General features: G+C 46.1%; 1 protein-coding gene and 1 non-coding gene across 2 annotated transcripts; one reads left to right on the top strand and one right to left on the bottom strand.

Moving 5' to 3' along the window:
- Nucleotides 1-39,256: 39,256 nt before the first annotated feature.
- On the bottom strand, nucleotides 39,257-39,330 carry trnat-cgu (transfer RNA threonine (anticodon CGU)). The gene has a single exon. It is a non-coding gene; the product is annotated as a tRNA-Thr (tRNA).
- A 16,886-nt stretch (nucleotides 39,331-56,216) lies between these two features.
- LOC137366428 (histone H2A-like) lies at nucleotides 56,217-56,606 on the top strand. Its single transcript, XM_068028280.1, has one exon. It carries the CDS (start codon nucleotides 56,217-56,219, stop codon nucleotides 56,604-56,606), a length of 390 nt encoding a protein of 129 aa, XP_067884381.1.
- The last annotated feature ends 15,483 nt before the right edge of the window (nucleotides 56,607-72,089 follow it).

Genomic DNA, 72,089 nt, shown 5'->3' with positions numbered 1-72,089 from the left:
TCTGCTGGAAACATTTTCAAGGGTGCAGCCATTCCTTCATTACGCTTCCTTCTTTGACATGTGATTGACAAATATGTGTGTAATGGAGAGAGAGAGAGTGAAAAAAAAGAGAGAGAGAGTGCGATAGAAAGTTAGAGGACCAGCTAAAGGCAGATAGAGAGAGAGAGGCAGAGAGAGGTAAAGCGATAGACAGAGAGAGAGAGAAAGAGAGAGAGTCATTGAGTCATGGAGTCACTACAGTACAGGAAGTAATTTTGCCCATCAAGCCCATGTAAATCAATCCATTCAGTCCCATTCCCCCGCTCTATCCCCATCGCCCTGTAAGTTATCTAAACCTGTCATATTTATTATAATCTTGTACATGTCTATCAAATCTCCCCTCAATCTCCTTTGCTGCAAGGAGAACAACCCCAGCTTCTCCAACCTAACCTTCCAACTAAAATCCCTCATGTCTGGAACCATTCTGTTAAAGCTCCTCCACCCTCTCAAGGACCCTCACATCCCTCCAAATGTGTGTTGACTAGAACTGGATGCAATTCTCTGGTTGTGGCTCAACTAGAAATTTATACAGGTTCAGCATAACTTCCCTACTTTTGGACTCAGTACCTCTATTTATGAAGCCCAAGATCCCATATGCTTTGCTAACTACTTTCTCAATGTGTCCTGCCACCTTCAAAGAACTATGCATATGAATCCCCAGGTTTTTATTCCTAAAAATATGCTTTATTCATATAAATCTGTAAAAAATGCATTACACAACAGTTCAAAACAGCACCAAGTTGACATTCCAAAAAGTGCAAAGGAAATCAGTTTTCTTCAATGCAGGAGTGAGTTTCCTCACAACCCTTCCACTCCATTTTACCTGACATGGACATTTTACAGCAAACCCATATCTGGTGTGGACAGCACGAGGGGTTTCCAATGGGTCCAGCTGCTCAGTTCACTAGGGCGGGGGGACCTTACACAGTGGTCTTTCCCCATTGAGCCTTTGCAGTGGCGACCCCAAGCTTTAGTGCGTCCCTCAGCAAGTAGTCCTGGACCTTGGAATGTGCCAGTCTGCAAAGCTCGGTCATGGACAACTCTTTGCGCTGCAAGACCAGCAGGTTTCGGGGAGACCAAAGAGTGTCTATCACCAAATTGATGATCCTCCAGCAGCAGTTAATGTTTATCTCGGTGTGCATCCATGGGAACATCCCGTAGAGCACAGACTCGTGTGTTACAGAGCTGCTTGGGATGAACCTCGACAAAAACCACTGCATCTCTTTCCACACCTGCTTTGCAAAGACACATTCCAGAAGGAGGTGGGCAACTGCCTCTTCCCCACAGCAGCCACCTCGAGGGCCGCGTGTGGACGGGGTGAGGCTTCGGGCATGCAGGAAGGATCTGACAGGAAGGGCTCTTCTTACCACCAGCGAAGCTACATCTTGGTGCTTGTTTGAAAATTCTGGTGATGAGGCATTCTGCCAAATGACTTTGGCAGTCTGCTCGGGGAACCATCCGACCGGATCCACCATCTCCTTTTCCCGTAGGGAATTGAGGACATTCCGTGCAGACCACTGCCTGATGGATTGGTGGTCAAAGGTGTTTTCCCACAGAAACATTCCAACGAAGGATAGCTGGTACGGCACAGTCCAACTGGATGAAGCGATCCGCGGCAATGTGACCAGACCCATCCTTCGCAACACCTGGGACAGATAAAACCTCAGCACATAGTGACACTTGGTGTTTGTGTACTGGGGCTCTACCCACAGCTTGATGCAGCTGCACACGAAGGTTGTCATCAGGATGAGGGCGACGTTGGGTACATTTTTCCCGCCCTTGTCCAGAGGTTTGAACATCGTGTCCCTCCCACCCTGGTCCATTTTAGATCTCCAGATAAAGCGGAAAATGGCTCGGGTGACAGCCACAGTGCAGGAGTGGGGTATGGGCCAGACCTGCGCCACGTACAGCAACAACGAGAGTGCCTGGCACCTGATGACCATTTTCTTACCCACAATGGAGAGAGAACGCTGCTCGCACACACTCAGTTTATTGTGCACCCTGGTCACTCGCTCCTTCCAGGTTTTGGAGCAGGCCCCGGCCCTTCCGAACCGTATCCCCAGCACCTTCAGGTAGTCTGACCTGATGGTGAAGGGGACAAAGGATCGTTCGGCCCGGTTCCCAAAGAACATGGCCTCAAACTTGCCATAGTTGACTTTGGTTCGAACTGGTCGCAGATGCTCATCTGTCTTCGAGTGGATGGTGGATCCGAGCAGAAGGCAGCCAGATTGTCCATGTACAGGGAGGCTTTTACCTGAGTGCGCCCACTGACTGGGATTGTCACCCCTCTTATGCCTGAATCCTTCCTAATGGACTCTGAAAAAGTTCGATACAGCAATCAGACAAGACAGGGGAGAGAGGACAGCCCTGTCTGACTCCAGATTGGATCAGGAAACTTTATGATTCCCAACCATTGATTGAGACTGCACTACTGATGTTTGTGTAAAGCAGTTTGAACCAATTGCAGATTCCCTCCCCAAACCCCATTTTGGAGAGCACGTCCATCATGAATGTGTGCAATATCCCGTCAAAAATCTTCTCCTGGTCCAAGCAGATGAGGCAGATGTCCATATCCCTGAGTAGTGTGAGACGATCAGAGATCTTCCTGCTGAGTACAGTGCAGGTCTGATCAGGGTGAATCACCAACTGCAGACCAGACTTGACTCGACTGGCGATGACTTTGTACAGAATCTTGTAACCTGCATTCAGCTGTGAGATGGGCCGCCAATTTCTGATTTCCGCCCTCACCCCCTTCCGCTTGCAGATGAGGGTGATGATGCGTTTCCTCATGGATTCTGACATGCTGCCGACCAGGAGCATACTCTCGTATACTTCCAGCAGCTCTGGGCCGACCCAGTTCCACAGGGCCGAATACAACTCAACCGGTAAGCCGTCGCTTCCGGGAGATGTACTCGTCTCGATGGAACTGATGGCCTTTGTCAGCTCGTCCAGAGTTAGCGGCTTGTCCAGTCTCTCCCTCATGCTGTCTTCCAAGACCTCTGTGATAGATGACAGGAAGAACTGGGAAGCCGTGCTGCCTGTGGGCTTCGCGTCTTACAGCCCAGCATAAAAGGATTTGCTGATCCTTAATTTTTTTTTAGAGATACAGCACTGAAACAGGCCCTTCGGCCCACCGAGTCTGTGCCGACCATCAACCACCCATTTATACTAATCCCATATTCCTACCATATCCTCACCTGTTCCTATATTTTCCTACCACCTACCTATACTAGGGGCAATTTACAATGGCCAAAAATATCTACCAACCTGCAAGTCTTTTGGCTTGTGGGAGGAAACCGGAGCACGCAGAGAAAACCCACGCAGACACAGGGAGAACTTGCAAACTCCACACAGGCAGTCTCCAGAATTGAACCCGGGTCACTGGAGTTGTGAGGCTGAGGTGCTAACCACTGTGCCGCTGTGTTGGATTGCGAACATGTTACTGAGCCATCCTGTGCCTTCAAGCTGCTGATAACAGAGCTCTCTCTGTGTACATTTTGGAAGAAGAAACGTGAGCACGTCTCATTCTGCTCAATGGAGAGGACTCTGGACTGGAAGATAATCTTGGAGGCCTCCGTGGCAAAGAGCGAGGCCTGCTGGTTCTTCACCTCTTGGAAGTCCTCCTTGACCACGACTCCCATCGACTGCAGCCAGAGCAGATTTTGCATTCTTTTCTGGAGTCGGGACATTTCCCTCTGTCTCTCTCTCGCCCTCTGAACACCTTTGAAGAGAAAGAACCTTTATCTTAATAACCTTAATAACAATGTGCAGCCTGCATGGGAGCTTTCATGGTCTGATAGATTGGAGGGAATATTGACCGTGATCTCTTTAGTCCCCTTGTGGTCCATTGTGAAGTCAGGTTCAGTTCACAAACTGCTTCATTCTGCTTAGACCAGGGGTTTGCAACCCTCAGCTCTGGAACAGAATGTGGTTCTTCACCATCTCATTGTGGTCGCATACCTAAAAATCGTTAAGTCTAGAAAATAAGAGCCATGTTTTTATTGTGGGGATAAAGGGCTAGACTTCACGGTTTCAAATATTTATTCGAATGAAAAACATCATTCTGCTCCAAATAAACCTTTCACGTGGTTATAGGTACACCCTGGTTACACATAAAATAAAAGCAAAATATTGCAGATGCTGGAAATCTGAAATAAAAACAAGAAATGCTGGAAATACTCAGCAGGTCTGGCAGCATCTGTGGAGAGAGAAGCAGAGTTAGCATTTCAGGTCAGTGTCCCTTCTTCAGAACTGGCAATTATTAGAAATGTAAAAGATTATAAGCAAGTAAAGCGTGGTGTGGGGCAAGAGATAAGAAAGGAGGTGTAAATAGGACAAGGTCACAGAATAGCTGACCAGAAGGTCATGGAGCAAAGGCAAACAATATGTTAACGGTGTGTTGAAAGACAAAGCATTAGTGCAGATAGGGTGTTAACGGACTGAAAATTGAACAGCAGCAAGTATAAACATGAAAAAAAACAGTGGGTCAGCAAACTGAACAAACTGAGATGCTCTACGTGGCGCAGGTCTGGCCCATACCCCACTCCTGCGCCGTGGCAGTCACCCGAGCCATTTTCCGCTTCGTCTGGGGATCTAAAATTGACCGGGTCTGGAGGGACACGATGTTCAAATCTCTGGACAAGGGCGGGAAAAATGTTCCCAACGCGGCCCTCATCCTGATGACCACCTTCGTGTGCGGCTGCATCAAGCTGTGTGTAGATCACCAGTACGCAAACTCCAAGTGTCACTACGTGCTGAGGTTCTATCTGTCCCCGGTGTTGCGAAGGATGGGCCTGGTCACATTGCCGCGGAACGCTCCATGCAGTTGGGCGGTGCCGTACCACCTATCCTTCGTGGAGCAGTTTCTGCGGGAAAACACTTTTGACCACCGATCCATCAGGCAGTGGTCTGCACGGAATGTCCTCAAGGCCCTACGGGAAAAGGAAACGGTGGATCATGTCGGATGGTTCCCCGAGCAGACCGTCAAAGTCATTTGGCGGAATGCCTCATCACCAGAACTTTCAAACAAGCACCAAGACGTAGCTTGGCTGGTGGTGAGAAGGGCCCTCCCCGTCAGATCCTTCATGCACACCCAATGTCTCGCCCCCTCCGCACAATTCCCCCGCGTTGGCTGTGGTGGGGAAGAGACGGTCGCCCACCTCATCCTGGAATGTGCCTTCGCAAAGCAGGTGTGGAAAGAGATGCAGTGGTTTTTGTCAAGGTTCATCCCAAGCAGTTCTGCAACATATGAGTCTGTGCTCCTGTGTTCCCAGGGACGCACACCGAGACAAACATCAACTGCTGCTGGAGGACTATCAATTCGGTGAAAGACGCTCTTTGGTCTGCCCGAAACTTGCTGGTCTTCCAGCGCAAAGCGTTGTCCACCACCGAATGTTGCAGACTGGCACATTCCAAGGTCCAGGACTGCGTGCTGAGGGACGCACTAAATCTTGGGGCAGACGCAGCAAAGGCTCAATGGGGAAAGACCACAGTGTAAGGACCCCCCCACCAAGCTGGACTGAGGGGCTGGATCCATGGGAAACCCCTCGAACTGTATCGTTAATATTCTCAATTGCTGTAAATGTAAAACTGTAATTGACATGACAATTGTGAAACAGAAGGGTTGGGAAGAAACTCATGACAGTATTGAAGGAAACTGATCTCCCTTGCAATGTTTGTCATTTTTGGTGCTGTTTGGAAACTGTTTGGCAATGTAATTTTTACAGATTTTTATGAATAAAGTATATTTTGGAAATAAAAAAAAAGTATATGGCAGCTCTGAAACACAGGAGTCTGTGCTCTCCGGGCTGTTCCCAGGGACGCACACCGAGACAAACATCAACTGCTGCTGGAGGACTATCAATTCGGTGAAAGACGCCCTTTGGTCTGCCCGAAACTTGCTGGTCTTCCAGCGCAAAGAGTTGTCCACCACTGTATGTTGCAGACTGGCGCATTCCAAGGTCCAGGACTACGTGCTGAGGGACGCACTAAAGCTTGGGGCAGCCGCAGCAAAGGCACAATGAGGAAAGACCACAGTGTAAGTTCCCCCCACCAAGCTGAACTGAGGGGCTGGATCCATGGGAAACCCCTCGAACAGTATCGGGAAAATTTCTGTAAAAATGTTTCTAGCAGGACAAATGTGAAATGGAAGGGTTGTGAGGCAACTCATAATTGTATAGAAGGAAACTGATCACCTTTGCACTGTTTGTATTTTTTGACTTGATGCTGTTTTAAACTGTTTGGGAATGTAATTGTTACAGATTTTTATGAATAAAGTATATTTTGGGGAAAGAAAAGTAAGGTTGGATGGTTCCCTGAGCAGACTGTCAAAGTCATTTGGTGGAATGCCTCTTCACCAGAACTTTCAAACAAGCACCAAGCTGTAGCTTGGCTGGTGGTGAGAAGGGCCCTCCCTGTCAGATCCTTCATTCACACCCAAAGTCTCGCCCCCTTGGCACAGGGCCCCTGTGTTGGCTGTGGTGGGGAAGAGACGGTTGCCCACCTCCTCCTGGAATGTGCCTTTGCAAAGCAGGTGTGGAAAGAGAAGCAGTGGTTTTTGTCAAGGTTCATCCCAAGCAGCTCTGTAACACAGGAGTCTGTGCTCTCCGGGCTGTTCACAGGGACGCGCACCGAGACAAACATCAACTGCTGCTGGAGGACTATCAATTCGGTGAAAGACGCCCTTTGGTCTGCCCGAAACTTGCTGGTCTTCCAGCGCAAAGTGTTGTCCACCACCGAATGTTGCAGACTGGCACATTCCAAGGTCCATGACTACGTGCTGAGGAACGCACTAAAGCTTGGGGCAGCCGCAGCAAAGGCTCAATGGGGAAAGACCACAGTGTAAGGTTCCCCCACCAAGCTGGACTGAGGGGCTGGATCAATGGGAAACCCCTCGAACTGTATCGTTAATATTCTCAATTGCTGTAAATGTAAAACTGTAATTGACATGACAATTGTGAAACAGAAGGGTTGGGAAGAAACTCATGACAGTATTGAAGGAAACTGATTTCCCTTGCAATGTTTGTATTTTTTGGTGCTGTTTGGAAACTGTTTGGCAATGTAATTGTTACAGATTTTTATGAATAAAGTATATGTTGGAAATAAAAAAAAATGTAAGGTCTGATGTGAAGCTCTGGAATGTGGCAGGATGCATCAAGTTCCTGAAGGCGTTCAAGGAGAAAAGGGACCGGGTGCCACTGTCGATCCTCACAGCGGAGCTGCTCTTCATGCTTCCGTCACAACTGGACTGGGTGGTGATGATTGACCTCTACAACCCCCATGTGCTGGTGGTGGATGTACTCACCTTTCTTGCCAGGTACGTCGAGGTGGCCGGCAGCAGCACTGATGTCAAGGACCCCTTTGGGATCTGGACTAGCAAGCGGCAGGTCAAGGTGACCTTGAAGCTAGATTCCAGTGGAGCCATCATCCACCCTCCCTCCAGCTTCACTATCGGGGGAAGTCGAGGCTTCTTGGTCTACGCTGGGCAGCCCAGAGTTTGCCGCACCTGTGGCAAATCTGGTCACATGGCAGCCAACTGCAGCACGGTTGTTTGCAAGAACTGCAAGGAGGAAGCCCATCAGACCAAGGACTGTAAGCAGACTAAGTGTTGCAACTTGTGCGGTGCGGCAGGCCATCTCTACAAGACCTGCCCCAAACGTTGCCTCAGCTATGCTCAGGCGGCAAGGTCCAAGGGAAGGCCGGCAGAGGGTTCGACGAAGGCGTCCGTTGTTTGAAAGGAGACCAGCAACCTTCTCCGCAGTGAGGAACGTCAACCTGAGAAGGAACGGGAGGCAGCTGAAACCAACGACCCAGCACCTACCCAGCGCCCGGAAACCCCTCCTCCACAGACAGAATCAATAGAGGAGGAGGCAGCAGATGGACAAACAGGTCAGTGGCAAGTGGTCCAGAGGAAAACCACGAAGAAAAAACATCCCAAAGCCACCACCCAAACCAGTGGCAAGAGGAGGCTCTCTTCTGAATCAGACTGCAACAATTCCTCTTCACTGGACGGGGAAATGCTGGAACGACAGCCCCTTCAAAAGAGGCGGCAGAACTCCGAGATGGATGATAAAGCATCCCAGCCCCCGGGCACTGGAAGCTGTGATTGGCCCGGCGTGCCCCAACCCCAATGCAGCACACGTAACGACGTGGCCAACGCATCTCAGCTCCGGGACACCGGGAGCAAAGACACGTCTGGCACACCTGAGCTCCGGGAGACCGGGAGCTGTGATGTTTTCGAGGAGGAACAGATGGAAGCAGCTGAGGACAACCCAATCCTCTCTGCCTACAAGACCCCCCCGATGTCACCCGAGCGGAACAAACCCTGCATGAAAAATCAGGAGGGGTTTCTGAGCCCAACCAACGTAAAACTGCTTGCGCACACGATGGGTATGCAGGAACATCCCGAAGGACTGGGACTAGCAAGGACAAATGGTATGGGAAGCAACAACTACTTTTTAGTAAAAAATGGGTGTAAGAATTGGTTCCATTAATGTGCGTAGCATTAAATCTACTACGCGATGTATTTCAACCTTGGATTTCCTTGCCAAGGTCAAAGCTGACCTACTGTTTCTGCAGGAGTGTGGAATACCACACCTCAGCACCTACAGGCAGTGGTCGCGATGGTGGTCCCACGGGCCATCGATCTGGTAGGGGGGTAATGACTGCCATTCCTCCGGCCTGGGTATTCTGCTGCGGGGAGGTAACTTCACCATCTCCGAAGTTAAGGAGATGGTGGGCGGCCGCCTCCTCGTAGCAGACGTGATGTACAACAATGCTCCGCTCCGGTTGATCAACGTGTACGCCCCGGTACAACGCAGCGAGCGGCTGACCGTGTTCCAGCAGCTCCCACTGCTGCTGGCGACGTCCAGGCCGGTCATCCTAGGCGGTGACTTCAAATGCATCATCGATGCAGCTGGACGATCTGGCAGAGACGACAGCAAACTGGACGCTGCGTCCAGATTCCTAATAGAAGCTGTTAAAGATGCCAAACTGCACGACGTCTTCAGCAAACCTGCAGACGGAGCGCAGCGCAGATACACATGGTCAAGATCGGACGGGTCTGCCCGTTCCAGGATTGACTTCCTGTTTGTGTCCCGTGCTGTCACGGTCGGATCCACCGAGGTCAAGCCGGTGTTCTTCCCCGACCACTGCCTCTGACTGGCCGACTGTCACTTACAGGACGACCAGCGGGTTGGCAGAGGGAAGTGGAAGCTGAATGCGACACTGCTGATCCCAGAGAACGTTGAGGAACTCAAAAGGGATTACAAAGGTTGGAGGACCGTGAAACCCCTCTTTGAGTCTCCAGTTCACTGGTGGGAAGCGATTAAGGAGAACATCAAGAGGTTCTTCATCCACAAAGGTGTTCAGAAGGCGAGAGAGAGACAGAGGGAACTGTCCCGACTCCAGAAAATTATGCAAAATCTACTCCGGTTGCAGTCAATGGGGGTCGAGGTCAAGGAGGATATCCAGGAGGTGAAGAACCAGCAGGCCTCGCTCTTTGCCAAGGAGGCCTCCAAGATCATCTTCCGGTCCAGAGTCCGCTCCATCGAGCAGGATGAGACGTGCTCGCGTTACTTCTTCCAAAAGGTACACAGAGAGAGCTCTGTTATCAGCAGCCTGAAGGAAGAAGATGGCTCGGTAACGTCATCGCAGTCCGACATACTAAGGATCAGCAAATCCTTTTATGCTGGGCTGTATGACGTGAAGCCCACAGACAGCAGTGCCTCCCAGTCCTTCATGTCATCTATCACAGAGGTCTTCGATGACAGCAGGAGGGAGAGATTGGACAAGCCGCTAACTCTGGACGAGCTGACAAAGGCCGTCGAGTCTTTCGAGACGAGAAAAACTCCCGGGAGCGACGGCTTACCGGTCGAGTTGGAGTCGGCCCTGTGGGACTGGGTCGGTCCGGACCTGCTGGAAGTATACGAGAGTATGCTCCTGGCCGGCAGCATGTCAGAATCCATGAGAAAAGACATCATCACCCTCATTTACAAGTAGAAGGGGGAGAGGGCAGAAATCAGAATTTGGCGGCCCATCTCACTGCTTAATGTTGATTACAAGATTCTGCCCAAAGTCATAGTAAGTCGAGTCAAGTTTGCTGTGCAGTTGGTGATTCACCCCGATCAGACCTGTACTGTACCTGGCAGGAAGATCTCTGATAGTCTCGCGCTACTCAGGGATATGATCGCCTACGTACGGGACAGGAGGGTGGACACCTGCCTCATCAGCCTGGACCAGGAGAAGGCTTTTGACAGGATATCGCACACCTACATGATGGACGTGCTTTCCAAAATGGGGTTTGGGGAGGGAATCTGCAATTGGATCCAACTGCTCTACACAAACATCAGTAGCGCAGTCTCAATCAACGGGTGGGAATCTGAAAGTTTCCTGATCAAATCTGGAGTCAGACAGGGCTGTCCTCTGTCCCCGGTCTTGTTTGTTTGCTGTATTGAACCCTTTGCTGAGTCTATTGGGAAGGATGCGAGCATAAGAGGGGTGACAATCCCAGGCAGCGGAGGCACTCAGGTCAAAACATCCCTGTACATGGATGACGTCGCCGTTTTCTGCTCGGATCCGCTGTCCGTGCGCAGACTTGTGAGCATCTGCGATCAGTTCCAAATGGCCTTGGGAGCCAAAGTTAACCATGGCAAGAGCGAGATAATGTTCTTTGGGAACTGGGCTGACCGATCCTTTGTCCCCTTCACCGTCAGGTCAGATTACCTGAAGGTGCTGGGGATATGGTTCGGAAGGGCCGGGGCGTGCACCAAAACATGGGAGGAGCAAGTAGCCAAGGTACGACAAAAGTTGGGCATGTGGGGGCAGCGATCTCTCTCCATTGTGGGTAAGAACCTGGTCATCAGGTGCGAGGCGCTCACGTTGTTGCTCTACGTGGCGCAAGTCTGGCCCATACCCCACTCCTGCGCCGTGGCAGTCACCCGAGCCATTTTCCGCTTCGTCTGGGGATCGAAAATGGACCGGGTCCGGAGGGACACGATGTTCAAATCTCTGGACAAGGGCGGAAAAATGTACCCAACGTGGCCCTCATCCTGATGACCACCTTCATGTGCGGCTGCATCAAGCTGTGTGTGGATCTCCAGTACGCAACCTCCAAGTGTCACTACGTGCTGAGGTTCCATCTGTCCCCGGTGTTGCGAAGGATGGGCCTGGTCACATTGCCGCGGAACGCTCTGTGCAGTTGGGACGTGCCGTACCACCTATCCTTCGTGGAGCAGTTTCTGCGGGAAAACACCTTTGACCACCGGTCCATCAGGCAGTGGTCTGCACGGAATGTCCTCAAGGCCCTACGGGAAAAGGAAACGGTGGATCCTGTCGGATGGTTCCCCGAGCAGACCGTCAAAGTCATTTGGCGGAATGCCTCATCACCAGAACTTTCAAACAAGCACCAAGACGTAGCTTGGCTGGTGGTGAGAAGGGCCCTCCCCGTCAGATCCTTCATGCGCACCCGAAGTCTCGCCCCCTCCGCGCAATGCCCCCGCGGTGGCTGTGGTGGGGAAGAGACGGTCGCCCACCTCCTCCTGGAATGTGTCTTCGCAAAGCAGGTGTGGCAAGAGATGCAGTGGTTTTTGTCGAGGTTTATCCCAAGCAGCTCTGTAACACAGGAGTCTGTGCTCTGCGGGCTGTTCCCAGGGATGCACACCGAGACAAACATCAACTGCTGCTGGAGGACTATCAATTCGGTGAAAGACGCCCTTTGGTCTGCCCGAAACTTGCTGGTCTTCCAGCGCAAAGAGTTGTCCATCACCGAATGTTGCAGACTGGCACATTCGAAGGTCCAGGACGACGTGCTGAGGGAGGCATGAAAGCTTGGGGCAGCCGCAGCAAAGGCTCAATGGGGAAAGACCACAGTGTAAGGTTCCCCCACCAAGCTGGACTGAGGGGCTGGATCCATGGGAAACCCTTCGAACTGTATCGTTAATATTCTCAATTGCTGGAAATGTAAAATGACAATGAAATGGAAGAGTTGTGAGGCAACTCATGATTGTCTAGAAGGAAACTGATCACCTTTGCACTGTTTGTATTTTTTGACTTGATGCTGTTTTAAACTGTTTGGGAACGTAATTTTTACAGATTTTTATGAATAAAGTATATTTTGGAAATAAAGAAAAATGTTCTCCCACGATGAGGCTAACCTATTCTGCTGTGGGTTTGCTGATGCCTGCGATGTCTTCAAATGTGGGATACTCAACTGCTCAACAAGAATTTGTGATAGTTGGGGGTCTGCTTTTGCGCTCACCCCTGATTATATGAATCAAAAATAGAATTTACTAGCTGTTGCTGGACAGTGTTTCTGCTCCCAAATATTTTTTACTATAAACACTGGTGCTCGTTTCTTCGCAGCTCCAAGTACGCACTTCTCCACCTGAATGCGTGGACTTCGCTGGCAGGGGAGAGACCGTGATCAGTGGCGTTTGATCATGCAGGTGCTGTTTTTGTGTTTTTTTGGGGGGGTGGGAGGTGGTTTCAGCACCGTATTTAGGGCATTCCGCCCTTTGGGATTGGAGATCTACCGTGGTGGTGGTTTCCCTGTCAGTTGAGGATTTAGTACTTGTCCCAGGAAAACGTCAAGTAAAAATGGCTGCAACCAACACCAGAGCTCCAGGCCAGGGGGTGCGTTGCACCGTTAGGGTGGCGGTGAAAGATAGTGAAGGAGGTGCACCCATGAACTGCGCCTACTTAATTAAAAATTTTGTTTTTCCAAAATATACTTTATTCATAAAAATCTGGAAAAAAACACTGCAGCCTCACAGCTCCAGCGACCCGGGTTCGGTTCTGGGTACTGCCTGTGTGGAGTTTGCAAGTTCTCCCTGTGACCACGTGGGTTTCCGCCTGGTGCTCGGGTTTCCTCCCACAGCCAAAGACTTGCCGGTTGATAGGTAAATTGGCCATTGTAAATTGCCCCGAGTGCAGGTAGGTGGTCGGAGAATTGAGGGAAGGTGGGGATGTGGTCGGGAATATGGGATTAATGTAGGATTACTGTAAATGGGTGGTTGGTGGTCAGCACAGACTCGGTGGGCCGAAGGGCCTGTTTTAGTGCTGTATCTCTCCATGACTCTATGACATTCCAAAAAGTGTGAAAGAAATCAGTTTTCTTTAATGGAGGAGTGAGTTGCCTCACAACCCTTCCATTCCATTTTACCTGCCATGTACATTTTACAGCAAAACCATATTTGGTGTATACAGCCCAAGGGGTTTCCCATGGGTCCAGTTCCTTCGTTCACGATGGCGGGAGGACCTTACACAATGGTCTTTCCCCATTGAGGCTTTGCAGTGGCTACCCCAAGCTTTAGTGTGTCCCTCAGCACGTAGTCCTGGACCTTGGAATGTGCCAGTCTGCAACACTCGGTCGTGGACAACTTTTTGCGCTGGAAGACCAACATGTTTAGTGCAGACCAAAGAGTGTCTTTCACCGAATTGATGGTCCTCCAGCAGCAGTTGATGTTTATCTCGGTGTGCATCCCTGGGAACAGCCCGTAGAGCACAGACCCCTGTGATGCAGAGCTGCTTGGAATGAACCTCAACAAAAACCACTGCATCTCTTTCCACACCTGCTTTGCAAAGACACATTCCAGAAGGAGGTGGGCAACTGTCTCTTCCCCACCTACTCAGCAGAGATGACATCTGTTATTGATGCAAAAAGCAGAACCGACCTGTTGCACAACATGAAACCAGCAGCCAGAACATTATATGACTTGAAATTAGCCAAGGCAGTTGTGCAAAAGACAGTGAGACACTGTGCAAATAAACACTGGACAAAATCACAAATGTAACAATGCTTTCAAAAGCAAATCTCCCGAGTATGCTCACACTCGTCAAGCAGAGGTGACTTTGCTGGCTCAGGCACGTTCGCAGGATGGAAGATGACACATTCCCAAGGGTATTCAGTTTGGGGAGGTAGCCGAAGACAGTAGACCAGTTAGATGCCCAAAGGCCCACTTCAAGGATGCCTGCAAGGAGGACATGAAGGCCCGAAACTTCGATTTTCACACATGGGAGACACTGGCCAACAACAGAAGGAAATGGTGATATTACCCCTGGACTGGTGTGAGCGTCACCATGACGATCAGTGACTACAGCAGCTTGACAGCAGGTGCCAACATGGATAACAGCGACACCTAATAATCCCAACTCATATGTGGCACTTGTGGAAGAACCTGCCTCTCACAGATTGACCTCTTCAGCTATCAGACAAAGTGCACCATGGGAAACTATCCCATCACCAATGGATTTGCTGCAAGACCATCATCTCACGTAGAAGGAAGGATGACGACGATGACATCTACAACCAGGGCGGCCCATCGTGCCTGTGGCAGCTCTTTCATTTCCTTTCAACTATTTATCGAAATTCCCTTTTCAACCTTATGATTGAGTCTCCTTCCACCATTCTCTCAGGCAATACATTCCAGACCAAAAACAACAACAACTTGTGTGGAATTTTATAGAGCACCTTTAACGTAATACAGCGTTCCATGGCACTTCACAGGAGTGTCGGAAAGCAAAATTGGACCCAAAGCCACACAAGACCGTATTAGAGCAGATAGCCAAAAGCTTGGTCACTGAAGTAGGCTTCCATGAGTGTATTAAAGGAGGGAAGAGAGGTCGAGAGGCAGAGAGTTCAGGGAGGGAAATCTCGGGCTTCGGGCCTGGACAGCTGATGGCACAGCCGCCAGCGGTGGAGCGATAAAAATCAGCGATGCTCAAAAGACCAGAATTGGAGCAGGGCCGGAATCTCGGGGGGAGTGAACCAAATAAAATCCGGCCCTTTGCATCCCCCTCACAGCTTACATTCCCACCGAGCTTTTTATTGTCAATCAATTTCCCTCTTGCAATTCTATTTCGCACCAAGAGATGTCAGTCTCATGCCATTTCACAGCAAGCTGCAGACAAGCTTACTTTACTGCCAGTCTAATACTGTGTTGTGTGGACAAGGATGTGTGTGGTGTGCAGTGTGTGGTATGCAGCAAGGTTAGACTCAAATCAAAGACGCTGCATCACTCCAAGCGGAAGGGCCGCCCACGCATCAACACTAGCAGAATTTCTTATCCACAGCTGTTACGTAAGTTTCTAAATTCACTTGATAAAGTCCTTCAAAACACTCCGACAGGGGATGCAGAGACCAAGTGGGCCCACATCAGAGATGCCATCTATGACTCAGCTATGATCACCTATGGCAAACGTGTGAAGCAGAATGCAGACTGGTTTCAATCACACTTTCAAGAGCTGGAATCTGTCATAGCCGCTAAGCGCATGGCACTGTTGAACTACAAGAAAGCCCCCAGCGAGTTAACAACCGTAGCTCTTAAAGCAGCCAGAAGCGCTGCACAAAGAACAGCCAGGCACTGTGCAAATGACTACTGGCAACACCTATGCAGTCATATTCAGCTGGCCTCTGACACAGACTACATCCGAGGAATGTACGATGGCATTAAGAGAGCTTTTGTGCCAAACATCAAGAAGATCGCCCCCCTCAAATCTAAATCGGGGTCACAATCACTGACCAACGGAAGTAAATGGACTGCTGGGTGGAGCACTACCTAGAACTGTACTCCAGGGAAAATGTTGTCACTGAGACCGCCCTCAATGCAGCCCAGTCTCTGCCAGTCATGGATGAGCTGGACATACAGCCAACAAAATCGGAACTCAGTGATGCCATTGATTCTCTATCCAGCAGAAAAGCACCTGGGAAGCACAGCATTACCCTGAAATAATCAAGAGTGCCAAGCCTGCTATACTTCCAGCACTCTACGAACTGCTTTGCCTGTGCTGGGACGAGGGAGCAGCACAACAGGACATGCGCGATGGCAATATCATCACCCTCGAAAAGAACAAGGGTGACCGTGGTGACTGCAACAATTACCGTGGAATCTCCCTGTTCAGGATAGTGGGGAAAGTCTTCACTCGAGTCGCTATAAACGGGCTTCAGAAGCTGGCTGAGCGTGTCTACCCTGAGGCACAGTGTAGCTTTCGAGCAGAGAGATCCAACATTGACATGCTGTTCTCCCTTTACCAGCTACAGGAGAAATGCCGTGAACAACAGATGCCCCTCTACGTTGCTTTCATAGATCTCACCAAAGCCTTTGACCTCGTCAGCAGACGTGATCTCTTCAGACTACTAGAAAAGATTGGATGTCCACCAAAACTGCTAAGTATCATCAACTCATTCCATGACAATATGAAAGGCACAATTTAGCATAACGGCACCTCATCAGACCCCTTTCCTATCCTGAGTGGCATGAAACAGGGCTGTGTTCTCGCACCTACATTGTTTGGGATCTTCTTCTCCCTGCTGCTCTCACATGCGTTCAACCCTTCAGAAGAAGGAATTTTCCTCCACACAAGATCAGGTGGCAGGTTGCCCGTCTAAGAGCGAAGACCAAAGTACGGAAAGTCCTCATCAGGGAGCTCCTCTTTGCTGACGATGCTGCATTAATATCTCACACTGAAGAGTGGCTGCAGAGTCTCATCGACAGGTTTGCAGCTGCCTGCAACGAATATGGCCCAACCATCAGCCTCAAGAAAAAGAACATAATGGGACAAGGCGTCAGAAATGCTCCAACCATCAATATCGGCGACCACGCTCTGGAAGTGGTTCAAGAGTTCACCTATCTAGGCTCAACTATCACCAGTAACCTGTCTCTCGATGCAGAAATCAACAAGTGCATGGGAAAGGCTTCCACTGCTATGTCCAGACTGGCCAAGAGAGTGTGGGAAAATGGCGCACTGACACAGAACACAAAAGTCCAAGTGTATCAAGCCTGTGTCCTCAGTAACTTGCTCTACGGCCGCGAGGCCTGGACAACGTATGTCAGCCAAGAGCGACGTCTCAATCCAATCCATCTTCGCAGCCTCCGGAGAATCCTTGGCATCAGGTGGCAGGACCGTATCTCCAACACATCCCCAGCATATACACCCTACTGAGCCAGTGGCACTTGTGATGGCTTGGCCATGTGAGCCACATGGAAGATGGCAGGATCCCCAAGGACACATTGCACAGCGAGCTCATCACTGGTATCAGACCCACCAGCCGTCCATGTCTCCGCTTAAAAGACGTCTGCAAACGCGGTATGAAGTCGTGTGACATTAATCACAAGTCGTGGGAGTCAGTTGCCAGTGATCGCCAGAGCTGGCGGGCAGCCATAAAGGTGGGGCTAAAATGTGGCGAGTCGAAGAGACTTCGCAATTGGCAGGAAAAAAGACAGAAGCGCAAGGGGAGAACCAACTATGTAACAGCCCTGACAACCAATTTTATCAGCAGCACCTGTGGAAGACTCTATCACTCTTGAATTGGCCTTTATAGCCACTCCAGGTGCTGCTTCACAATCCACTGACCACCTCCAGGTGCTTACCCATTGTCTCTCGAGACAAGGAGGCCAAAGAAGAAGATTCTTCCACCTCTCTGAGATTTGCCTGCATATTTTCTCCTCTATCTCTTCCTGTCTGTTTAGAGGCCTGTGGTGCACTCCCAGCCAAGTGATTGTTCCCTTTTTGTTTTTAAGTTCTACCCATATGGCCTCATTTGAGGAATTTCTGAGATATCATCCTTCCTTACTGCAGTAATTGACTCCTTGATCAACAGTGCATTGCTACCTCCTCTTTTACTCCCTCACCTGTCTTGCCTGTAGATTTTGTACCCTGGAATACTGAGCTGCCAGTCCAGCCCCTCCCTCAACCATGTCTCTGTGATAGGAATATGATCATAATCCCATGTGCTAATCATCGCCCTCAATTCATCTGCCTTATTAGTAAGACTCCTTGCATTAAAATAGATGCAATCCAGCCTTGCATTTTTCACTTGTGCCGTAACAGGTCTATATTTGCTCTGCCTTCCAGACTGACTCAGTTTCTCTTTTCAATTTGACTGTGTTTAACCCCCTACTGTACCTCCATTCTGTATCCGACCCCCCTGCCAAATTTGTTTAAACCCCCCTACCCCCCAAAACAGCACTAGCAAACCTCCCAGCAAGGATGTTTGTCCCGTTCCAGTTCAGGTGCAACCTGTCCAACTTGTACAGGTCCCACCTTTGCCAGAAACAGACCCAGTGGTCGAGGAAATTAAGGCCCTCCCTCCTGCACCATATCCTCAGCCATGCATTCATCTGCTCTACCCTCTTATTCCTATACTCATTAGCATGTGGCATTGGGAGTAATCCAGAGATTACAACCTTTGAGGTCCTGCTTTTTAATCTGCTATCTAGCTCCCTAAATTCTGGTTGCAGGACCTCATCCCTCTTTCTACCTATTTCATTAGTGCCAATGTGTACCATGACCTCTGACTGTTCACCCTCCCCCTTGTCCTGCAGCCACTCTGTGACATCCTTGACCCTCGCACCAGGGAGGCAACATACCATCCTGGAGTCACGTTTGCAGCCACAGAAATGCCTATCTGTACCTCTTACGATAGAATCCCCTATCACTATAGCTCTTCTACTCCTTTTCCCCCCTCTTGTGCAGCTGATCCACCTGTGGTGCCACAGACTTGGTTCTTGCTGCATTCCCCTGAGAAGCTATCTCCCCCAACAGTATTCAAAGTGGAAAATCTGTTAGAAAGGGAGATGGATCCAGGGGACTCCTTCACTACCTGCCTCGTTCTTCTACTCTGCCTGGTGGTGACCCATTCCCTTTCTACCTGAGCAGTCTTTACCTGCGATGTGACCACCTCCCTATACGTGCTATCCATGATCATCTCAGCCTCGCGGATGCTCCACAGTATCTCCAGCCGCCGCTCCAGATCCGAAACGTGGATTTCGAGTAGCTGCAGCTGGAGACACTTCCTGCACACGTGTTCGCCCTGGATACTTGAAGTGTCCCTGACTTCCCACATTGCACAGGAGGATCACTCCACATTGCCGAACTGCCCTGCCATGACTTACCCTTAATTTATCCCCTTAAATTACCCAAGAATTAAATTATTTACACTAGGGACCTTGATTCTCCCCCAAAAAAACACGACCTCCTTTATTGAAAAAACTGTAGACCTTTCCCTTCACTTTTAGTTACTTACCCAGCTATTTAGAGTAACTCCCGAACAGCAGATACTCACCAACCAATCACCTTGCAGCCTTCCTGTGACATCACTGCTCCTTTGTTTTCAAACTCCGGCGCGCTTGGACTGCTCTCCACTCCTCTCCCGGATGGTGAGTGACTGGGCCGCAATCCTCGGGCTCAATTTATCGGCTCCACTCTCGGTGTTCTCCCCACAGGTCCGCTCCTCTCCCGGAAGGAGAGTGACTGGGCCGCGATCCTCAGGCTCAATTTATCGGCCCCACTCTCGGTGTTCTCCCCACAGGTCCGCTCCTCTCCCGGAAGGTGAGTGACTGGGCCGCGATACTTGGGCTCAATTTATTGGTTCTGCTCTCGGCGTTCTCCCCACAGGACCACTCCTCTCCGCTCCGCCCCCGGAAGCAAAGTAAGTCTGGTATCTGTGACGGACAATGAGGAGAAACACAATATAAGGAGAGAGTGAAATACATTTTACTCTTTAGACGATATAATTTATTATATTTCAGCTGTTCCTTGTTTCATAAATATTTTGGTGGGCTTTTCAAATTTGTGAATGGGTTTCAGCTCTGACAATTTGCCACTGTCAATCTCCGCCCCATTTTCTCATTGCTCTTTGATGATCGGCGAAATAGCAGCTACCTGATTGGTGACATGAACCAGCCAATGAGATTCAGCAGACAGTAACCAATCAGAAGAGGCCAGACTGCATTCCTCCAGAAGGTAAGGCAGGGAAGTGCGGAAGGAATTCCTCACTCTTTGTGAAAGTATTTGTGAGACTGTGGAAATGTCTGGAAGAGGAGCAGGGGAGAGACCATGATCCTGTCTCAGGTAAGTTTTTGAGTAAAATGGCTGTAACCAATTCTGTAGCTTCAGGCCAGGGAGTGTGCAACATCGTTCGGGTGGTAGTGAAGGATAAGGAAGGAGATGCACCGGTTGATCTTACCTTCTTCATTAAGCAAATCCTTATTGATTGCTGTGGATTCCAAGCTGCGAACATCTTCTGCCTGCAGGACTTCCCCAGCAGTGGATATTTTGACGTGACGTCCAAGAACATGGCGGATGCATCAAGTTCCTGAAGGTGTTCAAGGAGAAGGGAAACCAAGCGCCGCTGTCAATCCTCACAGTGGAGCCGCTCTTCACACTGCTATCGCAACGTGAAAGGGTGGTGAGAAGCCACCTCTACAACCCCCATGTTCCTGTCGTGGATGTACTCACCTTCCTCACCAGGTTTGTTGAGGTGGCCGGCGGCAGCACTGATGTCAAGGACCCATTTGGATTTGGACCAGCCAGCGGCAGGTCAAGGTGACCTTGAAGGTCGATGCCAACGGAGCCATCATCCATCCTCCCTCCAGCTTCGCTTTCGGGGGAAGTCGAGGCTTCATGGTCTATGCGGAGCAGCCCAGAGTTTGTCGAACCTGCGGCAAATCTGGTCACGTGGCAGCTAACTGCAGCACAGTCGTCTGCAAGAACTGCAAGAAGGAAGGCCATCAGACCAAGGACTGTCAACATTGTAAATACAGCAACCTGTGAGGTGGGGCTGGCCACCTGTACAAAACCTGCCCAAACGCTGCCTCAGTTATGCTCAGGCAGCAAGGACCAAGGAAAGACCGGGTTAAGGAACGGTGAACATGTCTGGTGCTGGGAGGGAAACAAGCAATCCTCCCCACAGCGATGAAGGTCTATCTGAGAAAGAGAAGAAAGGGGAGGCAGCTGCAACCAGTGACCCAACATCTGCTCCGTGCCTGGAAACTCCTCCTCCACAGACAGAATTAATGGAGAGGAGGCAGCAGATGGACAAACAGGTCAGTGGCAGGTGGTACAAAGGAAGACCACAAAGAAAAAAGCTCCAAAAAAAGAACAGGTCACCACCCAAACCAGTGGCAAGAGGAGGCTACCGTCTGAGACAGACTTCAGATGCTCCTCCTCACTGGACGAGGAAGGGCCGGAACGATGGCACCTCCAAAAGAAGCAGCAGAACTTAAAGGAGGTGGAAGATAAAGCCCACCAGCTCCGGGGCACTGGAAGCTGTGACACGCCCAGCGCACCCCAAACCAAAAGCATGGAACCCAAGGAGATGCTCAGTGCACCCCAGCTCCGGGAGACCGAGAGCAGCGAAGTGTCCTGCGCACTCCAGCTCCAGCTCCGGGAAGTCAGGAACAGTGATGTCTTCGAGGAGGGACCGAGGGGAAAGATACCAACAGCAGAGGACAACCCAAGCCTTGCTGCCTACAAGACCCGCCCCCCCACCCGCCGATGTCACCCCAGTGGAACAAAACCCTCATGAATAGCCATGAGGGGTTTCTGGGCTCAACGAACGTGAAACAGCTTGCGTACACTATGGGTATGCAGGAACATACTCAAGGACTGTGACTAGCAAGGACACCTGGTGTGGTAAGCAACACCCAACTTTATAGTGGATATAAAGATTGCTTCGATGAACATGCATTGTGTTAAATCCACCACGTGATGTGTTTCAACCATGGATGACTTCGCAAAGGTCAAAGCCGGCGTACTGTTTCATCAGGAGTGTGGAATCCTGCACCGCAGCACTCACAGGCAATGGTCATGATGGTGATCCCATGGGACATCGATCTGGTCCAGGGGAAATGATTCCTGTTCCTCAGGCCTGGGGATTCTGCTGCGGGAAGGCAACTTAACCATCTCTGAAGTTAAGATGCTGGTGGGCGGTCGCCTTCTCGTCGCAGATGTAATGTACAACAATGCTCCGCTCCATTTAAGCAACGTTTTTGCCCCGGTCCAATACAGTGAGTGGCTGACCATCCTCCAGCAACTCACACTGCTGCTGGAGACATCCAGGCCTGTCATTCTTGGAGGTGACTTCAACTGCATCATTGATGCAGCTGGACGATCTGGCATTGACGACAGAAAACTGGACGCTACGCCCAGATTCTTAAATGAAACAGTATAAAATGCCAAACTGCACAATGTCTTCAGCAAACCTGCAGACAGAGAGCAGCGAAGATACACCTGGTCAAGATCGGACGGGTCTGCCCGTTCCAGGATTGACTTCCTGTATGTGTCCCCTGCTTTCACGGTCAGATCCACCGACGTCAAGCCGGTGTTCTTCTCCGGCCACTGCCTCTTACTGGATGACTGTCACTTACAGGATGACCAGCGGGTTGGCAGGGAGACATGGAAGCTCAATGCTACACTGCTAACCCAGAGAACATTGAGGAACTCAAAAGAGATTGAAAAAGTTGGAGAACAGTGAGACCCTCTTTGAGTATCCGGTGCACTGGTGGGAAGTGATCAAGGTGAATATCAAGACGTTCTTTATCTCCAAAGGTGTTCAGAGGGTGAGGGAGAGACAAAGGGAAATGTCCGCACTCCAGAAAAGAATGCAAAATTTGCTCTGGCTGCAGTCGATGGGGGTCGAGGTCAAGGAGGATTTCCAAGAGGTGAAGAGCCAGCAGGCCTCGCTCTTTGCCACGGAGGCCTCCAAGATCATCTTCCGGTCCAGAGTCCGCTCCATTGAGCAGGATGAGAAGTGCTCACGTTTCATCTTCCAAAAGGTACACACAGAGAGCTCTGTGATCAGCAACCTGAAGGAAGAGGATGGCTCGGTCACAACTTCACACTCCGACATACTAAGGATTAGCAAATCCTTGAATGCTGTGCTGTAAGACATGAAGTCTCTGGACAGCACGTCCTCCCAGTCCTTCCTGTCATCTATCACAGAGGTCTTAGATGACAGCATGCAGGAGAATCTGGACAAACCGCTAACTCTGGACAAGCTGACAAAGGCCATCAAGTCTTTTGAGACGAAGAAAACTCCCGGAAGCGACGGCTTACCAGTTGAGTTGTATTCGGCCCTGTGATACTGGATCATCCCAGATCTGCTGGAAGTATACGAGAGTACGCTCCTGGCCGTCAGCATGTCAGACTCCATGAGGAAAGGCATCATCACCCTCATCTACAAGCAGAAGGGGGAGAGGGCAGAAATCAGAAATTGGCGGCCCATCTCACTGCTTAATGTAGACTACAAGATTCTGTCCAAAGTCATCGCCAGTCAAGTCAAGTCTGCTCTGGAGTTGGTGATTCACACTGACCAGACCTGTACTGTACCCAGCAGGAAGATCTCTGATAGTGTCGTGCTACTCAGGGATACAATCGCCTCTGTCCAGGTCAGGAGGGTGGACACCTGCCTCATCAGCCTGGACCAGGAGAAGGCTTTTGTCAGGATATCGCACACACACATGATGGGCGTTCTTTCCAAAATGGGGTTTGGGGAGGGAATCTGCAATTGGATCAAACTGCTCTACACAACCATCAGTAGTACAGTCCAAACAATTGGGTGGTAATCAGAAAGTTTCCAATCAAATCTGGAGTCAGACAGGGCTGTCCTCTTTCCCCTGCCTTGTGTGTTTGCTGTATCGAACCCTTTGCTGACTCTATTCGGAAGGATACGGGCATAAGAGGGGTGACAATCCCAGGCAGTGGAGTCACTCAGGTCAAAGCCTCCCTGTACATGGATGATGTTGCTGCATTCTGTTCGGATCCGCTGTCCATTCGCAGACTGATGAGCATCTGCGACCAGTTCGAACTGGATTCGAGAGCCAATGTTAACCATGGCAAGAGCGAGGCCATGTTCCTTGGGAACTGGGCTGACCGATCCTTTGTCCCCTTCACTGTCAGGTCAGACTACCTGAAGGTGCTGGGGATATGGTTTGTAAGGGCCGGGACGTGCACCAAAACCTGGGAGGAGCGAGTAGCCAGGGTACAACATAAACTGAGAAAGTGGGGGCAGCGATCACTCTCTATTATGGGTAAGAACCTGGTCATCAGGTGCAAGGTGCTCACGTTGTTGCTGTAAGTGGCACAGGTCTGGCCCATACCCCACTCCTGTGCTGTGGCGATCACCCGAGCCATTTCCCGCTTTATCTGAAGACGCAAAATGGACAGGGTCCAGAGGGACACGATGTTCAAACCTCTGGATAAAGGCGAAAAAATGTACTCAACGTCGCCCTCAACCTGATTGCCACCTTAGTATGTGGCTGCATCAAGCTGTGCGTAGAGCCCCAGTATGTAAACGCCAAGTGTCACTACGTGCTGAGGTTCTATCTGACCCCGGTGTTGCGAAGGATGGATCTGGTCACATTGCCACGGAACGCTCCGTCCAGTTGGACTGTGCGTTCGTGGAAATGTTTGTGTGGAAAAACACCTTTGACCACCAATCCATCAGGCAGTGGTCTGCACAGAATGTCCTCAAGTATATTTTTGGAAAAGTCTGGAAGAGGAAAGACCGGCGGGAAAGCTCGGTCCAAGGCCAAGTCTCGCTCCTCCCGGGCTGGACTGCAGTTCCCGGTGGGCCGTGTACACAGGCTCCTGAGAAAGGGCAACTATGCTGAGCATGTGGGTGTCGGAGCCCCAGTCTATCTGGCTGCTGTGCTCGAGTATCTGAACGCTGAAATCCTCGAGTTGGCCAGTAACGCGGCCCAGGACAACAAGAAGACCCGCAACATCCTCAGACACCTACAGCTGGCTGTCCAGAATGACGAGGAGCTCACCAAGCTGCTGGGAGGGGTGACCATCACTCAGGGCTGGGTGCTGCCTGATATCTAGGCCATGCTGCTGCCCAAGAAAACCAGCGCTCCGGGCACCAAAACCAAGTCACTCTGCCAGGATTTTATCAAATACCCAAAGGTTCTTTTCAGAGCCACCCACAGTATCATTCTTGTAAATCTCCTCTGTACTCTCTGCACAACAATTATGTCCTTTCTGTAATGTGATGACCAGAACTGTACGCAATACTCCAGCTGTGGCCAAACAACCGTTTTAAACAGTTCTCGCATTCCATCCCTGCTTTTGTCGACCAAGAAAGGAAAGCATTCCATATGCCTTCTTCACCACTCTATCTACCTATCCTGTTACTTTCAGGGACCTGTGGACATGCACTCCAGAGTCTCTCACTTCTTCTACCCCTCTCAATATCTTCCTGTTTATTGTGTATTCCGTTGCTTTGTTTGCCCTGCCCAAATGCATCACCTCACACTTCTCCAGATTGAATTCCATTTGCCACTTTTCCGCCCACTCAACTGATCCATTCATATCATTCTGAAGTCTACAGCTATCCTCCTCACTATCAATTACACGGCCAATTTTTGTGTCATCAGCAAATTTTCCAATCATAGCTCCCACATTTAATTCCAAATAATTAATATTTACCACAAACAGCAAGGGACCCGACACTGAGCCCTGTGGAACGTCACTGAAAACCGCTTTCCATTCGCAAAAACATCCGTTGACTACGATCCTTTGTTTCCTGCCACTGAGTCAATTTTGGCTCCAACCTGCCACATTCCCCTGTAGCCCATGGGCTTTCATTTTACTGACCAGTCTGCCATGTGGGACCTTATCAAATGCCTTACTAAAACCCATGTAAACCACATCCACCGCACTAACTCATCAATGCTCCTTGTTACTTCCTCAAAAAACTCAATCAAGTTAGTCAGACATGACCGTCCCTTAACAAATCCATGCTGACTATCCCTGATTAATCCATATCTTTCTAAGTGGTAGTTTATCCTGTCCCTCAGAATTGATTCTAATAATTTACCCACCACTGAGGTCAGACTGACCGGTCTATAATTATTTGGCCTATCCCTCACATCCTTTTAAAATAATAGTGCAACTTTCGCAGACCTCCAATCCTCCGGCACCTCCCCCATATCCAGTGAGGATTTGAAGATGATCCTCAGCGCATCCACTATTTCCTCCCTGGCTTCCTTTAACAACCTCAGATGTAAACCATCTGGCCCTGGTGATTTATTCATTTTCAAGGATGTCAGACTCTCTAGTACTTCCACTCTCATTATGCTTATCGTATCTAATATTTCACACTCCTCTTCTTTTACTACAATGTCTGCATCATCCCTCTCCTTTGTGAAGGCAGAGACAAAAAACTCATTAAGAACCCCGCCCACATCTTCTGGATCCACACAGAAGTTCCCTTGTACATCTCTGATAGGCCATACCCTTTCCTTAGTTATCCTCTTGCTCTTCATGGACTGATAAAACATCTTTGGGTTTCCTTCAAGTAGTTGTATCCAGTCCACATCCACCAAATCACCTCTCAGTTTTGTAAAATTTGCCTTCCCCCAATTTCGAACTTTTACTTTTCGAGCTGCCCTGCCATTACTTAGCTTTACAAACTCATTATTGCTCGTGTAATAAGTGTAATAAGTAGAATAATTTACCAGTTACTCACCGATCAGCTTCTTTCCCTGTACCATGGAGGCTGAAAAGGCAGAAAAGAAAAGAGAGACCAAAGAGCACCTCCTTCCCCTAGTCAGTGAAGTCCCTCACACATCAACTCACAGCTTTACACTCTGTCCAAACAGCACTTTCTAATTAGTAATTATTCATAAATTACACTAACTAAAACATTAGTAACCTGACCAATCACAAGGTAGCTATTTGAGGGTTTTTTAACAAAGAGCTTTTTTCCCTCTCCCAAAGGATCTTTTCAGATCCACCCACAGTATCTGAAAGGGCTGATTACTGATTGAGGTCTGCTGTACCCACACCTCTGTCTATCCCTCTTCATCTAGAACAACCAGCGTCATCTTCCATTCCTTTCACCATCATGTGTTTAACTCGCTTCTCCTTATAGACAGTCAGATATCAATGTAATAATGAAATGATCTGTGTCAGTGCTGGCCATTTCCCTGTCCTGATTTCAGACCCCACTCTGGACACTTGTTTCCCATTCCAGGGCCTTCTTGTATTAATATTCAGCACCACCTGTCAGTCAGAAACTTGTCTCAATGAACCGATCCTTTTACTGAACTTCCAACTGCTGCTGTCTATTTCTCGAAGGAAAGAGCTGCTCACTGTGTAAGGATGTGAGGGGAATGTAACCCGGCTGCTGGTGAGAAGGTCCCGTCTTCTCAATCAAAAGCCTTTTATTTTACTTCAGTGATTCCCAGATTCCCAGCTGGTCTGTTGCGGATTTTGTTTTCACAGAAATATCTTGTTAAATACAAATCTGATTCCAACACATCAGTAACAGGACAGAATGGGAACCTTTTAAAAGGATGAAGCAACTATTTCAGTGTCTTCTCACTGTCCCCCTGAAGCCTGTGTGAAGGGGAATTATCAATAGTCTGTAATTTCTTACTTCCACACCGAGTTTGAGTTATTTGTCGTCTGAAAGATTGCTGAACGGAGTCTTTTACTGTCAGTTACGGATGAGAAGTTGACAAAAATTGGCAAAATAAAGCTGTTCATAAAATAGCACCAGCAATTTGAGTCGGTAAAAGCAAAATTGTGTTTTAAAAGTTTATTTAAACCGCGACGGGAAAATAGATTTTTATGTACTTTTCCAGTCGATCACTTCTTTTCCACAGTGAAATTGGCGGCTTTCACAAATTCAAATATTGTGCCAGGTTGACAGGTTCAACCAATGATTTTTTGTATTTTGTGCTTCGAGGTTCTTTGATTGAATCATTCGTATGAGCGAATGGCCGTGTGGCCAAATGGATAAGGCATCTGAATTCGGTGTATTTTAAAATGCTATCAGAAAATTGGAGGTTCGAGTCCTGCCACGGTCGTTTTGACCCAAAGGGATTATGCAGGGCTTTGGGGATCGAGTCGGGGACTGAACAGATTGGAAACCCGACATGGACTTAATGGGGCGAATGGCCTCCTCATGTGCTGTCACTGACTTTATGAGAAGAGGGTGACCAATCAGAAGTGGGCTGGGGTCACAGCGGGCTCAAACTGCAGGAATTCCAGGTCCCTGAATGACTGAGCTGAAACTGATCAGTTTCACTGCAGGAAACACCGTCTCGGGGGAAATAACATCACAAATAATTCCATTTGACTAATTTTTCAATTATAAAACAATGGGCAGATGTGAAGGTGTGATGTTACCTTTCACTGTGAGGGGAGAATCCACCATCTGGGTAAATCATCAACTTTATAACATCGTCTGTACGTTTGGAAAAGAAACGATGAAAACTCTCCCCATAACCCTGGTGTGGTGGAAAGGCTCAATTCAGAGATTGGAATATAACGAGAGCACAACAGAAATCATTATCTGTTATTTCCGGCATAAAACACACCCCAGCTCCCGTTCCCAGGTCACTGCTGTCCCGATGAGGCGGTGGGTGACTCTGAAAAGAGACTTTGTTTTGTGTTTCTGCAGGAAAACCACAAAGATCCTCCCAGGCAGTGAAACTCATCTTCCCAGAATCTCCATACCAGATTGAAACAGAAAACACAAAGACAGTGAGAAAGTTCCAGAGAGTTACTGAGCATTAAAACCAATGAAATAAACCAATTCTAGAGAGATGTTGGTGCAGCTTTTTCAGAGAGATTGTGGGTGGCTCTTAAAAGAGCCGTTGTGTTTCGAGTGTCTTCACTACATGGTGGAGTTTTACTTGGAGTTGATGTACTTGGTCACTCACTTTGTCCCTTCTCACATTCCGAGCGCTTTGTTGGGTGGAAATGTTTCTTCAGGCAGTTTCAACAGCTCAGAGCCGACATTGAGTCAGAAACCAGAAATGGGAGTACGGGACACAGACAAGGAATTGAGGCTGAACCTTTATAAATCTCACTGGTTATCGGCCTCAGCGAGAGCATTGTGTCTAATTCCATGATCCACACTTTAGCAGGAATGTCAAGGCCTTAGAGAGGGTACAGAGGAGATTTACTAGAATGTATCAGAGATGCAGGAATTCAGCTAATGTGGAAAGAATAGGGGTCTGGGGTGTGTGAAGCTGGGGTCCTTGTTCTTAGAGCAGAGATGTTAATGGGGTAGTTAATAGTTGTGTTCAACATTGTGAAGAGTTTTTATAAGAACAAAGAAGTTTGACTGCAATTAGACAGAGCCTCGGTGAGATCACACCTGGAGCACTGTGTACAGTTTTGGTCCCCTTATTTAAGGAAGGATATACTTGCCTTAAAGGAAGTGTATCAAAGTGTCACTCGATTGCTTCCTGGGAAGAGGGGATTGTCCTATGAGAAGAGATTGAGTAGACGAGGCCGATATTCCTCAGAATTTAGAAGAGTGAGAGGTAATCTTACTGGCACCTAAAAATCTTAAGGGATTTAACAGGATACATGCTGGGAGGATGTGTCCTCTGGCTGGGGAATCTAGAACTAGGGATCACAGTCTCAGTATAAACGGCTCAATCATTTAGGACTGAGAAGCGGAGAATTTTTTTTCACTCAAAGTATAGTGAATCTTTGGAATTCTCTACGCACAGTGGTTAGCACCGCAGCCTCACAGCTCCAGTGACCTCGGTTCCGTTCAGGGTATTGCCTGTGCAGAGTTTGCAAGTTCTCTTTGTGACCACGTGGGTTTCCGCCGGGTGCTCCAGTTTCCTCCCACAGCCAAAGACTTGCAGGTTGATAGGTAAATAGACCATTGTAAATTGCCCCGAGTGTAGATAGGTGGTAGGAGAATGGTGGGAATGTGGTAGGGAATATGGGATGAATGTAGGATTCGTATAAATGGGTGGTTGTTGGTCGGCACAGACTTGGTGGGCCGAAGGGCCTGTTTCAATGCTGTATCTCTCTGTGACTCTAGAGATGTGGATGCTCAGTCATTGGGTATATCCAAGAGAGAGATTGATAGGTTTTTGGATGCTAAGGGAATCAAGGGATCTGTGCTAGTGTGGTAAGATGGAGTTGATGTAGGAGATCAGCTGTGATCTTATTGAATGGCAGAGCTATTTCAATGGGCCGAATGGCCTACTCCTATTTTTTATGTAAAGTTCCATTCCTCTCAGGGAATATTTTATTTTCAAAAAGAGAAATACTGCACACACTGGAAATCTGAATAATAACAGAAGATTCTGGAAACACTCAGCAGTTCCAGCAGTATCTGTGGAGAGAGGAAGGTAGGAGCAATGTTTCAGGTCTATAGAAGGGTTACAGAACTGGACCACTAAGCCGAGCTTCTCTTCTCCACAGTTGTTTCTGGACTGGCTGAGTGTTTTCAGTATTTTAGGCTTTTTCTTTCTGTATTTCATCCTTTTCCCATTTGACTATTTGCTGTGAAACTTTCAGCGTTGTGCTCAATTCTTTGTGTAGTTAGGTTTTCTTTATTTGAAGTAATGTAAATAGTAACCTGAAATGAATTTGCCAAATGATTGGGCAAATTGTTACAACCAGTTTTTGAGCAAGTTCTCCACATGCACAGTGAAGGATTCCTTCACATTTGTGAAGACCATACAGGACTTGCATATCGATAGCAATGCTGTGTCCATGTGTTCATTTGACATTGCTAGCCTATTCACCAATGTACCACTTCAGGAAGCCATAGATATTTGCACTGCAGTGCTATATCATGGCAATCTAGACCCGTCACCATTGTGTGAATCCGTATTCATTGAACTTATGAACTCGGCAATTTGCACAGTTGAGTTCAGTTTTATTGACACCATGTATCGCTGGTGTTGCCATGGGATCCCCTCGAGGCCCAGCTCTCACAAACATCTTTGTTGGATTCCACGACAAACCTGTTTTTAAGGGAATGACACCTAACCTCCTACCTCTTGCATATTTCCGATATGTAGATGATACGTTTGCTATATTTGAATCCGCAGCTGCATGAAATAATTTCCTTGCACGTCTTCATGGGCTCCATCCTACACTCAAATTCACCTTTGGAATGGAGCAGTCAAATGAGCTCCCTTTCCTTGATGTACTAGTTGAGAAATCTGCTAAGCGGTTTTCTACCACGGTCTACCGCAAACCTACCTTCACTGGTCAATACACGCGTTGGGATTATTACAGTTCCACGCGCTATAAGATTGATCTTATCGACAACCTCATAAATAGGGCTGAGCCATTTGCTCACCATGCAAGCTTGATGCTGAAATAGGGCGAATCAAAGACATCCTGCATTACAATGGCTACACTGATCAGATCATTTCTCACTGTATATCACACAAACTTATAAACGGGCTGAAGGCCGTCATTTTGAGCCCTGAAAAGTGCCCAGTCTCCTCAAATTACCCTGGAAGGGTAATATATCCCCAGTATTTGAGTAACAGGTGAAGCTCGCTGTTTCCTGCTGTTACTATGCAGGAGCAACAAGTGTGGTGTTCACCACTAACAGGATGCTGCTGTCAAGCAAAAGAGACGTCCTGCCTATCACACAAATAAGTAACGTGATATATGAATTTCAATACCAGTGTGATGCTAGGTTTCTAGACCGTAGATCCCAAAACTGGTGGATTGTATCAAATAACATGTCCCTTCCGCTGTTCGCAATGGGCCCTACCCAACCAACCCGTGCTTGCAAAACTCAAAACACAGTATCCAACATGTGATGTGATTCCACAATAGGACAACATTTGCTAAATAATTCTCAGTGTGCTAAGAATTACACTGACAACCGATTTAAGACTGTCAGTTCGGCTCGCAGTGTGGTGCATTGGTGTGTACTGTAAACTACATATATTAATACACAGGGCCCTGTTCTTTGCAGACAGAAAGTACATGCACACACATTGTGCCAGTTTCAGCTAAACAAAGTAAGTGACAGCCATTCACTGGCTCATTCCACAGGGCAATGCCCTGACCAATCAGAGTCAAGCTGCCTGGTTTAAATTTCAAACAAAGCTGGGCAGTTATCTGTCAGTTACCATAAACTGATGCATTCTGAATGGCAATGCCTCGACCAATCAAAGTTCACTTGCCAACCAATCAGCACTCTCTTCTCATGCAGAATAAAGTTGTTATTTTCCCTTAAATTGGTATTCTTGCGGATTGCCCTGCTGAGTGCAAGACGAAAACCACTGGCTACCAAAGTTTGGACAACATGTCACTATTTTCACGAAATGATTACTTTTATTTTCAATATAAAAATATAAAGCAATATGAGTGTAACATTTACAGACAAATTCTATTACCTCACATTGCCTGATTCTTTCACACTGACAGACTATGTGAACTACTGTCCCGATTTTGCAGTTCTCACTTCCAGTTAGCAAATGTCAGCAATCTGTGATACAGTGCAGTTTGCAGACCAGACCGTCAATCACAACATGCAATAATTGTTCAGCTTATGTTGGACTGGGGGGATTTAGAAATACTAGGAATTGAGATGAGCTGTTATTGTATTTAATTATTTGTTTCATGGGATGTGGACGTCGCCAGCCAGGCCAGCATTTATTGTCCATCCCTAATTGCCCATGAGAAGGTGGTGGTGAGCTTCCTTCTTGAACCACTGCAGTCCATGTGGGGTAGGTACACCCACAGTGCTATTAGGAAGGGAGTATGAACTGCCTGAGAATGTGATGGAGGCAGGTTCAATTGAAGAATTCAAAGGGGAATTAGACTGTTATCTGAAAAGCAAGAATGTGCAGGATTATGGGGAGAAGACGGGGAAGTGACATGAGGTGAATTGCTCATTTGGAGAGTCAGTGCAGATACGATGGGCCAAATGGCCTCCTTCTGTGCAGTAACAATTCTGTGATTCCAATATTCAAGTCATTTCTATATATGGTGGTCCTGACACTGACACTTGTGGACATCACTGTTCACCATCTTCCATTCTGAAAAACAACCAAATACCACAACTCGCTTTTCTTGATATTTCATACATTTTTTAATCTAAGCAGATACTGACCCTCCTATTCCAGGAGCCTCAGTTTTGTTACCCAGCCTTCTATGTGGTAGTTTGTCAAACGCTTTCTTAAAATCCATATAGACAACATCCATTGCTTTCCCTTCATCAACCTTTTCTGTTATTTCATCAAAAAAATCAGTTATTTATTAATAGATGCAGCACTGAAACAGGCCCTTCGGCCCACCAAGTCTCTGCCAACCAACAACCACCCATTTATACCAATCCAACATTATTCCCATATTCCCGACCATATCCCCCACCACCTACCTCCACTAGGGGCAATCTGCCTATCAATCTGCAATTCTTTGGCTGTGCGAGGAAACCCACGCAGTCACAGGGAGAACTCAAACTGCGCACAGACATTAGCCAGAACTGAACACGGGTCGCTGGAGCTGTGAGGCTGCGGTGCGAAACACTGATCGACCAAAATGACTATAGTAGGAATCGAACCTACAATCTTCTGATAACCTCATTAAATACACAGAAATAAGATGCCTTATCCATTAGGCCACACGGCCAGTAGTGAAGAAGTGGAAAGGTGCTGAACCTCTCAGTTTTCAGTCTACCCAAACCAAGTTCAAGGCCTGAATAATGAACCGATTGCCTCATTAGTTCTGTGAATAATACAAAGATTTAATAGACAAAGTTTTGAAACATTCCTGCCCATAAATATTGATAACAGAGAGTGTGTGGATCTCCTGGCTCAGAATGTTTAATGGATACAGTCCTCAGATCCGTCAAGGCACCCCTGAACATCCACAGTAAAGACAGTGTGGATGAGGAAATGTAAGAGCTGGGAGCTGAAACTCAGGGACGGCCGAGCTCTCCTGTCATTGAGCTTGTGTGTCAGCTCTGCTCGCCGCACTTCCGGCTCTACTTTGTTTCCAATGAAAAGATGAAAAGGGCCGTTCGGGTTTCCTCTCACTGACAGCGTGTCTCACTCGGGTTAATATAACCCGGGACTTTTGCTGCTGAAATGAATTCTGCAAGGTCCCAGCAAACACACCAGCTCCCTCCTTTCTCCCCTCTTTCTATCGGATTGTTTTACCAGGAGGGGCTCAATAATAACAAACCCCCTGCAGGGAATGACCACAAATTGAGCATCTAAATGGGGCAAGTGGGCAGCTTTCTGGGTTCCAGGTTCACCCTACCCCGCCCCTCCCTCCCTCCCTCCCTCCCTCCCTCCAGTCCAAGCCCCTCTTCACTTTCTTTGGGACTTTGATGAGGGTGAAATGGGGAAAGTTCCCATTGATGTTTGAACGCTGAATTGCTGCAAAGATCTGCGCACGCGCGATGTTGCCCCGCCCCCTGTGAGACGTCACAATGAGGAGTGGAGCGCATGCGCAGCCTTTCCCCAACCCAGTCTGTGAGGCCATTCACTCAATCAGGGGAAGATGCTTTAAATCAGCTGCTAATGGAGACTTCCCGGGCCCAGGGGAAGGGAACAAACAGCATCTGCTTCCAGCAGCCACTGCTTTGGGAGCGTGTCCGCAGATGTGCTCAGAGATTAGCATTGAGTGGTTGGAAGTTGAGGGAGAGTCGGGGAGTGTTTGTAACAGACACTGTGGAGCAGGAGCTGCTCCCAGAACATGGAGTGAGCCGGGGACACGGGGAAGGGAGAGTTCATTCTCGGACAGTGCCTGTACAGGCTCAGGGAGACACAATGGGAAGAAATCACTATTGAAAATCACTGACAATTTCACCACCCAAAGGAGAGGGAATTTTCCTGCTTTAGTTCCAGTCTCTCACTGTTTGTTGGATCGTGAACAGTAGGGGGGGGGGGGGGGGGAAATAGCCGCACAATAACGATGTGGACAGTTAGACAAAGAGCATTTATTGCAGACACCAGGTGAGAAGTGTGAAAGGCACATTTTAAATAGTGGCTGCTTGTTTTCCGTTGAAATAGAAATGTGACTGTGTAAAGGTCACTGCTCTATCGGACAGTCCCAGTCATTGAGCAGTGCAGGGCTTGTGTTGTTTCTGAATGTCACAAACTTGTTGTAAATCCACTGCAAACACCTGGTAAACAGAAGCTGAATGCTGCAGTACTGCAGTGGAGTCAGACACTGACACTGTTTGTGTTCCTGGTTTTCATTTCGCGATTGTTCATAATGATTATTATTGGGACGATTACATTGATCACTTTTGTATCTTCTATCTCACCAGTTCTTTCATTCCTGCAGGAAAATACATGAAGGAACCTGAATGGATGTGGTGATTCTTGGACACAAAGAAAAGTGCACCGAGCTCGTTCCAACACACAGTCGGTACAGGATCACTCCCAAAGCACAGAGATACTGCCAGCTCATCAGTTCCACTGGAACAAATAAAAGAAGTAGTCAGACAGACACTGATCCCAAAGTCGAGAGAGACTCATTTTCAATCCAACAGTCAAACAACAGCAGGAGAGACAGAAGTTGTTTCCATTTCACTCCAATGCAGTACAGCTGACAGATTGATACATCAATCGCAGTCCAAAAACAAACTCACTATCAGATCTAAATAAACTCTGTCACCATGGTTACATTTTAAATATAAAACTTGAAACAGAACAGACAAAATTTACATGATTGAAAGGTACAGAACGAATGCAAGGAGGCTTCAAGGGGATTTGGACAGGGTAAGTGAATGGGCAAGAACATGGCAGATGGAATATAATGTGAATAAGTGTGAATTTCTCCACTTTGGTAGAATAAACAGAAAGACAGAGTATTTCTTAAATGGTGAGAGTTTGAGAAGTGTCGATGTCCAAAGGGACCTGGGTGTCCTTGTTCATGAGACACTAAAAGCTAGTGTGCAGGTGCAGCAAGCAATTAGGAAGGCAAATGGTATGTTGGCTTCATTGAAAAGGGATTTGAGTACATGGTTCAAGATGTATTGCTTCAATTGCATAAAGTCTGGCTGAGACTGCACCTGGAGTATTCTGTACTATTTTGGTTTCCTTATTGAAGGAAGGATAGACTTGTCACAGAGGGAGTGCAACAGAGATTCACCGGACTAATCCCCTGGGATGGTGGGATTGTCTGATGATGAGAGACTGCAGAACCTGGGCCGAAATTCTCTGGAGTTTCGAACAATGAAAGGTGATCTCATTGAAACTTACAAAATTCTTACAGGGTGTGACAGGGTAGATATGGATAGGATGTTTCCTCTGTCTGGTGAGTCTAGAACAAGGGGACACAGACTCAGAATAAGGGCAGGCCATTTGAGACTGAGATGAGCAGGAATTTCTTTACTCAGAGGGTGGGAAATCTGTGGAATTCTTTATCCCAGTGGGCTGTGGAAGATCAATCATTTAACATATTCAAGACAGAAATCGATAGATTTCTAAATACTAACGGGATCAAGGGATATGGAGATAGCAGGAAAAATGGCGTAGAGGTAGATGATCAGTCACGATCTGTTTGAATGTTGGAGCAGGCTCGATGGGCTGAATGGCCTAATGCCCCTATTTCCTATCATCCTTTGAATCCCAAAAATGTACATCGGAATGTTAGACCAAGTTATGCATTACATACCAGTTCAAAAATCCCACAGAGATTAAGACTGAAAGATACAGTATCAATTCCATTACTACAAAATGAAGGACTTGGAGCTTGCAGACCAGCCCATGTATAAGATTGAAAGTTATATTTTCATTCACAGTCGTTTTCACAGAGCTAAATATTAAATACCAATCCACAACTTGTACAGGACTACCAAATAAAACCTACAACTGTAAAATACAGTTAATCCATATTTTAAATTAAACACAAGGCAAACAAATATTGATACATTAAGAGAGTGGGAAACAGTGAGAGCAGAGTGGAGCATAAAGAGCCCAGAAGAGAGAGGGAGCAAGAGTTCACTCGGAGAGCAGGGAACAGCGAGAGCACGCGTCAAAAAAGGCAAAGGAATCCACAATTAATGGGAGAACACTGAATGGTGTAGAGGAAGTGAGGGACGTTGGAGTGAATGTCCACAGATTCCTGAAGTAGCAGTACAGGTCAATAAGGTGGTTCAGCGGGTATATGGAATCCTTTCCTTTATTAACGGAGTTATAAAATATAAGGGTGATCTGGGTGTCCATGTCAATAAGTCACTGACAGCTAACATGCAGGTGCAGCAAGCAATTAAGAAGGCTAATAGTATGTTAGCCTTTATCACAAGAGGATTTGAGTACAGGAGTAGTGAATTCTTGCTTCAATTGTATAGAACCCTGGTTAGACCGCACTTGGAGTACTGTGTACAGTTTTGGTCTCCTTACCTTAGGAAGGATATTATTGTCATGGAGGGAGTTCAACGAAGGTTCATCAGACTTGTGCCTGGGATGGTGGGACTGTTCTATGAAGAGAGATTGGGGAAACTGGGGCTGTATTCTCTAGAGTTTTGAAGAATGAGAGGTGATCCCATTGAAACCCACAAAATACTTAAAGGACAGTCAGGGTAGATGCAGCTAAGATGTTTCTCCTGGTTGGGGAGTCGAAAACCACGGGACACAATTTCAAAATAAGGGGGAAGCCACTTAGGACAGAGATGAGGAGAAACGTTGTTACTCAGAGGGTTGTGAATCTTTGGAATTCTGTAACCCAGAGGGCTGTGGAAGCTCAGTCGTTGAGTATGTTTAAAGCAGAGATTGACAGATTTGTAAATACAAATGACATAAGGGAATATGAGGAAAGTGTGGGAAAAAGGGCATTGAAGTGGATGATCAGCCATGATCATATTGAATGGCGGGGCAGGCTCGATGGGCTGAATGGCCGACTCCTGCTCCTATGTTTCGATGTTCCTAACTCCACATTATCGATGAGACACAGCCTCAGGCCGACTTGTCGGGTGGTGCAAACAGACAACACTGCTTCTGATCTTCACCAGAACAGAGAGTGAGATGTAAAATTGATCATCAAACAGACTGTGAGAGAATGCAACAGGATAAAACACATGGAGAGACACTGTGGAATAACAAATAGATTTGATTGGAATGTTGAATTTTGATTGGAATGGATAAAACACCAGAAACAGCAGATTAAATTGGGATTCTCATCATTATATTGATCTGAGACAGAAAAGAGAAACTGATGGGAAGAAGGAAGAATGGAACTGTTAAGTTTTTTTGAGTTTTTCACTCACCCATGAAAGCTGATTAAAAAAAGATGCAAATAACAGAGAATTTCACCAAAAAGGGAGATTAAATGCTGTCGAAACCTTGGATCGAAGGATGCCCCAACAGATCACCTGTTTAACTGTCTCCTCACTGGGGGATTTCAATCAGTGAGCAATATTATTCACTACCTTTTTTTTGTTAAATGCACCCAGAACTGTCACTTGGAGTTAATATCTGCATTCCGACTCCTGAATATTTTCTGGACACATTTCCTGCTGAAAGAACTAAGAACTCTTTTCTAATTTACACAATACTCTATACACATTCATCAAACCTCTTAAGCTAGCATCCTTGGTGCTGCTCTCTCTTCTCCCAAACCTCATCTCATGTGACTGTTACATCATCACTCTGTCAGTGGGAGGGGTTGATCCCACTAGCTTCAGCATTAACCCTTTACATCCTTATACTACACTGTCTGTCCAAACAAATGGGTGGAGGGAACTTCCTTCATTTACTCAAACACCAACAGCTGCCACTTGAAAATCAACTCAAAGCCATCAGAGAGAGAGAGGGAGAGAGAGTGTCAGAGAACTTCCTGCATCCAGTCCTGACCCTGTCACACTCAGCAGCTGCTCACCCAGACCCCACTCTCATCAACACTGAACATTGTTACAGAGACCCTTCAAATAATGTTTATAAAAGGCAGAAAAATTCAAAGTTCATCGCAGCCGGATTGAATGGAACAAAGTTTAATATCTTCTCACCGTCTCTCAATACCCACGAGACATAGGTTTTCTTATTTGGTTCCTTTGATTTTTCTTGTTCCTGATTGAGAAATATTCCAAACCTTGGATCAACCCTCCCACTTGTGTCATGTCCCAGTCTCGGTTGAAAGCAACACATAACGACACAAACACTCTGAAACATACAACGTGGTCACACTTTCCTTCAGTGAGATTAATGTCGAGCTGTTTTCCAGATTGAATGTAACTGTGAACAAATTTGCAGCTTTGTCTTTCAACACACCATTAACATATTGTTTGCCTTTGCTCCGTGACCTTTTGGTCAGCTATGTGGCCTGGTCCAATCTGCACCTCTCCTTTGTTATCTCTTGCCCAACCCCCACCTCACTTGTTTATAATCTGTGACTTTTCTAATATTTGTCAGTTCCGAAGAAGGGTCACTGACCCGAAACGTTAACTCTGCTTTTCTTTCCACAGATGCTGCCAGACCTGCTGAGTGAATCCAGCATTTCTTGTTTTTGTTTCAGATTTCCAGCATCCGCAGTATTTTGCTTTTATTTGTTTCAAAGAAGTTGCCTTTGGCATATCAGCACTGAATTTCTGGACAAGGACGAACAGCCATTCCCAACTCACATCCTTCACAAAGGCTGTTTTCTCCTGTGACTGAAATTCATCATGTAATTTGAATTTCAAGTTCAAGTTCACAAATCAGAGATGTAAATGATTGAGAAGGAAACTTCTAAAGCATATCACAAATGTGAAATAAGGGTCTGCTGGGAGTTGAACCCAGGCTCTTCTGTTTACGAGACAGGTGCTTTAACCAACTAAGCTACAGAGCCAAATCACAAATGCTTGCGTCGCTGAAATCAGAGGAGTATCTGTTTATTCTCATCACACTTCTCCACTGGTCACAACATATTTCAACTTTTCCTACTTACTGATACAGTCATATACTCTATTTTTCCCAAAACTGAGAATGGAGGTGGAGGGGCGACATGATAGAGGTTGACAACGTTATGAGTGGCAGAGACAGAGTGGATAGTCAGAAGCTTTTTCACAGGGTGGCAGAGTCAGTTACGAGGGGACATAGGTTTAAGGCGAGAGGGGCAAAGTTTAGAGGGGATGTGCGAGGCAAGTTCTTTACATAGAGGGTTGCGAGTGCCTGGATCTTGCTGCCAGGGAAGGTGGTGGAAGCAGGGAAGATAGCGACGTTTAAGAGGCATCTTGACAAATACATGAATAGGATGGGAAGAGAGGGATATGGTCCCGAGAAGTCCAGAAGGTTTTAGTTTAGACAGGCATCAAGATCGGCGCGGGCTTGGAGGGCCGAATGGCCTGTTCCTGTGCTGTACTGTTGTTTGTTCTTTGTACATAGATAACACGTTTATAGATGTGGTCACCCGACAGCTTAAGAGTATGCAGGGAGAGAGGGAATGGGTAACCACCAGGCAATCAAAAAGAATCAGGCAAGTAGTGCAGGACACCCCGAGTGCGTCTCACTCTCCAGCAGGTATTCAGTTCTGAATACAGAGGACAATGATGCTTCACCTGGGGAGTGCAGCCGGAGCCAAGTACATGACACCATGGGTGACTCAGCTGCAACGGGGAGAACAGGGAAGATTGGAAAGCCATAGTGATAGTGATTCAATCGTCAAGGGAACAATCAGGTGTTTCTGTGGCCACAGACGTGAATCCAGGAATGGAGTGTAGGCTCCCTGGTGCCAGGCTCAAGGATGTCATTGAGCAGTTACAGAGCACCCTGAAGGGGGAGGGTGAACAGCCAGCAGTGGTAGTCCACATCAGAACCAACAACATAGGTAGATATAAGGATGTTGTGCTGCAGTCAGAACGTAGGGAGTGAGGTAAGAAATTAGCAAGCAGGACATCAAAAGTAATAATCTCTGGATTACTCCCAGTGCCACGTGCAAGTGAGTACAGGAATAGATGGATAAGACAGATGAATGTACAGGAATAGATGGATAAGACAGATGAACGTGTGGCTGGAAAGATGGTGCAGGAGGGAGGACTTTAGATTTTTGGGACAGGTTGGATGGGTTGCACCTGAACCGAGCCAGGACGGAGTTCCTTGCAGGATGTTTTGCCAGTGCTGTTGGGGAGGGTTTAAACTAGTTTGGCAGGGAGATGGGGACTGGAAGGAAGAGTCAGATGGGACAAAATCAGAAATGAAAATGGAAGGCAGAAAATTAATGGAGTCTGGAAGAGAGAGGAAACACTGATTAGAAAATTCAAAACAAAAAATGTTGGCAGTGCTCAAGGATATCTAAATCAATGCAAGGAGTATAGCAAATGAAGCAGATGAGCTCAGGGCACAGTTAGACACATGGCAGTATGATATCATAGCTATTGCAGAAACATGGCTAAGGGAGGGACAGGCATGGCAGCTCAATCTTCCTGGTTACAGGGTTTTCAGACGTGAGAGGGAAGGGGATAAAAAAGGAGAGGGAGTGGCAATTTTGGTCAAAGAAACTATTACAGCTGTGAGGAGGGATGATATGTTGGAAGGTTTATCAAATGAGACCGTATAGATTGAGCTGAGGAACAAAAAAGAGGCAATCACACTGCTGGGAGTGTACTATAGACCCCTAAACAGTCAGAGGGAGATAGAAGAGCAGATATGTAGGCAAATCTCTGAGAAGTGCAAGAACAATAGGGCAGTAACAGTAGGGGATTTGAACCACCCCAACATGAACTGGGATACTTTTCGTGTAGAGGGAATTGAGGGAGCAGAATTCTTGAGGTGCATTCAGGAGAACTGTTTTAGCCAATATGTAGCAAGTCCAACAAGAGAGGGTGAAGTTTTAGACTTAGTTTTAGGAAATGAAGAGGGGCAGGTGGAAGGAGCGGCAGTGGGACAGCAATTTGGTGGTAGTGATCATAATTCAGTCAGTTTTAATATAATTATGGAAAGGACAAGGACAGAACAGGAGTTAGAGTTCTCAATTGGGGTAAGGCCAACTTTCCTAAGCTGAAGAGTGATTTACCAAAAGTGGACTGGAAACAGGTACTTGAAGGTAAATCAGTGTCAGAGCAGTGGGAAGAATTCAAAGGGGAGATTCCAGGGGTTCAGAGTCAACATGTTCCCACAAAGAAAAAGGGTGGGAAGGCCAAATCTAGAGCCCCATGGATGTCAAGGAGTTTACGGGTATAATAAGGTAGTAAAATGAAAGTTTATGCCCAACACAGAGAACTGAATACTACAGAAAGCCGAGAGGAGTATAGAATGTGGAGGGGGGAAATCAACATTGAAATTAGGAAAGTTAAGCGAGAGCATTAAAGAATATTGGCAATCAAAATCATGGTGAACCCAAAGATGTTTTATCAATACATTGAGAGTAAAAGGATAAATAAGGAAAGAATAGGGCACAGAAAAGACGAAAAAGGTAACCTATGTGTAGAGCAGAAGATGCTGGCATTGTTCTGAATAAATACTTTGCATCTGTCTTCACAAAAGAGGGGGAAGATGCATATATTGTAGATAAGGAAGAGGGGTGTGAAGTATGGATGTGATCCAAACAGAGGGAGAGAGGACATATTAATGGGATTAGTGTATATGAAAGTTGATAAATCACGAGCGCCGGATGGAATGCACCTCAGGCTGCTAAAAAGAAGCAAGAGAGGAAATAGCAGAAGAGCTGATCATCATTTTCCAGACCTCACTGGATACAGGTGTGGTGATGGGGGATTGGAGGACTGCTAACGTTGTACCTTTGTTTAAAAAGGGAGTGAGGGAGACCAAATAATTACAGGCCAGTCAGTCTAACATCAGTAGTGGGCAAATTATTGGAATCTATTCTGAGAGACAGGATAAAATGTTACTTCTAAAGGCACAGATTAATCAAGGATAGTCAGCATGGATTTGTTAAGGGAAGATCTTGTCTAACCAACTTGATCGAAATTTTGAAGAATTAAGAAGGAAGATAGATGAGGGTAGTGCAGTTGATGTAGTCTTCATGGATGTAAATGTAGGGGGTATGAGTTTGCAGATGGCACAAAGATTGGCTGTGTGGTAAATAGCAAGGAGGATAGCTGCAGGCTGCAGGAAGATCTTCATGGTCTGGTCAGATGGACAGAAAAATGGCAAATGGAATTCAATTCAGAAGTGTGAGTTGATGCACTTGGGGAGGTTAAACAAGGCAAAGGAATACACAATTAATGGGAGAATACTGAGAGGTGTAGAGGAAGTGAGGGACCTTGGAGTAAATGTCCACAGATCCCTGAAGGTAGCAGGACAGGTCGTTAAGGTGGTAAGAAGGCATATGGAATTCTTTCCTTTATTAGCCGAGGTATAGATTTAAGAGCAGGGAGGTTATGCTGGAACTGTATAAATCATTAGTCAGGCCACAACGAATACTGTATGCAGTTCTGATCACCTTATTACAGAAAGGATGTAATTGCACTCGAGAGGGTACAGAGGAGATTCACGAGGATGTTGCCGGGATTGGAAAAATGCAGCTATGAGGAAAGACTGGATAGGCTGGGGCTGTTCTCCTTGGCACAGAGAAGGCTGAGGGGAAATCTCATTGAAACATACAAAATTTTGAGGTGCCTGGATAGAGTTGAAGTGAAGGGCCTATTTACCTTAGCAGAGAGGTCAGTGACTGGGGGAAACAGATTTAAAGTGATTCGTAGAAAGATTACGGGGGAGATGAGGAAAAGTTTTTTTCAGCCAGAGGGTGGTGGGGGTCTGGAACTCACTGCCTCAATTCATTCAAAAGAAGTCTGGATATACACTTCAAGTGCTGTCATCTGCAGGGCTACAGACCAAATGCTGGAAGGTGGAATTAGAATGGGTGGAAAGTTTTTCATCTGCCACAGACACTGGGTGGGCCAAGTGGCCTCTTTCTGTGCCTTAAACTTTCTTTGATTCTATGATACTATAATTACTCAGTTGTTGTAATGGAATTTGAACTTGTTTCTCGGGACCATTAGTGGAGACTTCAGGATTACTCGTCTTGTAATGTCACCACAAAACCACCATACCGCTGTACGAGATTTTTTACTGGTTTGTTCTGTGGATTTCAATCTACACAAATGGAATTGATAATCTATTTCACACTGATAATGTTTGAGATGTTTTTGGCTGGTAAATAATGTGTATCTCAGTCGACTGTATTTTTAAATTCCGCAGTCTGGGTGAGTTCAGGCATCTAATTTACATCACAGTTTGCACTTTCGATCAGCATTACTGAATCTAATACTGTTTTATTTTTGGACTGGCAATGTTTAGATCAATCTACACTCATGGAATTGATACTGTATTTCAGTTTGATATTGTATGAGTTTTTAGAATGGTATATAATATTTAGATCAATCTGCACTAATGGAATTGATTCTGTATCTTTCCATTTCACAGTGTGGGTGAGTTCTGAACTGGTATCTAATTTGTGTCTCAGGTTACAATATCTTTCAGCACCTTAGAAACTTTCACTGTAATGAATGTTGAACTTGTATGTAACTTGTATCTCAGGGTACACTATGGGGATGTTTAAACATCCTTTATCATGAATGGATGTGAGCTTTGAGTATGGTATTTAATTTAAATCTCAGGGTACAGCATTACGTTAGATTCTGTGCCATTCAATCAATACTGTGTGCCAATTCTATCTGATATTTAATTGATAGCTAAGTCTGCATTATATTTAGATTGACACATTGTATTTCAATCTGTTAATGTGTGTGACTTTGACCTGGGATTGATGTATCTGACTGTCAATGGGACTGAATTGGGGTGAAATGGAAACAACTTATTTCTCTCCTGCTTTGTTTGATTGTTTGATTGAAAATGTGTCTCTGGAACTCGGGATCCATGTGGGCCTGACTACTTCTGCAGTCTGAGACTAGGGAACTGATGAACTGTCGATACCTCTGCACTCTGAGTGATAATGTACCTACTGTGTGTGAGAGGAGCTGGCTGCACTGTTCCTTGTGCCTCGAGTGCAGCAACCATCACATTCATCACAATATCTTCAAGTATTTGCCTGTATGAAGAAAAAATATGTCTTAACTCAAGAACCGGGGAGGTGCAAAATATCAAAGAGGTGAATTTAATTTCGCAATTAATAATCATTAAAAACACCCACAAATGAAAACCAGTGTCAGTATCTGTCTCCACTGAAGTACTGAAGCTCCCAGCTCCTGCATCACAAGTGTTCTGGGCAGATCCATCCAGACAAAACACTGCACTGGGATCATCCCAACTGCTCGATGCTCTACACATATTTCCAGCCATCCTGCTTCATATGCACAAATAAAGAAAAATAAAGCCCCATATGTATATCCCTCAATTCCTTTCTTCCCATACAGTTGTTCCACCTCCCCTTAAATGCATCGATATTATCGCCTCGACCTCTCCCTGTGGTTGCAAATTCCAGATTCTAACCACTCACTACATAAATACCTTTTTCATGAATTCCTCATTGGTTTTATGAATGTCGATTTTATATTTTTGGCTCTCGTTTCAGACACCACCACAAGAGGAAATATATCTGCATGTATTCTATGGAAGCCCTTCACTATTTCCTCACTTTTTTCATTTGTTCCTGGGACATAGGCATCACTGGCTATGCCAGCATTTATTGCCCATTCCAAATTGCCCTTGACAAAATGGTGGTGAGCTGCCTTCTTGAGCTGCTGCAGTCCTTGAGATGTAGGAATTCCAACGGTGCTGTTTGGAAGGGAGTTCCAGGATTTTGACCCAGCGACAGTGCAGGAATGGTGATATAGTTCCAAGTCAGGATGGTGTGTGGCTTGGAGGGGAACTTGCAGGTGGTAGTGTTCCCATGCATCTGCTGCCCTTGTCCTTGTTGGTGGTAGAGGTTCCAGGTTTGGAAGATACTGTCGAAGATGCCTTGGTGTGTTGCTTCAGTGCATCTTTTAGCTGGTACGCACTGCTGGCACTGTGCATCAGTGGTGAATGGAGTGAATATTGAAGGTGGTGGATGTGGGCAATCAAACAGGCTACTTGAGTGTTGTTGGAGCTGCACTCATCCAGGCAAGTGGACAGTATTCCATCACGCTCCTGACTTGTGCCTTGTGAATGGTGGACGGATGTGGGGAAACAGGAGGTCAGTTACTCGCCGCAGAATTCCTAGCCTCTGACCTTGCTCTTGCAGTCACAGCACTTATATGGCTGGTCCAGTTCAGTTTCTGGTCAATGGTAACCAATGGTCAATGTTAATGGTGGGGGATTCAGTGATGGTAATGCCATTGAACATCAAGGGGAGATGATTAGATTCTCTCTTGTTTGAGATGGTCATTGCCTGGCACTTATCTGATGCCAATGTTACTTGCCACTTATCAGACCAAGCCTGGATGTTGTGCAGGTCTTGCTGCATCTGGACATGGGCTGCTTCAGTATCTGAGGAGTCATGAATGGTGCTGAACATTGGGCAATCATCAGAAAACATCCACACTTCTGGCCTTGTGATGGAGGGAAGGTCGTTTATGAAGCTGCTGAAGATGGTTGGGCCTAGAACACGAGCCTAAGGAATTCCAGCTGTAATGGCCGGAGACTGAGATGATTGACCTGAACAACCACAGCCATCTTCCTTAGTGCTAGGTATGACTGCAAACAGCAGAGCATTTTGCCCCAATTTCTATTTTCATTGGTTTTGCTAGGGCTGCCTTGTTGCCATACATGTCAAAGGCTGCCTTGATGTCAAGGGCAGTCACTCCCACCTCACAATGCAATCTTTCTTTAACTCTAAAATAAAAGCAAAAGTCTGCAGATGCTGGAAATATGAAATAAACAAAAATGCTGGAAATACTCAGCAGTTCAGGCAGCATTTGTGGAGGGAGAAACACAATTAACATTTCAGGTCTGTGTCCTTTCATTTTACAATATGTTTTATGTCCTGGTAGATAACAGTGCATTCAGTCTGCCGTAATGGAATTAATACTGTATCCTCCAGTCTGACCACTTGTGAGATTTGTGGAGTGGTGTGTAACATGTAGCTCAGTCTGCAGTCTGGTTACATTATTGAGATTAATTCTGTACTTTACAATCGGGTACTGTTTGTCTGTTCGATCTGACATTGAATTTGTAGTTCAGGCTGCTGTCTTGTGAGAGTGACACAGTGCCTTGCAATCTGATAGTGGGTGTGATTTTGGACTGGGATTGATGTATCTACCTGTCAGAGGGACAGAGTTGGGGTGAAATGGAAACAACTTCAGTCTGTCATGCTCTGTGTGACTGTTGGATTGACTGTTAGTCTCTGGAACTTGGGATCAGTGCCAGTCTGACTAGTACTGCTGGCAGTGATTGTGAAACTGATGTCTCTTTTCTCTCTGAATGATACTGTACTTACTGTGTGTGAGAAGCCGGCTGCACTTCCCCTTGTGCTGAGGCATCATTATATTTATTCTGCTTCCTTCAAGTATTTGCCTGTAGAAAGAAAAAGTATTTATTATAATTCAGGAAGAGGTGTGGTGGAAGTTCCAAGAGAGACCAAAATAATTATTCAATTAATAATCATTGTGAACAATCACAAAGGAAACCCAGCAACACAAACAGAGTCAGTGTCTGATTCCACTGCAGTCCTGCAGCCCCCAGCTACTGCATACCAGGAGCTTTGGCCGTTTTACAACAATTAAATGACATCCAGAAACAATCCACTAGGCCATGAATGGGACTGACCGACGGAACAGGGACTTTTACACAGGTCAGATTTCCAGTTCTCGCTCCCATGGTCTAACCGTTCAAGTGAAACCAAACAGCCGCTGTTTAAAATGTGTCCTTCACACTTCTCACCTGGTGCCTATAATCGATTCTCTTTGTGTAACTCCCCACATCCTGACTGTCCGTTTCTGTTTCCACATTTCACTGTCCAATAACAAGAAACTGTGGGATGAGGCTGGATCGCTCTCTTTGAGCTGGCGCGGACACGATGGGCCGAATGGCCTCATTCTGCGCCGGAAATTTTCCATGTTTCTGTTTGCGGAATTGTTGCAGAAATCTGCGCCTGCGCTCCCCTCCCCCAGCACTGCCTGTGAGCGGAAGAAGATGGTTTAAAACAGCCGCGAATGGAGAGATCCCGTTCCCGGGGGAAGGAAGCAAACAGCAGCCTCCTTCCAGCAGCACATCGCTTTGGGAGCGTGTCCGCAGATAGACTCAGAGATCAGCATCGAGTCCGGGGCAAGTTCAGGGGAGGCGGGGGATGTTTGGAAAAGGCGGAGTGGAGCGAGAACTGGCCTCGAAATATGGAGTAAGTGGGGGAAGGGAGAGGCCATTCTCGGGTTGTGTGCAGACGGGGGAAGTAGACAGAATGGGAAGAACCTGTTACTGCAGTGCAGTCAAACAATAATAATATTTGCATGGCTGGGCTTCCTTTGTGGGGGCTCATTATTATTTGAGAGATTAAATTCATTAAAACTCTGTATCTTTGATCTCACCTGTATTTTAGTTGCAAACATACTTTTGTTCAAACAGACAAATAATTGAATGAACCAGAATAAATGTGATGTTTCCTCCACCCAAGTTACAAGGAAGAGTGTCACCAGCTCCTTCTCACACACAATCTGTACATTATCATTCACAGAGTGCAGAGACACAGACAGGTCATCAGTTCCACAGTCTCAGACAGCAGAAATAGTTCCAGAGACACATTTTCAATCCCTCAATCAAACAGAACAGGAGAGACAGACGTTGTTTCCATGTCACCCCAACTCAGTACCACTGACAGGTAGATACATAAATCCCAGTCCAAATTCTCACCCACTATCAAATTATCAGTGTGTCAATCCCACAATAGTGCAACCTCAGCTACAAATTAAATACACATAGAACTGACATAGAGATGGCAAATGGAGTTTAATGCGGAAAAGTGTGAGGTGATTCACTTCGGAAGGAGTAACAGGATTGCAGAATACTGGGCTAATGGGAAGATTCTTGGTAGTGTAGATGAGCAGAGAGATCTTGGTGTCCAGGTACATAAATCCCTGAAAGTTGCCACCCAGGTTAATAGAGCTGTTAAGAAGGCATATGGTATGTTAGCTCTTATGAGTAGAGGGATCGAGTTTAGGAGCCACGAGGTCATGCTGCAGCTGGACAGAACTCTTGTGCGGCCGCACCTGGAGTATTGCGTGCAGTTCTGGTCACCGCATTACAGGAAGGATGTGGAAGCTTTGGAAAAGGTGCAGAGGAGATTTACTAGAATGTTGCCTGGTATGGAGGGAAGGTCTTACGAGGAAAGGCTGAGGGACTTGAGGTTGTTTTCGTTAGAGAGAAGGAGGAGAAGAGGTGACTTAACAGAGACATATAAGATAATCAGAGGGTTGGACAGGGTGGATAGTGAGAGCCTTTTTCCTCGGATGGTGATGGCAAACACGAGGGGACATAGCTTTAAGTTGAGGGGTGATAGATATAGGACAGATGTCAGAGGTAGTTTCTTTACACTGGGAGTAGTAGGGGCGTGGAACGCCCTGCCTGCAACAGTAGTAGACTCGCCAACTTTAATGGCATTTAAGTGGTCCTTGGATAGACATATAGATGAAAATGGAATAGTGCAGGTCAGATGGTTTCACAGGTCGGCGCAACATCGAGGGCTGAAGGGCCTGTACTGCGCTGTAATGTTCTATGTTCTATGTTCTATGTTCTGACACATGGTTCCCTTTTCAAAGTTACAGAATTAACCTCAATAACATTCAAGGAGCAGCTACTGCGTGTCCTTGAGAAGTATGTACCTGTGAGGCAGGGATGAAGTTGTCGAGCAAGGGAGCCGTGGTTTACTAAAGAAGTTGAAGCGCTTGTCAAGAGGAAGAAGAAGGCTTATGTTAGGATGAGACGTGAAGGCTCAGTTAGGGCGCTTGAGAGCTACAAGCTAGCCAGGAAGGATCTAAAGGGAGAGCTAAGAAGAGCAAGGAGAGGACACGAGAAGTCATTGGCGGATAGGATCAGGGAAAACCCTAAGCCTTTCTATAGGTATGTCAGGAATAAAAGAATGACGAGAGTTAGATTAGGGCCAATCAAGGATAGGAGTGGGAAGTTGTGTGTGGAATCAGAGGAGATAGGGGAAGTGTTAAATGAATATTTTGCGTCAGTATTTACAGTAGAGAAAGAAAATGTTGTCGAGGAGAATACTGAGATTCAGGCTACTAGGCTAGATGGGATTGAGGTTCACAAGGAGGAGGTGTTATCAATTTTGGAAAGTGTGAAAATAGATAAGTCCCCTGGGCCAGATGGGATTTACCCTAGGATTCTCTGGGAAGCTAGGGAGGAGATTGCAGAGCCTTTGTCCTTGATCTTTATGTCGTCATTGTCGACAGGAATAGTGCCGGAAGACTGGAGGATAGCAAATGTTGTCCCCTTATTCAAGAAGGGGAGTAGAGAGCCATGGTAATTATAGACCTGTGAGCCTTACTTCGGTTGTGGGTAAAATGTTGGAAAGGGTTATAAGAGACAGGATTTATAATCATCTTGAAAAGAATAAGTTCATTAGAGATAGTCAGCACGGTTTTGTGACGGGTAGGTCGTGCCTCACGAACCTTATTGAGTTTTTCGAGAAAGTGACCAAACAGGTGGATGAGGGTAAAACAGTGGATGTGGTGTATATGGATTTCAGTTAGGCATTTGATAAGGTTCCCCACGGTAGGCTATTGCAGAAAATACGGAAGTATAGGGTTGAAGGTGATTTAGAGCTTTGGATCAGAAATTGGCTCGCTGAAAGAAGACAGAGGGTGGTGGTTGATGGCAAATGTTCATCCTGGAGTTTAGTTACCAGTGGTGTACCGCAAGGATCTGTTTTGGGGCCACTGCTGTTTGTCATTTTTATAAATGACCTGGAAGAGGGTGTAGAAGGGTGGGTTAGTAAATTTGCAGATGACACTAAGGTCGGTGGAGTTGTGGATAGTGCCGAAGGATGTTGTCGGGTACAGAGGGACATAGATAGGCTGCAGAGCTGGGCTGAGAGATGGCAAATGGAGTTTAATGTGGAAAAGTGCAAGGTGATTCACTTTGGAAGGAGTAACAGGAATGCAGAGTACTGGGCTAATGGGAAGATTCTTGGCAGTGTAGATGAACAGAGAGATCTTGGTGTCCAGGTACATAAATCCCTGAAGGTTGCTACCCAGGTTAATAGGGCTGTTAAGAAGGCATATGGTGTGTTAGCTTTTATTAGTAGGGGGATCGAGTTTCGGAGCCACGAGGTCATGCTGCAGCTGTACAAAGCTCTGGTGAGACCGCACCTGGAGTATTGCGTGCAGTTCTGGTCACCGCATTCTAGGAAGGATGTGGAAGCTATGGAAAGGGTGCAGAGGAGATTTACTAGGATGTTGCCTGGTATGGAGGGAAGGTCTTACGAGGAAAGGCTGAGGGACTTGAGATTGTTTTCGTTGGAGAGAAGGAGGAGGAGAGGTGACTTAATAGAGACATTTAAGATAATCAGAGGGTTAGATAGGGTGGATAGTGAGCGTCTTTTTGCTCGGATGGTGATGGAAAACACGAGGGGACATAGCTTCAAGTTGAGGGGTGATAGATATAGGACAGATGTGAGAGGTAGTTTCTTTACTCAGAGAGTAGTAAGGGCGTGGAACGCCCTGCCTGCAGCAGTAGTAGATTCGCCAACTTTAAGGGCATTTAAGTGGACATTGGATAGACATATGGATGAAAATGGAATAGTGTAGGTCAGATGGTTTCACAGGTCGGCGCAACATCGAGGGCCGAAGGGCCTGTACTGCGCTGTAATGTTCTAATTCTAATTCTAATTCTAAAAAAAAAATCTTCTGAGATCCAATATTTACACAGGTCATTCCGAGTTTATTATCAAGATTAATTCCCATAATGTATCCAGACATGTACATTAGATACAAGTCAAAATCTCAAGTGCATAATCAGATTGAGAGATTCTGAAATATAGTATAACCTGAGATACAAACTCAGATTCCAGTTTAAATCTCATCCGGATTGTGAAACTAAAAGATACAAAATTGATGAGTTTATTCTGAGCTATAAATTACATACCAGTCCTAAAACCTCATACAGTGTCAGATGGAAGATACTGTACATTTCCAGACTGAGCTCATTTTACACACAAGTCCAAGATTCTCCCTCAGAGTCAGACTGAATGGCATTGATCAAATTGATTAGTACAGCCTGAGTTACATTTGCACATCAATCCTGTATCAGATTGAAAGATACATTATCTTTCGCTATTATGTTCACAGTGACAGATATTTAATACTTGGCAAAACTTCAAACATATTGTCTGCTTAAAACCAACCACATCTGTGGCCTGTTGCTGTGCTGACATTTTATGTAAAATGAATCCAGACTTGCAAACAGTCCCAGGGACGGAAGGTTATATAATGAATCCCCCACTCACACAGAGTACCAGATACTGACAGATAAAGTGATGCTGATACACATGCTCAGTGCCAGATGCTGAAAAGTATAGGTTGATTATTGTACTCACTCACAGTACCTCAGCCTGAGTCATCTAAAGCAACCTAACACACAAATAGTAGCACTGAGAGATTGAGAAAGAGTCCAAAACTCACATAGAGTACCAGGCACTGACAGATACAAACTGAAAACTATACACACATGGATATGGGATTGGCTAACTCACAGAAAACAGAGAGTGGGGATAAATGGAGCATATTCAGATTGGCAAACTGTAACTAATGGAGTGCCACAGGGCCAGTGCTGGGGCCTCAACTATTTATGGTCTATATTAATAACTTGCATGAAGGGACCAAGTATATTGTTGCCAAATTTGTAGATGGTACAAAGATAGGTAGGAAAGCAAGTTGTGAGGAGGACAAAATGTGTCTGCAAAGAGATATAGATAGGTTAAGTCAGTGGGAAAACATTTGGCAGATGGAGTATAATATGGGGATATGTGAGATTGTCGACTTTGGCAGGTAGAATGGAAAGACAGAATATTATTTACATAGACAGAGACTGCAGAATGCTGCTGCACCAAGGAATCTGGGTGTCCAGGTACATGAATTACAAAAATGTTAGCATGAAGGTATGGCAAGTAATTGGCAATTTTAGCAAGGGGAATGAAGTATAAAAGTAAGGAAGTTTTGCCATAACTTTACAGGGCATGAGTGACATCCCATCCCCATACAGTTTTGGTCTCCTTAAATAAGGAGGAATATACTTGCATTGGAATCACTTCAAAGAAGGTTCACTCGCTTGATTGCTGGGATGTTTGATTGTCTTATGAGAAAAAGTTGAGCAGGCTGGGCCTATACTCACTGGAGTTTAGAAGATTGAGAGGTGATCTTATTGAAACCTGTAAGATTCTCAGTGGGCTGGACAGGTAGATGCTGAGAGGATGTTTCTCTTTGTGGGGGATTGTAGAATTAGGGGCCAGAGTTTCAGATAAGCAGTCTCTCTTTCAAGAAGGAGATGAGGAGGAATTTCTTCTCTGAGAGGGTTGTTAATCTTTGGAATTCTGCTCTCCAGAGGACTGTGGAGGCTGTGTCATTGAATATATTCAACGCAGCAATAGACAGATTTTTGATCTACAACAGAGTCAATGGTTATGGGGGCAGGCAGGAAAGTGAAGTTAAGGCCACAATCAGAACAGCCATGATCTTATTGAGTGGCAGAGCAGGCTCGATGGGCCAAATGGTCTACTCCTGTCCTATTTCGTATCTTCTTATGTTCTTACGCACACACACACAACCAATGTGTGGCGGATCTAGAATTAATCCCACTTTCATACACAATACCAGTGACTGAAAGGTACAGAATTAATCCCACAGATAGATACAGTACCACCGACAGGTACAGAATGAATCCCATGCTCACAGTCAGCACCCGGGATTGAAAGATACACGTGATTCCTACCCTCACATAACAATATCAGACTGAGTTACAGAATGATTTCCACATTCATACTGGGCACCAATGACTGCGAATTAATTCATCCCACAATCACACACACTACCAAAGGCTGACAGATACAGAATTAATCCCACACTCCGATGTCGTAGCAAAGACTGACACATACAAAATCATTCTCAAATACTCCTACAGTACCTGGCAGATTCAGTGACTGCCAAACTCACATAAATCACCAGAGACTGACAGATAAAGAATGAACTCACACACACTGAGATACTGACAGATATAGCTTGAATTCCACACATACAGAACCACTGACAGATTCAGACGAAGTCCCAAATCACATAACATTCCAGAGACTGACAGAATGAATCAAATACTCACACACAGTGCCACTGACAGAATGTATTCCACACTCACATACAATACCGAAGACTGACAGATACAGAATGTATCTCACACTTTCACAAAGTACCAGTGAGTGACAGGTACAGAATGAATCCCACATTCACACATGATACTAGAGATGGATAGCCAAAAAACAATAAGGCTGCCAGAATAGATAGAATTCACATCAAAATTCTAAAATATGGCAGAGAAACACTCGACACAAATACATGTCTCATTTCCCTCAACTGGAAGGAGGAGAGCATGTCAGGGGATCTCCGCGATGCGGTAATTGTGATCATCTTTAAAAAAAGTTGACAAGACCGACTGTGTTAACTATAGTGGGGTATCCCTGCTGTCCACCACAGGGAAGGTCATCACAAGAGTCCTTCTCAACTGCCTCCTCCCCGTGGCTGAAGAGCTCCGACTGGAATCACAATGTGGATTCTGTCCATCAACAGGCACAGTGAACATAATCTTCACAGCAAGACAACTTCAAGAAAATGTAGGGAGAAACAGCAACTTTTATACATGGCCTTCTCTGACCTGACAAAGGCCTTCGACTCTACCAACCGAGAGGGATTATGGAATGTCCTCCTAAAACATACTGCACTACGACATGCAAGCTGTAATCCTTGCCAACGGATCTATCACTGACCCAATCCGAGTGCAAACTGGGGTCAAGTAAGGCTGTGTCATCGGCACCAATGCTCTTTTCCATCTTCCTTGCTGCAACACTCCACCTCATCTCCTCACACTCAAACACAGTACCTGACAGAGACAGAATGAATCCATACAGCACCAGAGACTGAGAGTTACCAAATTACATAAAACACTCAAACACAGTCGCCCAGACTAAAAAGGAAATTAATTGCACACTCACATGCAATAGCAGAGACACAACGACACAGAATCAGTCAATAAGTGTCCTCCTGACAACAGCCAGGACATTTCCAGGAAGCTCCACACAGGGAGCGTTCTTTCAATATCAACTGGGACTGGAGAGAGTCTTTGTGAAATATACTTCCTGATTGCAGTAAGGGTGTTTGTGATTGGTTGCAAATATTTAATCTGATTGGATGGCGAAAGAGACCAATTGTGGAATTACAATAAAAAACCATTGTGACATCACTCCCAATCACCCAATCACAATCTTTACTTTCCCCCATCCCTCATTAGCATAGAGCTGTGGGATTGTCTATTTAATCCGCACTCGGAAAGAGTTTGGTTTATTTCTGTGTCTGAAATTGAATCTGAAGATGGTTGAGGAGAAGAAGAAAGCAGCTGCTAAGAAGGGCGCCAAGAAAACCTTAAATAAACCGTCAGCAAAGGGCGGCAAGAGGCGGAGAAAGTCGAGGAAGGAGAGTTGCTCCATCTACATCTACAAAGTGATGAAGCAGGTTCACCCCGACACCGGCATCTCCTCCAAGGCCATGAGCATCATGAACTCGCTTGTGAATGATATTTTCGGGCGCATCGCGGGTGAGGCTTCCCGCCTGGCCCATTACAACAAGCGCAGCACCATCAGCTCCCGGGAGATCCAGACCGCCGTGCGCCTGCTGCTGCCCGGGGAGCTGGCCAAGCACGCCGTGTCGGAAGGGACAACGGCGGTGACCAAGTACGCCAGCTCCAAGTAAAACTGCACAATGGACTGAAAAACATCCCAAACACAACGGCTCTTTTCAGAGCCACCCACAATCTCTCTGAAAAAGCTACATCATCTCTATGAAATCATTTTAAGACGATGTGTAACATAATAAATGTCCCACTGCTGTGTTTTTGTCTGCTGTCCCATAAACCGAACTAAAACCCATAATCCGCTCATCCGCCTTTACTTTTTTGCTTAAAGCTGTTATTGTGGTTTTGCACAGCCCCTGAATGACCGCATTAACAGCTGCTTTCAGCGGTAAGGGTCAGACCTCAGTCCCTTCACTCTATTCCTGAAATGTGAACTGATTCATCATTTTCTTAACAGCAACTCTCCGCACTGTAACAGCCCGGAATGGGATTATTACACAACAGATTAAGGGCAGTTTGAGGACACGATCCGGCTCCCTCTTTTCAGAGAAGGACACTGGGCTCTGATTGAAGATAAACTGAATGTTTCCCTTCAGGGAAATGCTGTGAACAGGGATTTAGTACCTCCCGGGACAGTTTGAAAGCGATTGGAGAAAGATCCACAATTTAAACAACATTTTAAACCCGCGTCTGTAATTGGTGACGGAAAGAGTTGAATAGAACAAAATAAAGAGAAGGGATTTTAAATATTTGACTCAGGATGACATTTATTTTAATCCACTCCTTTCCGACAATGAAATTGGCGGGCTTTGTGAAATTGACAAATTTTCTGCTTCTGATGTTGTGGCGGTAAATCCCGCCCACTTCTGTTTGTCAGTGACCTGATTTGTGAAGAATATAGGCAAATGAGGTGAATTGAGTAGCGACCAATGGGGAGAGTTTTCAGTCTATAAGTAAAGTAAATGCTGCGGAAAATATCCATTCTTTGTGAAAGTATTTGTGAAAATGTCTGGAAGAGGAAAGACCGGCGGCAAAGCTCGGGCCAAGGCCAAGTCTCGCTCCTCCCGGGCCGGACTGCAGTTCCCGGTGGGCCGTGTTCACAGGCACCTAAGAAAGGGCAACTATGCTGAGCGTGTGGGTGCCGGAGCCCCGGTCTATCTGGCTGCTGTGCTCGAGTATCTGACCGCTGAAATCCTCGAGCTGGCTGGTAACGCGGCCCGGGACAACAAGAAGACCCGCATCATTCCCAGACACCTGCAGCTGGCCGTGCGCAACGACGAGGAGCTCAACAAGCTGCTGGGAGGGGTGAGCATCGCTCAGGGTGGGGTGCTGCCTAATATCCAGGCCGTGCTGCTGCCCAAGAAAACCAGCGCTCAGAGCTCCCAGAAAAAATAAAGCGGCCAAATGTCACCTAATAAACCAAAGGCTCTTTTCAGAGCCACCCACAGTCTCTGTGAAAGGGCTGGTTCCTGTCTGATTCCAAAATGTCAGTAACAGGACCGAATGAGAACTATTTCAAATGTTTAAGCATCTGTTTCAGTGATTTCTCACTGTCCCCTCAAAGCCTGTCTAATTTATTACTTCATCACCAATTTTGAGTTATTTGTTCCGTTACAGATTGCTGAATAGAGTCTTTTACCGCCAGTTACAGATAAGCAGACAAAAAATCACAGATTAAAACTACGTAATATATATAACCCATCAAAAACTTTTTTTATTCCGCTTTTATCAGCACAAAGTCGTGGCGCGATTTTACGAACAGCTTTAAACTAACGCCAGATGTTCCATCAATTCGCTTCTTTCCGACACTGAAATTGGCGGCTTTTTCGAATTCAAACTCTCTGCCAATTTAAGCCAGTGATTTGTTGTATTTCCTAATTCGAAGCTCTGCGATTGGTTGAGACATGTGAATGAGAAGAGGGTGACCAATCAGAAGTGAGCTCGGGATAGCGCGGGCTCAAACTGTGGGAATTCCAGGTTCCTGAATGACTGAGCTGAAACGGATCAGTTTCACAAACCCTGTCAGTTTCAGTGCAGGAAACACCGTCTCGGGGGAAATAACATCACAAGTGGGTCTGGTTCCAGTGACGGCTGCTGCAAAACTCTTGGATTCTCTCATTGCAGCGAAATCATTTTGAAATTCTATGAAAACAATGAGTGATTCTGGAGGAGTGATGTGGCTTTTCACTGAGGGCATTTGTCGACTGGGGAAATAACTAACTGTAGAGCCTCGGGCACTGTTTACACAGCCCGTTTAGAAAATCAAATCCACTGCATATCCTTGCTACAACTGAAATGTCAAATTCGGGGATTCCATTTTTTTTCATCCCGAACACAGCAGATTGATTGAACAAAGAATTAAAAGCAAAATACTGCGAATGCTGGAAATCTGAAATATTTCAGATTGATTGAACTGTTCCAAACAGCCTATCCCAGCTCCCGTTTCTAGGTCACTGCTCGCTCTGTGAGGCGGTGGGTGGCTCTTAGAAGAGCCTTTGTTGTGTGTTTGCTGGAAAGGGTCGAGTTGTGCGGCCCTGCCGTTTCAGAGCGTACACCACATCCATGGCAGTGACCGTCTTGCGCTTTGCGTGCTCAGTGCAGGTGATTACATTGAGTGTGAGACAAATTCCATCCATCTTTTGAACTGTATGAGATTAATTTTGACACTTTCTGGTACATTCTGTGACAGCGAGTTTAGTTCTACATCTATCTGTCTGTGGTACTGTGTCTGAGTGTGAGATTATTTGAGTATCAGTCTATGAAACTAAATGTGATTGTGTGATTCATTCTGTATGTCAATCATGAGTATTGTATGCGTGGCAGCTTCTGTATCTATCTGCTACTGTGGCTGAATGTGGATATCATTCTGTATCTGTCTGTGTCTGGAAATAAATGTGAGTGTGAGATTCATTCTGTATGCACCAGTCTTTACAGTCAGAATGTGACTGTGTGATTCATTCTCTTTGTGTCAGTCTAAAGTACTATATATGCCATGGTTTTAATTATGTGTCTGTCATTTTATGTGAGCTTGGGGATCAATGTATATATGTCAATCTCTGGTTCTTTCTGTGAGAGTGAGATTAACTCTCTATCTGATGGTCTCTGAAATTAATTGATTTTGTGATTCACTCTGTGTCTGTCAGTCTATGATACTGTGAATAAGTGGGGAATATATATGGTGTCTATCTGAACTTGGTATTGAACATGATTGCAGGATTCATTGTGTATCTGTCAGTATTCAGACTGAATGTGAAATAAGGTTCATTCTGTACGTGAAAATCTCTGGTATTCTATGGAAGTGAACTCAAATATGCCTATCAGTCTTTGACACTGTATCTGATTATGGGATTGACTCAATACCTTTCAGACTTTGCTACTATGCATATGTGTGTTTCAAGTTCTGCATGTCAGTCTCTGTTACTCTATGTGAGTGTGGATATTTTTTATGTATCTTTCAGTCTCTCGCAATGAATGCAAGTGTGGGATTAACTCTCTTTTCAACAGTATCTGGTACTGATTGTGAGCAAGTGAGTCCTACAGTATCTGTCAGTGTTTGCTATTGTATGTGACTGTGCAATTCCTCCTATGTCTTTCAGTGCCTAGAAAAGTGTGTATGGGATTCATTCTGTACCTGTCAGTATCTGGTACTGAATGAGATTGTGGGATTCATTCTGTTGTCTGTCAATCTCTGCTAATGTAGATGAGTGATATCTGTTATGCATATATTATTTTCTGGTACTGGAAGTGAATATTGTATTTATTCTTTACCTGTTAGCCTCTGGTACTACGTATGAGTATGGGTCTCATTCTGTGTCAGTCAGTTTCTGGCACAGTCTGCATGTGCATATCCAGGGCTCATTTTGCATTTGGCAGTCTCTGTTTTATGTGTCTGTCTCTAGGACAGTCCATTACAGTGGGATTAATTTTGTATCTCTCAGCTACTGGTATTGTCTGCAAACGTGATACATTCTGTATCTCTGTGACGCTGGTGCTGTATGAGTGTGGAATTCTTCTGTACCTGTACTTAATATGTATCTCAGGGATGGTATTGAGAACTATTTGTTTGACACCATAATGTATCACTATTTTCTTGTCTCACTGGTATTTTAAAATATAGAGCACTGAACATTATAACTGTGTGTTTTACTCAGTTGTGCTCTGAGCTTTTTGGACTAGTATTTAGTCTGTAACTGTATGAACACATTTGTGAATGACAACATACATTTCAAACTCACACATGGCATGCTCGGTATAATCAGAATCATTCAATTGATACGATATCATTCAGTACAGCTCTTAGAGAGATTATTGGATTGGTATGTAATGTGTAGTGCAGTGTGCACTAATTGACATAATACTGTAACTTTCCTTTTGATACTGTATCAGATGTTTGTACGACATTGTAATCTGTCACTCAGTCTGCACTCTGGGCTACATTATTAGGATTCATTCTGCACCTTTCCATCAGCTGCTCTACCTCATATTTAATTTGTAGCTTAGGGTGCACTCTTGTGGGATTGATCCGGTGCCTTTCAATCTGATAGTGGGTGTGATTTTGAACTAAGATTGATGGACCGACCTTTCAGCAGTTCTGAGTTGGGGTGAATTGGAAACAACTTCTGCCTCTCCTGCTTTGTTTGATTGTCTGCTGGATTGAAAATGTGTCTCTGGAACTTGGGATCAGTGTGAATCTGACTACTTCTGTTCGCTGTGACTGTGGAACTCATGGCCTGTCTGTGTCTCTGTTCTCTGGGAGTGATAATGTACCTACTCTGTGTTAGAAGGAGTGGACTGTACATATCCTTGTGCCGGGGAATCATCACAATCCTTCTGGTTCCTTCAAGTATTTGCTGACAGAAAGAAAGAAAAATATCTCTTGTAACTCAAGATCAATTGAGGTGGAAGCTAGAAAAGACATGAATGTAATATTTCAATTAATAATCATTATGATCAACCACAAAGGATGATCAGTAATACAAAGAGTGTCAGTGTCTGATTCCACTGCAGCACTCAGCTTCTGCTGATCAGGTTTTCTTTGGTAGTTTTATAACAATTTAGTGACATCCAGGAACAACCCAACACCTGCACTGCTCCATGAATGGAAATACCTGCTGGAGCAGGGATATTTGCGCAAGTCAGGTTTTTAATTCCACCTGGCATTATAATGCAAGAACATAATAACTAGGAGCAGGATTAGGACATTCCGCCACTCGAGTCTGTTCCAACATTTAATAAGATCATGGCAGATCTGATCATAGTCTCAACTCCACTATCCTGCCTGTCCCCATAACACTTCACTCTCTTGTAAATCAAAAGTCAGTCTAACTCAGCCTTGAATATATTCAATGACCAGCCTCCACCATCCTCTTGGGTAGAGAATTCCAAAGAACAACAACCCTTTGAGAAAAAAAATTCCTCTTCAATTCCATCGAAACTGGGAGCCCCCTGATGTTGAAACTGTTCCCCCTAGTTCTTGATTCCCTCATGAGGGGAAACATCATCTCAGTAAATACCCTGTCAAGCCCCTTCAGTATCTTATATGTTTCATAAGATCACCTCTCATTCTTCTAAACTCCAATGAGTGGAGCACAACCAGGTCAAACGTTCCTCAGAAGACAACATCTTCATCCCTGGAATCAACCTGGTGATGTTTGCCTGAACTACCTCCAATGCAAGTATTTTCCTCCTTAAATAAGGAGACCAAAACTGTATACACACTCAAGGTGTGGTCTCACCAACACGCTGTCCAGTTGTAGCAAGACTTCCCTACATTTCTACTCCAACCCCATTGCAATAAAGGCCAAAATTCCAATAGCCTTCCTAATTACTTGCTGTACTTCCATGCTAACTTTTTGTGATTCATATAAGAGGACACTCAGATCCCTCTATACCACAGCATTCTGCAGTCTCTCTCTATTTAAATAACATTCTGCTTTTCTCTACATCATACCAAAGTGGAAATCCTCACATTTTCCCACATTATACTTACTATGCCAAATTTTTCCCACACACTTAACTTGTCTTTATCTCTTTGCAGACTCATTGTGTCCTCCGCACAACTTGCTTTCACACCTTTCTTTGAATCAACAGCAAATTTAGTTACAATACACTCGATCCCTTCATCCAAATCATTAATATAGACTGGAAGTAGTTGAGGCCCCAGCACTGATCCCTGTGGCACTCCACGAGTTCCAGTTTGCAAACCTGAAAGTGACACATTTATCCTAATTCTCTGTTTCTTGTTAGTTAGCATGTACCAGCGACCTGGGTTCGATTCTGGGTACTACCTGTGCGGAGTTTGCAAGTTCTCCCTGTGACCGCGTGCGTTTTTGCCGGGTGCTCCGGTTTCCTCCCACAGCCAAAGACTTGCAGGTTGATAGGTAAATTGGCCATTATAAATTGCCCCTAGTATTGGTAGGTGGCAGGGGAATTGAGGGAAGTTGGGGATGTGAGAGGGTAATGGGATTAATGTAGGATTAGTATAAATGGGTGGTTGATGGTCAGCACAGACTCGGTGGCTGAAGGGCCTGTTTCAGTACTGTAACTCTAAATAAATAAAATAAATAATATATTACCCGTTAACACCACGAGCTCTTACCTTGTGTAGTAACATTTTGCATGGCACTTTAGCGAATGCCTTTTCAAAATACAACTACACTACATCTGCTGGTTCCCCTTCAGTTACCCTGCTTCTTACATCCTCAAAGAACGCTAATAATGTTGGCAAAATTGATTTCCTTTTCATAAATCCATGTTGACTCTGCATGATTGTATTATAATTTTCTAAATGTTCCACAGATTGGAGGGTGGCAAATGTAACCTCATTATTTAAAAAAGGAGAGAGAGAAAAAACAGGGAATTACGGACCAGTTAGCCTTACATCAGTAGTGGGGAAAGTGCGAGAGTCTATTATAAAGGATGTGGTAGCAGAACACCTGGAAAGCATAAACGGGTTTGGACAAAGACAGCATGGGTTAACGAAAGGGAAATCTTGCTTAACAAATCTACTGGAGCTTTTTGAGGATGGAACTAGTAGAATAGATAAGGGAGAACCAGGGGATGTGTTGTATCTGGATTTTAAGAAGGCTTTTGATAAAGTCCCACTTAAGAGGTTCGTGTGCAAAATTAAAGCAGATGGAATTGGGGGTAATATACTGGCATTGATTGAGAATTGGTTGACAAACAGGAAACAGAGAGTAGGAATAAACGGGCCTTTTGCCAGGTGGCAGGCAGTGACGAGTGGCGTACTACAGGGATCAGTGCCTGGGCCCCAGCTATTCACAATATATATTAATGACTTGGGTGAGGGAACATTTCCAGGTTTGCAGACGACACAAAGCTGGGGAGGAAACTGAGTTGTGAGGAGTATGAAAAGAGGCTCCAATGTGATTTGGACAAGTTGGGTGAGTGGGCAAATGCATGGCAGATGCAGTATAACTTGGATTAATGTGCGGTTATTCACTTCGGTTGTAAAAACAGAAAGGCAGATTATTATCTGAATGGTGACAGATTGGGAAAGGGGGAGGTGCAAAGAGACCTGGGTGTCCTTGTACACCAGTCGCTGAAAGCAAATATTCAGGTACAGCAAGCAGTTAGGAAGGCAAATGGTATGTTGGCCTTCATTGCAAGCGGATTTGAGTACAGGAGCAAGGAAGTCTTACTACAGTTATACAGGGCCTTGGTGAGAGCACATCTGGAGTATTGTGTGCAGTTTTGGTCTCCTTATCTGAGGAAGGATGTTCTTGCCATGGAGGGAGTGCAAAGAAGATTTACCAGGCTGATTCCTGGGATGGCAGGATTGACGTATGAGGAGAGATTGGGTTGACTAGGCCTATATTCACTAGAGCTTAGAACAATGAGAGGGAATCTCATAGAAACCTATAAAATTCTAACAGGACTAGGCAGGCTAGATGCAGGGAGGATGTTCCTGATGGCTGGGGAGTCCAGAATCAGGGGTCACGGTCTCAGGATACGGGTATGCCATTTAGAACCGAGATGAGGAGAAATTTCTTCACTCAGAGGGTGATGAACCTGTGGAATTCTCTGCAAAGAAAATTACAACACAGAAACAGGCCCTTCGGCCCTCCAAGCCTGCGCCGATCCAGATCCTCCATCTAAACCTGTCGCCTATTTTCTAAGGGTCTGTATCTCTTTGCTTCCTGTCCATTCATGTATCTGTCTAGATACATCTTAAAAGACGCTGTCATGCCCACGTCTACCACCTCCGCTGGAAACGCGTTCCAGGCACCCACCACCCTCTGCGTAAAGAACTTTCCATGCATATCCCCCTAAACTTTTCCCCTCTCACTTTGAACTCATGACCCCTAATAATTGAATCCCCCACTCTGGGAAAAAGCTTCTTGCAATCAACCCTGTCTATACCTCTCATGATTTTGTACTGCAGAAGGCAGTGGAGGCCAAGTCATTAAATATATTCAAGAAGGAGATAGCTATATTTCTTAATACAAAAGGGATATGGGGAGAAAGCGGGAAGAGGGTACTGAATTATATGATCAGACTTGATCATTTTTGAATGGCAGAGCAGGGCCGAATGGCCTACTCCTGCTCCAATTTTTCTATGTTTTCTGCGATGACTGACTTAATCATTGGTTCCAGCATTTTCTCAACGGAAGACATTAGGCTAACAGGCCTATCGTTGCCTGCTTTCTCTTTACTGCTTTCTTGAACAGGGACATTACATTTGCAGTTTAATATCCACTGGAACTGTTGCAGGATCTAGGGAATTTAAGAAGATTACAACCAATGCATCCACTATCTATGCAGACACTTCTTTTAAACCTTAGAATGTAGGCCATCAGATCCAGTGGACTTGTCAACCTTTAGTCCCATTAGTTTTCCAAAAACATGTTTTTCTCGCGATGGTGATGTTTTAAGTTCCCCCCTCCTTACTCCCCTTGATTTTCTACTATTCTTGGGATGTTTTTTGTGTCTACTTCTGTGAAGACAGATGAAAAATTCTTGTTCAGAGTATCTGCCATTTCCTTGTTTCTCTTGGATCAATCGTTCAACGAAAACCGACAGCTGCTGTTTAAAATGTTTCCTTGACACTACTCAGCTGGCGCCAGCAATAGGTGTTGTTTGCATAACTGTCCCCATCCCTACTGTCTGGCTCTGTTCCCTCTATTCACTGCTCAATAACAACACAGTGTGAAACTGGAGCTAAACCATGAACATGCATTACAGGTTTGAGGAGAGAAAACAACAATGATTTTCAACAGCAGCTTCTTCCTGCTCTGTCTCCGTTACCTTGTCCACAAACAGCCTGAGAAAGGCTTCTCCTTCCGCGCTCACTCCATGTTCCTGCTCCACTCCGCCTCTTACAAACAGCCCCCAACTCCCCCTGAACTTGCTCCGGAGTCAATGCTGATCTCTGAGCCCCTCTGCGGACAGGTTCTCAAAGCAATGTGCTGCTGGAAGGAGACTGCTGTTTACTCACTTACCCCGGGGCTCTAAGTCTCCATTCCCGTCTGTTTCAAACAAACTTCTTCCGCTCACTAATTAAATGACGCATAAGGACACGGCTGGAGGAGGCGCATCGCGCATGCGCTTCTTTCCACACTCATTTGCAAAAAAAAATAAATTGGAAGAAAAGAAAAATACTGCGGATGCTGGAAATCTGAAATAAAAACAAGAAATGCTGGAACCACTCAGCAGGTCTGGCAGTATCTGTGAAAAGTGAAGCAGAGTTAACTTTTCGGGTCAGTGACCCTTCATCGGAACTGACAAAAATAAACTGGAACTTTCCCCAGTTCAGTTTTCTCCGAGTTTGAGCAAAGGAACTGGGACTGTGGGGAAAGGTCAGAGAACGTTTCAAGCTGGGGGATTCCAGCTTTCTGAAGCTCAGTCTGAGATCATTCCCTGCAGTGTGTTTGCTCTTCATTCACCCGTCTTCTCAAAGCAATCCTCCGAGGGAGCCGCTGTGTTTGCTGCGATCGCGCAGGAGTTAATATCTGACAGTAACAGTCCCAGATTAATGTCATCACATTGAAACTGTCCCTCACTGACAGTCATATCGAACGGTGTGAGCTGAGAGATTACAGAGATCAACAGGGCCAAGAGCGTTAAATTTGGAACATTGTTCACCTCACTCTTTAACTGTTACCCAGAGTCTAGGAATAATAATGTGTCTGTTTCTGATACAATATCAGTTAGAGATGAGACTGCACCGTCTGTCTCCCACGGATCTTTCAAGATAAAATGAGGCTTCCAGGTCAGCCTGTAACTGCTGATGGGGATCTCTCTCTCTCTCACTTATTCACTTTCAGCTCTGTCTCTGGTGCTCTATAAAAACGTGGGACCCAGTTATTGGGTGTGATATGGACACACGAATAGAAAATGCACTATTGACACTCCCTCTCTAATGCTGTACATATGTTTGGGATACCATTATTTAGGATGATATGTATGCACTTTTTTGTGTTACTAATACTGTCTCTGATGATACATAAGAATGTGTAATACAGTGTGATATGGACACACTGTTACGAATGGTCGGACTGATTCTCTCTCTCTCTGTGGTGCTGTATATGAAAAGGGGATAATGTTAGTGAGCATCATAGAATCATAGAAGGTTTAAGGCAGAGAAAGAGACGACTTGGCCCATCATCGTATGCGGCAGCCGAAAAACAGTGAATGTAAAGGAATGGCAGGGGGGCTTCAACCTCGAGAGTGCACCTCCTGTGCTATGTGGAAGCTCCTGGATGCTTCCGGTGTCCTGGAGAACCATTTGGCGGTCATCACCTCGTAGCAGATGTAATGTACAACAATACTCCGCTCTCGTTGATTGACGTCTACGCCCCGGTTCAATGCAGCGAGCAGCTGACCGTCTTCCAGCATCTCCCACTGCTGCTGGCGACGTCCAGGCCGGTCATCCTAGGCAGTGACTTCAAAGGCATCATCGATGCACCTGGATGATCCGGCAGAGACAACAGCAAACTGGATGCTATGTCCAGATTCTTAATAGAAACAGTAAAAGATGCCAAACTGCACGACGTCTTCAGCAAACCTGCAGACAGAGCGCAGCATAGATACACATGGTCAAGAACGGACGGGTCTGCCCATTCCAAAACTGACTTCCTATTTGTGTCCCGTGTTTTCACGGTCAGATTCACCGACGTCAAGCCGGTGTTCTTCTCCAAGCATTGCCTTTTACTGGCTGACTTTCACTTACAGGATGACCAGCGGGTTGGCAGGGGGACATGGAAGCTCAATGCTACACTGCTAACCCCAGAGAATGTTGAGGAACTCAAATGGGATTACAAAGGTTGGAGGACCGTAAAACCCCACCTTTGAGTCTCCAGTTCACTGGTGGGAAGCGATCAAGGAGAATATCAAGAGGTTCTTTATCTTCAAAGGGGTTCAGAGGGCGAGAGAGATAGACTGATGGAAATGTCACGACTCCAGAAAAGTATGCAAAACCTGCTCTGGCTTCAGTCGATGGGGGTCAAGGTCAAGGAGGACCTTCATGAGGTGAAGAGCCAGAAGGCCTCGCTCTTTGCCACGGAGGCCTACAAGATCATCTTCCAGTCCAGAGTCAGCTCCATTGAGCAGGATGAGATGTGCTCGCGTTGCTTCTTCTAAAAGGTACACACAGAGAGCTCTGTTATCAGCAGCCTGAAGGAAGAGGATGGCTCGGTAACGTCTTTGCAGTCCGACATACTAAGGACCAGCAAATCCTTTTATGTTGGGCTGTATGACGCGAAGCCCACAGACAGCAGAGCCTCCCAGTCCTTCCTGTCATCTATCACAGAGGTCTTAGATGACAGCAGGAGGGAGAGACTGGACAAACCGCTAATTCCGGATGAGCTGACTAAGGCCGTCAAATCCTTCGAGATAAGTAAAACTCCTGGAAGCGACGGCTTACCGGTTGAGTTGTATTTGGTCCTGTGGGACTGGGTCGGCCCGGACCTGCTGGAAGTATACGACAGTATGCTCCTCGCCGGCAGCATGTCAGAATCCATGAGGAAAGGCATCATCACCCTCATCAACAAGGGGAAGGGGGAGAGGGCAGAAATCAGAAATTGGCGGCCCATCTCACTGCTTAATGTAGACTACAAGATACTGTCAAAAGTCATAGCCAGTCGAGTCAAGTCTGCTCTGGAGTTGGTGATCCACCCTGATCAGACCTGTACTTTACCCACTCAGGGACACGATCACCCACATACGGGACAGGAGGGTGGACACCTGCCTCATCAGCCTGGACCAGGAGAAGGCTTTTGACAGGATATCGCACACCTGCATGATGGACGTACTTTCCAAAATGGGGTTTCGGGAGGGAATCTGCAATTGGATCAAACTGCTCGACACAAACATCGGTAGCACAGTCTCAATCAATGGGTGGGAATCGGAAAGTTTCCCGATCCAATCTGGAGTCAGACAGGGTTGTCCTCTCTCCCCTGTCTTGTTTATTTGCTGTATTGAACCCTTTGCTGAGTCTATCAGGAAGGATGCGAGCATACGAGGGGTGACAATCCCAGACAGTGGAGGCACTCAGGTTAAAACCTCCCTGGACATGGATGACGTCGCGGCCTTCTGCTCGAACCCGCTGTCTGTGCGCAGACTGATGAGCATCTGCGACCGGTTCGCACTGGCCTTGGGAGCCAACGTTAACCACGGCAAGAGAGAGGCCATGTTCTTTGGGAACTGGGCTGACCGATCCTTTGTCCCCTTCACCGTCAGGTCAGACTACCTGAAGGTGCTGGGGATATGGTTCTGAAGGGCCGTGGCATGCACCAAAACCTGGAAGCAGCGAGTAGCCAGGGTACAACACAAGCTGAGCATGTGGGAGCAGCAACTCTCTCCATTATGGGTAAGAACCTGGTCATCAGGTGCGAGGCGCTCACGTTGTTGCTGTAAGTGGCACAGGTCTGGCCCATACCCCATTCCTGCGCTGTGGCGATCACCCGAGTCATTTTCAGCTGCATCTCTGGATCCAAAATGGAGCGGGTCCAAAGGGACACGATGTTCAAACCTCTGGATAAGGGCGGGCATAATGTACCCAATATCACCCTCATCCTGATGACTACCTTCGTGTGCGGCTGCATCAAGCTGTGTGCAGATCCCCAATACGCCAACACCAAGTGTCACTACGTGCTGAGATTCTCTCTGTCCCCAGTGTTGTGAAGGAAGGGCCTGGTCGCAGTGCCGTGGAATGCTCCATCTAGTTGGACTGTGCCGTACCACCAATCCTTCGTGGAACAGTTTATGCAGAAAACACCTTTGACCACCAATCCATCAGGCAGTGGTCTGCACGGAATGTCCTCAAGGCCCTACGGGAAAAGGAGATGTTGGATCCTGTCGGATGGTTACCCGAGCAGACCGCCAAATCATTTGGCGGAATGCCTCATCACCAGAACTTTCAAACAAGCACCAAGGTGTAGCTTGGCTGGTGGTGAGAAGAGCCCTCCCCGTCAGATCCTTCCTGCACGCCCGAAGTCTCACCCCCTCCGCACAATGCCCTCGAAGTGGCTGTGGTGGGGATGACATGGTTGCCCAGCTTCTTCTGGAATGTGTCTTTGCAAAGCAGGTGTGGAAAGAGATGCATTGGTTTTTGTCGAGGTTCATCCCAAGCAGCTCTGTAACACAGGAGTCTGTGCTCTGCGGGCTGTTCCCAGGGACACACACCGAGATAACCACAACTGCTGCTGGAGGACTATCAATTCGGTGAAAGACACTCTTTGGTCTGCCCAAAACATGCTGGTCTTCCAGCGCAAAGAGTTGTCCAATGTTGCAGACTGGCACACTCCAAGGTCCAGGACTACGTGTTGAGGGACGCACTAAAGCTTGGGGTAGCCACAGCAAAGGCTCAATGGGGAAAGACCACCATGTAAGCTCCCCCCACCAAGCTGAACTGAGGGGCTGGATCCATGGAAAACCCCTCAAACTGCAGCGGGAAAATTTTCGTTTGCCATAAAATGTTCATGGCATGAAAAATGAAATGGAAGGGTTGTGAGGCAACTCACTCCTGTATTGAAGGAAAATGACCTCCTTTGCACTGTTTGTATTTTTTGACTTGGTGCTGTTTGGAACTGTTTTGCAATGTATTTTTTACAGATCTTTATGAATAAAGTATATTTTGGAAATAAAAAAAACATTTGTGCAAGTCAGTGTTGTCAATTGCGGCTGCTTGAGCTCTGGGTTTGGAACTTGAGCAGCATCTGGAGACACTGCTGTGCATTCATGAGGAGAGTTACATGGAAAGCATGTTCTTAGATGTGGTCACCCCACAGCTTAAGAGTACGCAGGGAGAGAGGGAATGTGTGACCACAAGGCAGTCAACAAGAATCAGGCAGGAAGTGCAGGACATCCCGAGTGCATCTCACTCTCCAACAGGTATTCACTTCTGAATACGGAGGACAGTGATGCTTCACCAGGGGAGTACAGCCAGATCCAAGTCCATGGCACCATGGGTGACTCAGCTGCAAAGGTCTATACAGGGAAGATTGGAAAAGCCATAGTGATAGATGATTCAATAGTGAAGGGAACAATCAGCTGTTTCTGTGGCCACAGACGTGAATCCAGGAATGGTGTGTTGCCTCCCTGGTGCCAGGGTTAAGGATGTCATTGAGCAGTTACAGAGCATCCTGAAGGGTGAGGGTGAACAGCCAGCATTTGTGGTCCACGTCGGAACCAACAACATAGGTAGAAATAAGGATGTTGTCCTGCATTCAGAATGTATGAAGCTAGGTAAGAAATTAGCAAGCAGGGCATCAAAAGTAGTAATCTCCGGATTATTCCCAGTGCCAAGCGCAAGTGAGTACAGGAATAAAAGGATAAGACAGATGAACGTGTGTCTGGAAAGATGGTGCAGGAGGGAGGGCTTTAGATTCTTGGGACAGGTTCCACGGATTGCAGTTGAACAGAGCCTGGACAGAGTTCCTTGCGGGACATTTTGCTAGTGCTGTTGGCGAGGGTTTAAACTCATTTAGCACGGGGACGGGAACCGGAAGGGAGAGTCAGATTGGACAAAATCAGAAATGAAAATGGAAGTCACAAAATTAATGGATGAGTCTGGAAGAAAGAGGAAACAAAGGTTAGAAAATTTAAAAAGAGTTTGACAGTGCTCAAGCATATCTATTTCAATGCAAGGAGTACAGAAAATAAAGCAGATGAGCTGAGGGCACAAATAGACATGTGGCAGTATGATATCACAGCTATTACAGAAACATGGCTTAAGGAGGAACAGGAATAGCAGCTCAACATTCCTGGTTACAGGGTTTTCAGATGTGATAGGGAGGGTGATAAGAAAGGAGGGGGGGGCGGTGGCAGTTTTGCTCAAAGTAACTATTACAGCTGTGAAGACGGATGATATGTTGGAAGGTTTATCAAATGAGGCCGTATAGATTGAGCTGAGGAACAAAAAAGGGGCAATCACACTGCTGAGAGTGTGCTATAGACCCCCAAACAGGAGACAGAAGAGCAGATATGTAGGCAAATCTCTGAGAAGTGCAAGAACAATAGGGCAGTAATAGTAGGGGATTTTAACCACCCCAACATGAACTGGGATACTTTTAGTGTGAAAGAAATTGAGGGAGCAGAAGTCTTGAGGTGCATTCAGGAGAACTTATTTAGCCAATATGTAGCAAGTCCAACAAGAGAGGGTGCAGTTTTAGATGTAGTTTTAGGAAATGAAGATAGGCAGGTGGAAGGAGTGGCAGTGGGAGAGCATTTTGGTGGTAGTGATCATAATTCAGTCAGTTTTAACATAATTATGTAATGGACAAGGATAGAATAGGAGTTAAAGTTCTCAGTTGGGGCAAGGACAACTTTACTAAGCTGAGAAGTGAATTAGCAAAAGTGGACTGGAAACAACTACTTGAAGGTAAATCAATGTCAGAGCAGTGGGAAGCACTCAAAGGGGAGATTCCAGGGGTTCAGAGTCAATATGTTCCCACAAAGAAAAAGGGTGGGAAGGCCAAATTTAGAGCCCCATGGATTTTATAAGGTAGTATTATAAGGCAGTAACGGAAAGCTTATGCCCGACTCAGAGAACTCAATACTGCTGAAAGCCGAGAGGTGTATAGAATGTGGAGGGGGGATATCAACATTGAAATTAGGAAAGCTAAGAGAGGGCATGAAAGAATATTGGCAATCAAAATCAAGGTTCGCACAAAGATGTTTTATCAATACATTAACAGAAAAAGGATAACTATGGAAAGAGTAGGGCCCATAAAAGATCATGAAGGTAACCTATGTGCAGGGGCAGAAGATGTTGGCACTGTTCTGAATAAATACTTTGCATCTGTCTTCACAAAAGAGGGTGATGATGCAGATATTGGAGTGAAGGAAGAAGGGTATGAAGTATTGGATGTGATCAATAGAGGGAGAGAGGACATATTAGTGACAGGACATACAAATAGCATATTTGTAAGTTGATAAATCACTAGGGATGGATGAAATGTACCCCACGCTGTTAAAAGAAGCAAGAGAGGAAACAGCGGAAGGTTTGACCATCGTTGTCCAGACCTCACTGGATACAGGTGTGATGCTGGAGGATTGGAAGACTGCGAACATTGTACCTCTGTTGAAAAAGGGAGTGAGGGATAGACCGAATAATTACAGGACAGTCAGTCTAACCTCAGTAGTGGGCAAATTATTGGAATCTATTCTGAGTGACAGGATAAAATGTCACTTAGAAAGGCACAGATTAATCAAGGATAGTCAGCATGGATTTGTTAAGGGAAGATCTTGTCTGACCAACTTGATTGAAATTTTGATTGGCTGTGTGGTAAATAGCAAGGAGGATAGCTGTTGGCTGCAGGAAGATCTTCATGGTCTGGTCAGATGCACAGAAAAATGACAAATGGAATTCACTCCAGAGAAGTGTGAGGTGATGCATTTGGGGAGGTCAAACAAGGC

The sequence above is a fragment of the Heterodontus francisci genome, unplaced genomic scaffold, assembly GCF_036365525.1.
Source record: "Heterodontus francisci isolate sHetFra1 unplaced genomic scaffold, sHetFra1.hap1 HAP1_SCAFFOLD_88, whole genome shotgun sequence".
Lineage (NCBI taxonomy): Eukaryota > Metazoa > Chordata > Chondrichthyes > Heterodontiformes > Heterodontidae > Heterodontus > Heterodontus francisci.
This window is presented reverse-complemented; position numbering and strand designations above follow the sequence as displayed.

Bases quoted from the DNA above. Each gene is read 5' to 3' on its own strand.
- LOC137366428 (XM_068028280.1), top strand. From the start codon at position 56,217: ATGTCTGGAAGAGGAAAGACCGGCGGCAAAGCTCGGGCCAAGGCCAAG.